A 71910-nucleotide genomic window follows, 5' to 3' on the forward strand; every position below is an offset into this window, starting at 1 on the left:
AAATAGAAAAAAATGTGATGCTATTACTCAATCAAAAAAAGTTGAATATATTCCTTTTCTGCACATAAGGGGCAAGTAAGGTCATCCAGCGACATACTCTTCAGCAGATTGTCACAAGTAAAGGCCCTGCTAGTAGGTAACAACCACATGAATTTTTAGGGGAACATGGGCTTTCCACTAGGATTTAACACCCCTCGCACACACAATTGGCGTATCATCGAAGGATTTAGTGGTATACATACCAGACTTATCAAAGTGTCAAGTAGGACAATCAACAACCAGGGAGGGTTCTTGCAAAAAAAAAAACACAGGGAGGGGCACAATGGTGTATGCCTGGATGGTTCTCTAGTTTCATGTCTTTGTGCTCTTATAAAGTAGCACTTCGATAACTGCCATCACAACGTGTTCAGTTGTTGTTTCCGATCTCCACTTCTTGTGGTGGATAGTTTTTCTCTAGGGGTTTTGGGAGGAAAAGCAGGATTCAAAGTCGAAGGATGTTAATGTAACCTATGTTTCTGATGGTGGATGATCTGGAGGCGACGACATATTGTACTGGTTATCACAACATATGGGATGAGTGCTTGTGTGTTCCAAAAAGACAATAACAAGTTCATCGAATGATGCGTCAACCCTGTTGGCCCAAGAAACAAACAAAAAGGAAAGAAATATTTAACAGAAAAACAATCACCACCACATATGTTAACAAAGTCGTCAATAATGGAAGGTATATAACAAATTCAAAAACAGTTTTGTTAAATCACATCCAGATGTGTCATAAGTATTGCAAATCTAAGTCTTATGTCATTGCTCTTATACGAAGATTTGTGTGGACATTTTCTTTTCCTATTTATACTTGATCCATTCACTTAGATGTGCAACAGCCCACAATCAAAAATCATGGTCCATGTAACTCAGTGATACAAACTGAAGCGACATGAACAGATCGATGTTCCCCTGATATGATGGATTCACGCTCGGATTATGACGCTACCAACCTCGCAAAGAACAATCAACCTTACATCGCCGGACGATCGCCGGCTGTGTCAGTCGCCGCCGCGACGGGTCTCCCGGCCCACCCAAGGCGTGTATATGTCTCCCGAGTGGGAGTCCCCCTCGTACGTGCCCCCCGAGAAGGAGTACCCGTCGACGGACCCGTCGGCCTCGTAGGGCTCCGTGTCGAAGTGCTCTCCGGCGAACGGCTCCCCGACGAACGAATCCCCGACGAACGAATCTCCGGCGAACGAATCTCCGACGAACGTTTTCGACCCGTGCTGCTCCTGGCCCGGCGTCGACTTGGCGGCCTCGAACCGCCGGAGCACGCCGGTGAGGTCGGCCGCCACCTCCTCCGCCGCGGGCGCGGGGGTCTTCCCCTTGTAGAGCTCGAGCAGCTCCTCCTTGGTCCTCTCTATGCGCTTATCGACGTGTGCGCCGCGGCCGCGGCCGCCACCACGGGTGGTGTTGCTGAAGAGGCGGCGCGAAAGCACGGCCGCGATCGCCGCCGCGGCGGCGGGTGCGGGTGCCCACGCCGCTGGCTGGAGGAGAGCACGTGCCAAAACTAATCGGAGCGCCATGATCCAATTGGTTCAGCACCTGCCTTGATGATCCTGACCTGCGTATATATAATACACTTTGGGTGGGCTTTACGTTCCCAGTTCGGGTCGGACTTGCGCTATGTATAATGTATAGCAACATGGCCCAGGGAGTAAAAGGGCGATGGCGGCCCAGGATACGCTTTGATGCCTCTAAGCCGTCTCTCGTAGAGGACAGGAGTTTATATGCCGACCTCACCGTGAAAATGCCCTTGCGTTCATAATGCCAAGCCCAGAAATCGTCTTGGACTCGGAAGCTGAGAGGAATGTTGAGGATTGCTTCCTTGTCCATAGCATAGAGGTGTGTTTCAAGCACAGCGGCAGCGCACTGATTGGCTTGAACACACCGAAGGGCACTCGCGGGCCGATGCAGATCGCCGGTCCTGGTCTAGACTATGGGGTGCCGCAGTTCCCTCTAAAGTACGTGTCTTCACCTGGAGGTTGGCCCAGAGCTCGATCCCAACCGGAGGGGTCCGAAAACACCGAAGTATGGCTGACTCAGCGGAGTGCACTATCTGTCACGCGGCGGTCGATACATGGCGTCATTCCCTCTTTGACTGCCGCATGGCTCGCTGCGTCTGGGCCCTCACTGACGAGGATTTGACGGAAACAATCATATCAAACAGGGAGAAGGATGCCAAGCTTTGGATGCTATGGTTGGTTGTGTTGGGTTTCGTAGTAATTTCAAAAAAAAATCCTACGCACACGCAAGATCATGTGATGCATAGCAACGAGAGGGGAGAGTGTTGTCTACGTACCAACGCAGACCGACTGCGGAAGCGATCACACAACGTAGAGGAAGTAGTCGTACGTTTTCACGATCCAACCGATCAAGCACCGAAACTACGGCACTTCCGAGTTCGTGCACACGTTCAGCTCGATGACGATCCCCGGACTCCGATCCAGCAAAGTGTCGGGGAAGAGTTCCGTCAGCACGACGGCGTGGTGACGATCTTGATGTACTACAGCAGCAGGGCTTCGCCTAAACTCCGCTACAGTATTATCGAGGTATATGGTGGCAGGGGGCACCGCACACGGCTAAGGAATAGATCACGTGGATCAACTTGTGTGTCTAGAGGTGTCCCCTACCTCCGTATATAAAGGAGTAGAGGGGGGGAGGCTGGCCGGCCATAGAGGGAGGCGCAGGAGAGTCCTACTCCCTCTGGGAGTAGGATTCCCCCTCCAATCCTAGTCCAACTAGGATTCCTCGAAGGGGAAAAGAGGAGGAGGGGGCCGGCCACCTCTCCTAGTCCTAATAGGACTAGGGGAAGGGGGGGCGCGCAGCCCATCTAGGGTAGCCCCTTCTCTTTTCCACTAAGGCCCATTATGGCCCATATAGCTCCCGGGGGGTTCCGGTAACCCTCCCGGTAACCCGGTAAAATCCCGATTTCACCCGGAACACTTCCGATGTCCAAACATAGGCTTCCAATATATCAATCTTTACGTCTCGACCATTTCGAGACTCCTCGTCATGTCCGTGATCACATCCGGGACTCCGAACAACCTTCGGTACATCAAAATGCATAAACTCATAATGTAACTGTCATCGTAACCTTAAGCGTGCGGACCCTACGGGTTCGAGAACAATGTAGACATGACCGAGACACGTCTCCGGTCAATAACCAATAGCGGGACCTGGATGCCCATATTGGCTCCTACATATTCTACGAAGATCTTTATCGGTCAGACCGCATAACAACATACGTTGTTCCCTTTGTCATCGGTATGTTACTTGCCCGAGATTCGATCGTCGGTATCCAATACCTAGTTCAATCTCGTTACCGGCAAGTCTCTTTACTCGTTCTGTAATACATCATCTCACAACTAACATATTAGTTGTAATGCTTGCAAGGCTTATGTGATGTGTATTACCGAGAGGGCCCAGAGATATCTCTCCGACAATCGGAGTGACAAATCCTAATCTCGAAATACGCCAACCCAACATCTACCTTTGGAGACACCTGTAATGCTCCTTTATAATCACCCAGTTACGTTGTGACGTTTGGTAGCACCCAAAGTGTTCCTCCGGTAAACGGGAGTTGCATAATCTCATAGTCATAGGAACATGTATAAGTCATGAAGAAAAGCAATAGCAACATACTAAACGATCGGGTGCTAAGCTAATGGAATGGGTCATGTCAATCAGATCATTCAACTAATGATGTGACCTCGTTAATCAAATAACAACTCATTGTTCATGGTTAGGAAACATAACCATCTTTAATTAACGAGCTAGTCAAGTAGAGGCATACTAGTGACACTTTGTTTGTCTATGTATTCACACATGTATTATGTTTCCGGTTAATACAATTCTAGCATGAATAATAAACATTTATCATGATTATAAGGAAATAAATAATAACTTTATTATTGCCTATAGGGCATATTTCCTTCAGGTTGATACCCTACCTTCGGCCGACCTAGCACGGGTATTGGTGACAATGTGGGCCATATGGTGGGCGAGACGTCGTGCCATCCATGAAGATCAGTACCAGAGCCCACTAAGTACCCATATTTTCGTTGAAAAGTTTCTGGCGGAGCTCGAGATGATATCGGACAAGAAACCACGTCCCAAGGACCTACATGTAAATTCAGGGGACCTGCATGTGATCTGCAGGGACCTGCATGTGACCAGTAGTAGCCGGGGGAATCCGCCGTCGCATACATGGCTCCCGCCTGAGCACCATGATGTTAAAATGAATGTTGATGCAGGCTTTTCGAAGATTGGAGACCGCGCAGCTGCAGCAGTGATCTGCAGGGACAAACGAGGAAACTACTTGGGTGCCTCGGCCATCATCTATGAAGGCCGCCTCGACCCAACTATACTTGAAGCATAGGCATGTTGCGAGGCCCTCTCTCTCGCCTCGGATTTGCAAGTTCAATCCATATGTGTGGCCTCAGACTGCTTGGAGGTAGTGCTGAACATACAAGACGAAGTTCCTTGCCGATACTTTTCTATCTTACAAGATATCAAGCACGAGAGGAGTCATTTCCAAGATGTAAAGTTTCTTCATGAGAATAGGAAGCATAACGGAGAAGCACATGCTTTAGCAAAGGCATCTGCCTCTCTTAGCCCCGGGCGCCATGTGTGGCTTAGTATTTTGCCCGATATCATCTGTATCCTCATGTGTTTGAACGTTTAATAAAGGATGCAGTTGCTCAAAAAAAAGCCCTCCCTCGTCGGAGCCGGACAAATCTGGTTATAGTAGATAGTTGAAAAGTCGTCGTGGTCTCAAAGAATCAGCGCATCAAAACAGTAACCATCACCAATGAAGAGAGTTATAGATCGAAAAGACCAAACCTGTAGCCACATAAATGAAAACGAAAAAAACTGGATTCAAATAGATCTAAACGAAGACCGACACCAACCGAATCCTGTGAGATCCACGGAGACACACCTCCACATTTCCTCCGATCATGGGATGGGGATCGAACGTGAGGGACATTATTCTTACTGAAGGACATCACCACCGCCACACAGCCGCAACCAAGACGTTGAACCTAACAAACGAGAACGGGGTCCCTCACACCGGCGGGGGGCTGTGATCCTCCGCACCTCCACGGCCCAAATGCCATCGAAGGTGGGGCGGATTGTTGGTGGTGCCGACGAGAGGAGGAAGGAGGCTTTTCTTGAAGAGCATGAAAGACAGCCTTGTATTGTATCCCCTTCCTAGTCAATGATGCTTTCGACACAATCTCCTATTTCTGTCCATTTAGTTGGAGATTTAGAAGTGGCATTAAGCGCACATATGGGTCTAAGGGGTTCTTTGGCTCAAAGGAGAAGTGGGGGGAAACATAGGAATAGGACATTTTCCTATGATGACGATATTGTTTGGTTCAAAGGAATGGGGCTAAGAGAAAATGGAGAAAAAAAATCCTTTGATCTTAATTTCAAAGGAAAAAGGTTGGAATAATACAGCCCACTGCCCTTTTCAAATTCCTATGGGCGAATAACTAGATTTAAATCCTTAGCGGTACAATAACATGCTGATTATATATTTTTCATGTGATTTGACTTTGATATGACGTGTTTATTGGGGTTCTTGTTTTTCTTGCCCCTGTGAACCAAAGCCTATTTCAATCATCTATTTATGTGATTTCAAACATCTATTTATGGGGTTTATGGGATTTCCAATCATCTATTTCAGGCATGCATTCCTACCATATTCTCACGCCTTCCTATGTTTATGTTTTTAGAATATTGCAAACCAAATAATCCATAGGGGCTAACATTTTCTTGTTCGTGTTTCTCTGTCCCCCTCTGCCGGTGAGATTCGCAAATGTTTTCCCCTGCTCTCCTCTCCTGCTTCGATGATACTGCCGTCCAGAGTGAGGATGGGAGGGAGCTCAGGTTGCTCTTGTATATAGTAGGTTTCAATAGGTTTGTGGTTGCTGGTGTCTGGCCTCGTGCAACTAGGGAGCTCCTCATCAGAGAAGGCAAGCGGTGGCCGACCTTTTCATCGCAACTAGGGAGCTCCTCACCGGAGAAGGCAAGCAGTGGTCGACCTTTTCATCCTCCTACTGTCTTCCACAATGGAAGTCGATTGTTGGCGGTGGATGTGGCACAAGCTCTGTCAATATGCTTGGTAGTCGTCCAGATCTAGCTAGTCGTTTCTCTCCTTCCCCACTTTGATACTATGGTGGTAGAAGGTGAGTTCTAGATGAACGAGCTTCGGATTCTCCAGATCTGGAGCTCTGAGGGGAATAAATAGCAAAGAAAAACACACCACAATTGGCGTTAGAGTTAAACAAAACAACTATTTTATTTTTGTTGGTAAAACCTACTGGTTTGGGGGTAAATTTAGCAGAAAAAACACTGATTATATATTGCATAGTTTTAAGCCCGTTTTCACTAGTCAGGCCCACACGTCAGGGCTGACCTGGCAAAAAATGTCGGGCACGTTGACTTCATTTACCCCCTCTTTTTTCTCGTGTCCCACACCTCTCTCTCTTGGGCATTATGACAACGAAACTACTTGTAGCAGTGCTCTTATGACAAACACCTTGCCTGCATCTCAAGCATGACGGACCAGCTGAGAGCTGACCTGTGAGATGACGAACCATAGAAGATGTTGCATAATTTAATTCTTTTACTAGAGCAACATCTAAAGCTCCATTGACAACCATCGTAGTACTTCCATTCATAATTATGACCTTTATTGTGTTCCTTGGGGGTCGAGACTCTCCCAATTGCCTACACGAGGCTTCCATTATTCAACACAATGTCAGTTCTCAACCAGCTAATTCTGTCCGTGTTGCTTTCTCTCCATCGCCGTCGTGTTCTTCTAGCTAGTTGTCCTAGCCTAGGCATATCATGTAGCCGCAGGAAGTGCCCACTTCTTGGGCAAGGGACCAATGTCATATATGATCTCCCTGTGGCAAGACCAGACGAGTTTGATGGCTTCTGGAGTGCCGATCCCCGCGCCTCTCGGGTCACCGGCAGGACCAAACCTGAATCATGTCGAGGAAAATGTCAGATCATTCATTTTCAACAGCATTCACCGATGATTACTGGTATGGGCAACGGGGCTTGGCTCACCAGTGGTTCTGCGGAGCGCCGGTGGTCCTTGCTCGAATTCCAGCATACGTTGTCCCGTTAACCGATCTACCGAGTACTTCCTGAAAAGCGAGATGATAAGAGCGAATCATTCACCAAGCTGTGGAATGTTCAGCTACTGATGTAAAGAGACTTGAGGATGATAATGTAAATAACTTCTAAAACCACAACTTTATCGGACTCTTGGTGCAAAAAATGAAGACTTCAAGGATAATAAAGCAGCCAAATGGATATAAATTTCAACACTGAAAGAGATGAGCGAACTTGCCTGCAGGAACAATTTGTCGTTTGAAACTACTGCAGCTGTCAGATGCGCATTCATCCTTTCGCAGGCTTCTAATACTAAATCAAGCTGTTCCTCAGAGTATTCTGTAACCACCTGAAATATGCACTCGCAGTAGGTAAGTATATTACTTAAAGAAACTGTCAAAGAAATACAAGTTAAACCAACTTAATGTATTCTAGAATACAAGATAGGCCATGGAAACCTTAGGCCGTAGCTATCTTCCAAGTTAGCAAATTCAGTAAGGGTGAGTAAAACTAGTTTTCATTTGCTATACGAATCTGAAATATAACATGGACCTAAGCATCAAGTGGAGATAAATATTAGTATATTCGATAGCCAAGAAAATTATTCTTCAGCCAGGCCATAATAAGGCCGTAAACATGGGCCCATCTGATACATACGCTTATGGAGGGGGTCAGTAACACTAACATCATAGGAAAATCAGTCAACATCATCAACATGTTGTACAGTAGCATGTGAAAGAAAGCCTCAACGTCTGAATGTATTACCTGGAAAGGACCAAATATCTCCTTTGTCACAAGCTCGAAGTTACCATTTTTAAGGATCTCCACTAGTGGGACAAATACAGCAGTCGGTTTGAAAGCACCATATATTTCTGGGATGGAGTGATTCTCCAAAGGTTCACCACCGAACAGAACCTTTGATCCTGGTATTTTGAGAAGGTTGTTCATGTGCTCTATCATGGTTGCTGTTGTAACCTGCATAAGCAGAAAATGAAGATAAAATTAATTCTACGGTGAAACTTGAAGCCGCTATGCAAGTGAATTGGTCAGTCGGACCCATCGATGCATCCAAGTCTATTTGCTTGAAAAATAATGCAATGACATGTATACCAGGTGGGCAGCCAATTATGTTGGAAATGAGTCATTGGCGAGGAGAGTTGGATCAATAGAGTGAGCACTCGCATTCCTACCTGAAACTGCCTATACTGCCCATCTAGTTGTGCAACCACACCAACAGTTCTAAAAAATGGTGTTAAATGTGGACTAAGTGTTCTTTCTCTCATATGCATTGTACTGTGCAAGGACAAGTTCCTTCAGTTTTCTTTTATTTTCTTACGTAAATTCAGCTCTCTTCTTTTATACTGTGCAAGGACAATATAGTGAGCACTCTCTTCTTTTATACACTACTACTTGATGCTTGGATTGTCACAGCAACCAAAGTATTGGGAAACAATTATTGTTAATTGGTTCTGATTTATTACTCACTTCAGCATTTTAACAACTAGCTGCTGCCAAATCCTACACCATGAAGAGAAAGTTACAAAAGAACAGAATGTGGTTAAAGATGGTCACTCACAGTAAGGACTGGACCAATCGTCAAATCTTCAAGCTTCCTTCTTTCAGAAAGTCTCTTCATTTTCTCAAGTAGCCCACTAGATGACCAGTTCTGCAATTAGAAGAAAACTATTAAACACACTATTGTTGTGTCTGTTGACAGAGAAGCGCAATGTTGTAACAAGCTCCCAAAGTTCATAAAGAGTCATTCACTTCTTTTTTCTTTCTCTGGAGCATTTTACTTATTATCTTAAAATAACAAAAATCACTATGACAAGAGACGGTTGAACTTGAACCAGTGTTCATAAAGATATCAACAACTGGGCGCATAATTCACTAACAAACCCAGGAAGGAAAATTGTGCACTGGTGATATCATTCTTTGGTCTTTACCTTGTGCATGAATAGCATAGACTGAGCAGAGCACTTCTGACCGCTGCAAGCGTAAGCATCCTGGTCGCAAACCCATGAAATATAATCAACCTGTTTGGGCATCATATCATAAAAGTAAGTCAAATCATCTTCGGCTTGGTAAATGCATGACACTGAACTATGAATATACAATGTTATTATGAATATATTGACGTTAAGGATAAAACAGAAGTGACTTCAGACCTCTTGAACATCTGGACCAAGAATTTTCCAATCAAAACCAGCATCTTCTAACTTGATTCGGCCTTGCAAATCTGCAGCCAATTTCTCTGCCACACGTGAGCTCCCAGTGAAGAGGGTCATTTTTGGATTTGCCTACAAAAGATCATGTGAAGAATAAATCCAACCATGAAATATGTGCTGCATATAAGACAGTAGTGCTAGCCCACTTGGTCAATAGCTAGTTCTAGCTCAGAATAAAAAAGCTAGTGGACGCATATTGTTATTTTTTGAATTCCAAACAATCTCTGTTGTTGAACCCTTGAACATGTTGTACCACATTCAGTAAACTAAAAGAATGGCGGAACCACACACTGCTGCTTATCACTAACATGATGAAAAGGATTCTACATGTATATGTCCAAACATGGAATTGGCTTGTCACAGATTGATTAACTAGTTATATCATCTTACTACAGCACCTATTCCTTTCCAAAGCTACAGGAAACGTTCTCCCAAAGTCATAAAATAGAAGTCAAACCTCCAACAGCAGCTTGTTCATTGTGATACCATCAGAATTTATGAAGTCCACGTCCTCTGCAGGCAACCCACACTCATGAAGCAACCTGATCATTTGTTCCATCACAATGCTAACTTTGCTGTCAACTTTGAGGACTGGTTTATTTCCCATATAAAGTGCACCCATCAGTTGCAGTAAGGGAATCTCCAATGGGAAATTGAATGGTGTGATTATTGCAACCTGCTCAAAGTTAAAATCATATTAGACCTAACATGTCACAGGTAATGAAAATAACTCATGGTGCATCAAAAGCTTAACATTCAGTTACTGGAATAACCATTTGAAGCAACTAAAAAGAAATTAAACCATCAAAGTGTACTTCAGTTCACTCTCAAAAGAATGTAAGACATGCTAAAGAGTTCATAAAAAATTCAAAGTTTATCAAGCCAAATGTTTTTACATCCACATGAAAGTTCCTTTGTAGTTCCAATGGGTCTAACTCTATTATTACCAAATAATTAGATTAAGGATGGAACCTGATCTTTGTCTAACAGCTTCACCATTGCAGTGCATTCAACAAATAATATGTTAAGGAAAAGAAAAAACACTAGCAGGCCATGTTAAGCAATTATTTTGCCTAGTGTATCAGATACAACTCACTTTTGCAGTGGAAGGACCAAAAGGAGCAACAAATCTCAAATACAGCATTTTGTCTACCAAAGAAGTTTTGAGTACTTACTGGGCCAAATGGCCAACGATAGCCATTACTCATTTGTCCAACATGATTTCCAGGTACAGCAAATGACCGAGCCAGAAAGCGCACCTGTTATATTAGCCAGAGAGAGTATTAAAGTAGAAAGTATTATTATTGGGTGTTCATTTCAATCTGCAGACCGGGGCATAATGACAGCTCGTTGCTAAACATGCACGCATTCATATAAAACTATACCATCACTTGTGAACAACTGAACAGGGAAATGAAGAAAATGATCTGGACGTACCTGATCTCCACAGAAGTTCTCCAAGAATTTTTGAGAAACTTGAACTTCCAAAAGAGCTTGTTGATAGCTCTTCGGAGAAACCCTTTGAACAAGCTTAGCAAAGAAATCTAAGACCTGTCAATCACCGGTGACAATAATGAGTGGGGAATTAGATGAGAAAAAAAGGTGCTATCGCTCTTCTCTCCTCTATGAAGGGGTCGCAAAGTCCGGAGGGGATGCCCCTATTTGCATTAATAAATGTGAATCACATGGCAAATTGGCCCATGCACGTGTAGAGTCGTTTAAAAGAAGATCTGAGTAGAAGAAAGTCGCATCATCTTTGTTTCAAGATGGCATACCTCAGGTTGACCAAGCATGTGTGCAGCTTTTGTAGATATATCTCCATACATGAGATACCTGCATATTGGAGGTTCCAAAATTCAGCAAGGTACAAATGCTGATAGAACCAGACACTACTATTATCAGCACAATTTTATACAGGGCATATGGGTTTGTTCATATACCATGTTTGCTGACTACACTTTCAAGTCACAAAAACATGCTACTGCTGGAAGCATGGTTGAACCTTTTGATATCTGGTCATTTGTATTTTACAAAATATTTAGATATGTGACATGAAAAGTAATGTGTATAACTTTTGTAATTCATACTTTCAAATAGTTGCTAAAAGCATTTACGGTAAAAATAATGGCAAAATGCATCATAGAGACAGAGAAGTGAAGAGAATAAAGTAGCTACAGAATACTGGCAATAATGTTGTCAGGGGGAGTATAAAGTAGCTAAAGAATACTTTTTAGGAGGTGTTGTCTGGCGATGAATGTGCATAAATTATAATGCCGTAATTAACATGCATACATAGGTTTGTAGGGTAAAAACTTCAGTGACCAAATACTAAATGGTGAGGAAAACCTTTGTAAATTGTGATTTCATTTATACTCCCTCCGTTCCAAAATAGATGACCCAACTTTGTACTATTTTGGAACGGAGGGAGTAGATTAAAAGGTTGACAATCAGATAAGCGGACCAGTCAAATAAAATTCCCCAACAGGAAACTAACTAGTTATGTTAATTTTGAAACATTGAGGTCAAAAACATCAGACAGCCGAAAAAAGTATTGTTATGATATACGTTAACCAACTTGAATCCATGGTACAGGAAAATAACACATACCTCTCTGGAGCTCTAAGTGGGTTGTGAAGTCCATGCTTTGGGCATTTAGATAAACTCTCCACAAATGGCTGCACCACAAAAATGTTGCATATTGTTTGAGAACACACTTCGGAGCTAATAGACACACGACGATACCAGTAAAGTATAAACAAAAAGTCAGTCTTTGTATTTTAAGCTGATAAAAGTTGACAAAAGTTGATACGACTAAATTACACTCGTAGCGCTGTAACAATGGAAATCAAAAGAGAAGCACCCCAAAGCATCAATACCTTTATTTCAGACCCCTGAACCTCACCAACTTTGATAAACTTTTCGCCATTTAAAGGATCGACTATCCAGTTCCAGTTAGCAGACTTTATCCATTTTCCCTGCACTGAATTTAACTTCGTCAATGGATGTGGTGACATAGCATATTTCACTTCGGTGGGGAACATGATGGTCATAGATGAAACTACAAAGAAGCCGAATGAATGATTCCATGTTCTGGCCATTCAATTTCAGGTTCCGTACTTTTAAACATACTTGCTCAACAGTAGTACAGTACTGAATGCTCAACAGTAGAACAGTACAGAACTAGGTGTGAGCAAGTAATCATAAAACGAGCCTAAGAAACAAAGCACCACAGTGACCAAACACATCTTGCCCATTTGGCCCAGCAGGAACTTCACAGGAATGAAGTCTGATACCGATGGCACAAATCGGAAGCGATGGAAAGCTCCTTCTCGAGTAAAATTATTTCTACCCACCTTCACCGTGAAAATAACCCTATTCATATGCATCGCTCTTAAACATCACAAGCAGCAATCAGTAACCCCTTAGACAGAGACGGCTCTGAAGCGTGTCCATGACAAAGCTAGCAAGCAAGCAGGACCAATTTAAAGCAGCCCATACAAGCAGATCCCCCAAATGCCGGCCATCTCACCAAAATTCTGCACTTCCGCGGGGCTTGAGCCAGAGATCTCCTCGGGGGACACCGTCGCAAATGCCGGCGTGTGCAGCCACCTGCGCATCGCGCAAAATTGTCAGTAACGGCCCAAAAAAAAAACCAAATGGTCCGCGGTCAGTGCAGAATCGAGCAGTAGCAAATCAATCGCAGCCCCCCTCACAGCCCTGAAAGCTACCAGCCCAGATCGCGCCTGAAATCGCGGTCACGGAGCAGGCGATTCGAGCTCCCGTGTTGAGAAATCGGCGTCAAATTTCCACGGACTGTTTCCCCCGCGCACGCCACCGGTGATGATAAGCTTTGGACGGAGCCGGATCGCGACAAAAGAAGAAGAAGAAACGGAGCAGGGGTGAGAGGCGGAGGCGGGTCACCTGGAAGCGAACGCGGCGGGGGATCGTCGGAGGGCCGCGGCGGCGGCGAGGTGCCGCCGGGAAACGAGGCGGCTCATCGTCGGCTGGCTACTCGCGCTCGATCTCACCTGGGAGCACGGGACGCGGCGGCAGTGTGGTGTGGTTCGACTTGGATGGAGTGACGTCGTCGGCTCGCTCACTACAGTCTGTGCCCCTGTGGTCGATTTTATAAGGGAAAATTAAAGTGTAGTGCTACTTGGGTATGATTGTGGGGAGCCGTTTTAAATATGGTTTATGAGACTCCAAGCTGCAAAAAGGCCACAAAATTATCGGATATTTCAAATGGAGCTTGAGCTTCAAAATTTTGTACAATCAAAAGAACCTGGTTTTCTTTTTTCACACAGTTAGAACATACGAATACGCATGTTGGCAGAAAAATTCAGGCTGTTTTTAGTTCTTAGATGTTCTATCTCTACTGCTCATGTAGGTGCACATGAACTTGGGACGCAAAACGCCTTTTTACTGAAATTGTCCGCATTTATCAAGGGCAACTCTTGACTGTCGAAAATGTTGGCCCGATATAATTTTTCATGGGTTCATCCTACTTTGTCCGCGCCCTATGTGTTTTTCACAGACTTGTGTTTCTTTATTCTTCGACTTGGAGTAATGGAACTTGGTACCATAAGTTTATTGTACCATAAGTAATAGCTCATCGTACCATAAGTAATGAAACTTGCCCCAATATTATGTTGTGGTATGGGAAGAGCAATAGCTCATCGTACCATAAGTTCCACCAAACATGTCTTTCTACACTACAATCAAGTCATTGGAACATGTAAAAACGAATAGTCAACCCTTGCCCAAAAAGACATCTACTCGACATGAATTCTGATCTGTCGCGCCAACGAACTGCTATGGTGTTGTTCATGATGGCGAACCCAAAACACTGCCCAAATGAAGATAGCTCCACATATGTGTGGTAAGGGGAAAATGCAAGTAGAATGACAATGCTAGGGAAGAGAGTGTGTGCGGGCTTGTTTTAACCACGAAGATTGGAAATTTAGAAGAAATGTTACAAACTTACAATGTTTCTTGTTGGCTAGATCATCATTGAAAATGATCATTCGAAACCTTGATTTCCTCCTCCTTTTTATACATTTGCATGCAATTTGTCTGCGTTATGGTCCGAAAGAGAAGCAGCAATACCCATTTGGTAAAATGTGCAGCTCACCGTCCTCCCGGTTTTGGGGCTTTGTTGCATATTCGCAGTTGGAGGAGGCAAAAGCGAACAGATTTTCACATGACTGTTTGTTTAGGGACCAAACAAAATTCGTACGAACTCATTGGCACCGGAAAATTGAGAGGACATTTGAAGGGCAAGATGGTCATCACAACCTGGACAAACGCATTGGACGCATCGACTGTTCCTTGGCCCCCGTCGGTACGATCTGCGAAGGAGCGAACCGCACCAACGTGGTGGTGACACGTTCGGGAGCGGATCACGGAAGCCGCAGCTTTCCACGCGCTACCGACAGGCCAGGCCACCTCATCGGCCGCGGGTGCAGGGATAGCACGAGCCTGACTCAGCTCCTCGTGGCGATAAGCCGATAATAATAACGTAAAAAAAAAAAAAAGCTGCCGCACGCAGACGCAGACGCAGGGGTCGCGTCTGGGCCGGGCTCCATCACGGCCCAGGCCCGCTAAGCCTCGGACGTCGTCTGTGTCGTGGCCCGCGGGCTGGATTCTCTGGACCCATTTGTTTTCTCAGGTCATCCACCGCCCCCCACTTGCTAATACTCTGACGGGCGGTCAGAGTCTGACCGGATGGATCGCCCTCCGAAGTGTCTCAACTCGCAGCGCCTTTTCCCTCGCTCCCCGTGCACCGCCCCGTGACACAACTGCACTGGTGGTGGAGTAGATAGGGGCGGGAGGAGGAGGAGCTGACAGGAGGAGAGCGAGAGACAGACCGATCGATCGCCCACCGGCCCCGCCCGCCGCGCGCATCCGTCCGTCCGCCGCTGCCCGGCCCGGCCATGGCGATGGCGCCGAGGAGGCGGACGCTGCTCAAGGTCATCGTCCTCGGCGACAGCGGGTCAGCCAGCCAGCCAGCCACATCTTTTCCCCTCGCCGGCCATTCTTCTGGCCTTGGTTTGGGCGTGCTTTTTTAACTTTGTTTGACTTGGGATCATTTGGCTTTGCGTGCAGGGTCGGCAAGACGTCGCTGATGAACCAGTATCCTTCCCGCGGCATCATCCATCGATGCTGCTTCACTTGTTGAAATCTTTTCTAGACGCACCTTTGCGCGGGGGTGCTTCCCTTCCGAGTTGCTTGCTCTGATCCAGTCCGGCCTGCCGGTTTGACTTTCATCCATCTCATTGGCTCTGCTAGCTTCAGTTTCAGTTTTGGTCAATGTCCGATGCCCGTAGATAGTATATCTTGCCGTGCTTGTGCGTTGATTCGGTTGGTGATCATGCTTCGTTCACTTTATTACTATTATTAAGCGTAAAAAAATGCTGCCCACGTCTGTCTGCCGTGGCCGCAATATCGGGGCTTGCTCTATGCCCGCAACATGTTCGATCAAATGCGAGGTGTGGTTTGCTTGCATTTCCCTTGACATGGGTCGTCAGGTATGTGAACAAGAAGTTCAGCCAGCAGTACAAGGCGACCATCGGCGCCGACTTCCTCACCAAGGAGGTCCTCATCGAGGACAGGCTCGTCACCTTGCAGGTTCGTCAGCCTCCTAGCTCCTTTATTGACTTGGAATCTATATTACGCGCAAGAGGGCCATTGGTGGTTAAAATCATTGCTGTGCACTGCCCTGTTTTGGTGTAGATTTGGGATACGGCAGGGCAGGAGAGGTTCCAGAGCCTCGGCGTGGCCTTCTACAGGGGAGCCGACTGCTGCGTGCTAGTCTACGACGTCAATGCCAAAAGAACATTCAACACGCTTGGCACCTGGCATGACGAGTTCATCAACCAGGTAGCTTTCTCGTCTTTTGCCCGTTCTGACAAGCAGAACCTCATGTTTACACTATCAGTTAGTCAGAACGAGAAATTCATAATGCGCATGTTTACAATAGTCTCTTCTGCTTTCAAATTCCCAGTGTAAATCAAAACAATAACAGTGGTCGTTTAGTCCTTTGGATCGTTGATCATGCACAGTGTATTGCAACAGTACAATGTTAGCTGTCTATGGCATCGACAGATTGTGATCATGCCCAGTATACTGCAATAGTACAACGTTAGCTGTCTGCCTTTCTATGGCATCGACAGATTGTGATCATGCCCAGTATACTGCAATAGTATAATGTTAGCTGTCTATGGCATCGACAGATTGTAATCGCTTGAAGCATTTTTTGCCATTTTCACTTTCAGGCCGGCCCATCAGACCCCAAGCAATTCCCCTTCATTTTGGTCGGGAACAAGGTCGATCTGGACGCTGGAAGCAGACGAGTGGTCAGTTAGTTGCTTGAATTAGCGCTCTGCAATTTCAATTTCTTCACTGCCGTGCTCTGCAGTTCCAATTTATGTACTGTTGTGCTCTGCACAGGTTCCTGAGAAGAAAGCAAAAGACTGGTGCGTCTCCAAGGGCGACATTCCGTACTTCGAAACCTCGGCCAAGGACGACTACAATGTCGACCCCGCTTTCCTGTGCATCGCCAAGCTCGCCTTGGAGCATGAGCACGATCAAGACATGTAAGTAAACTCAACCCACGACCGATCTTAAGATGTTTGCCAGATGCAGTGAGTTTGTCAGGTTATCTCAAGGCCTACAGGCTAGAGCTTAGAGGGCATGCAGAGCCTGGAAGCCTGGACTACCGTTACTTAATTCACTAGTGTCTTAACCATGTTTACTTTTCTGTCCCCAGCTACTTCAATTCAGTTGCAGAACAAGGCCCTAAAACCGAAGGACAGACGAGCGGATGCGCGTGCTAGGCTAGCATCTTGGCATTACTGTCCAGTATAAGGCTACAATTCTGCTGCATTTATCGCACTGTATCCATTCTTGAATGTAATGTATGTACCATACGATAGTTAGTGACTGATCAACAGTTGCAAGCTGTGCTCCCTTAGCTGGGCAATAAAATGTAAACAGTTCCAACCAAGGAATTATTGTCGACCTAATTCTTCGTCGGTTGTAACATGTTGCACTTCAACTGCTTGGAATGATTGTAACAGAGCATACTCACTCTAGTTGACTGGATATAAATAAACTGAATTCCCCTTCTCAGTGGTACAGGAAGGGGGCGTCAGAATATATGCGATTGGTAAATAACAACTACTCCCTCCGTTCCATAATATAAGATCGTTTTTTACACTACACTTATAGTGTAGTACATCAGAGTTTGGAGCAACAGAATAGACATATAGGAAACCAACAAAACACAAAATCAGTCTCACTCCAAGAACCCACCAAATCAATAATTAGGCGACTTAAAACCTTTTGAAAGGGCATACCATCTTGTTAAATAGTATTCCAGCGACGAAGATGGCAATCTAATCAACCTTCACCTTCAGTTTGGGGGAGCCGTGTTCCCACACAGTCTCAGGTGTAGGGTATTCGAGAGTGACAATATTCTTATGGTCCTCCTCATCCCCTTCGCCTCCGCTATCTTCTTCATCGCCTTCCTCTTCCTCTTCCATCCCATTCGCTTTCCTCTTCCTCTTTGTCAGGATCAATCTCGTCACCATCCTCATCCTCTGGCTCAAGGCTAGTCATATCCTCATCCTCAATCTCATAACCCGCATCACGAAAACAAACATAGAGCATCATTTGTTCGTCTTCTGCAAACACGGTGTCTTGAGTAGCCCCTGGACAGTTACTAGATTACGACACAAGAGAGCCATCTTCCCTCACCAAGCCCCCATTAGGCACCCTCAAAAAACAAAGCCCCCACTAGGCACACTGCTATCATATACAACCATATGATATCTATAATTTCTAGTAGTCCCAACAGTTAATTTACCGTTGAAGTGGACAATAGGGTCATGGGACCCTTCTTTCACAACGCTGACTTGGAGGCTAGCCGCCACCGGTCCTGTCACTTGTTGCAATACTGATTTCACCGTGCTATGGAAACTAAGTAGTTGGTCGATGACACGCTTGTGTTACGGCTTGTGATGGTACGTTGCTACGCCTTTGCTAAACTGTATTTCGGCGTCCTGCTCACCCTTGTCCTTGATTTTTAAATCGAACTCAAACCACATGAAGGCACCAGTAACCAATGGCCAGTATGTACCTGTTACCGCTAACATATCCTTCTGTGCAAAGGGTTTTATAGAAGGGCGACACTAAGATTATAAAAGAAAAACACCATCCACCTCCGCGACCATCCGATTAACGCAAAAATAGCCGTCGAATGTCCCCAAACATGCGCCTCGTGAATTGCAACAAGCTGGTTGTTACGATGTTCACTCTGCAACAACGACTTTGTTGCAAAATAACCCAAGGTCTTTTTAGCGCGACACGTGATTTTCTTCAAGCGTTATTTGTGCAACAAAGTTCATGTTGCAGAAAAATATTTGCAACAGAGGTTGTGTTTCATAAATTTTTCCCCTGTTTTTCACCTTTCTGCAACATAGATGATGTTGTGGAAGGATTTTTGCAACAAGGATGACGTTGCGGAAATTTTCTAATGAAAAAATGATCAATTTATGTAAGCGTTGGCTACTTGTTGGTGCTTTGTATGTTTGTAACATAGCATGTGTTACGAACTTGTGTGTGCAACATGCCCAATGTTGCAAAACTTGTTGGACCATCTTGCGTAGCGCTACGTGTCGTATGATTAAAATTAAACTGGGCGGCCACGGAGGTGGTGGGTACCGCAACTCATCCGCCGGCTGAAAGGTAAGGTTTCCCTTTAGTTAAACCCTTAGAATCAAAACACGACTCCAGTTGGACCAAGGTTTTGAATTTTTGCTTTAGAAATATTCCAGCCATAGCCAAAAATCATCAAACTTCACTGATTTTTGTTTTCATTTCAGCCAAAGGATTCACGTTAAGTTTGACTGAGATTCGATCATTTTTTAAATAAAAATTATTCAAAATTGTGTGTATGCCGAAACATTTTCACCGAAGGCAATTATTTCTGTACCTAATAATAAAGGGAGACGCGTTTCTCCGATTTTTTTGGTCCGTCCGCCGCAAAAAGAAAAACAAATCATATCCAAGCTGATACTAAATTATTGTGCGTCCATCTACTAGAAAAAGAAAGACGGTTTTCCTAAGTTATGTTCGTGAGCTGTGTGCACTGTGGCCCAATGAAAATAGCCCACTTATTTTCCTAGCATGGCAGCTGGGAAAACCCTATTTGCCGCACGGGGTGACAAATACTCGGAGTTTCGCATCAGGCGCCCAAGACTGGGCCGGCCCGTTTATCGTTTTTGTTTGCCCGGTTTCTATTTTTATTTTTTGATTCCTTTTTCTTTTTCCCTTCCAAGTTTATTTTATTTTCCCTTTTTAAATAAATATGTTCAATAAATTCTTAGAATTTCGTTTTTTAATATTTTCAGAATTCAAAAAATTTGTTCCATTTGAAAAATGTTTGACACTTTAATTCTTTTCCCATTCCGAAATTTGTTCAAATTAAGAAATGTTCCCATTTTTTTTAAAAATGATGTCTTCCACTATTGTTTGAGATTATTTTTAAAATGTTCGAAATTCAAAAAAATATTCTTGTTTTAGTGAAATGTTTACAAATTCAAAATAATGTTCATGTTTAGAAAACACAACGTCTACAAAAATATGAATGTTCAAAACATGTTCTTGTTTTCACAAATTGTTCATAAATTCAAAAAAATGGTCGTACTTGATAAAAAAATGATTTCAAAAAATGTTCGTGAATTCCAAAAATGTTCTGCTTTGAATATTTTTTCGTGTTTTTCAACAATATACGGAATATTCAGAAAACTGTCCGCATCTTTCAAAAATGTCCGAGACGTCAAAAAATGTTCACGTTTTCAAGAATATTTAGCAATTTGTAATTATTAGATCTTTTTGAAAAGTTCAAAACAATCAATCAAAGAATGTTTCGAACCTATCGCTGCAGTATGTTCTTAAATATTTGCGCTGGCCATGGTCATGTCTTTGAGGTCGTGAGTTTGATTCTTCAACGGGTCTTTTTTTCTCACGCCTTACAAATACAGATCATTTCGGTGCTTGCCAGTCGGCTGGACCAGTTGCGAACTTTGTGTGTTCACAGGCTATTTTACGCAACTAGCGTCATATACTAACTCCCACACAGCTGGCCGAAGAAAAAGCAGCAATAATTGCTCGATCCCCAGGCTGTTTATTGGTCCTCAGTCGCACTCCACTACTGGGCCTGCTCCACATCCAGCCCATCGATCCTCGTCAAGGGAGGCAAAAATATTTTACGGCTATAAGAAACCAAACTTGCGATGTCGCATTCGGTTCCTCAGGCGGATGCCAACAGAACTAGGTCGGGTTTTTTACGTATAAAAAAAGGATGGTCCTCCTATTAAAATACATATAGATTTTGTTCCGTCCGTTCATGGTTTTTGATTTTTTTTCATTTGTTCCCGGGCGGGCTGAATCGGACCTATCATGCATTTTTTAACCCTAGTCTAGATTCGTCATGGCCCCGGTATATCAGTGATTGCCAGAGATTCCTCCATCAGAAAGTTATGAAATTTGACGTGGTCGTTGTAGACTTAATTGCGCACAATTGCACCAAAGCAATCGTCAAAACGACCCTCAAGGAGGCAGGGATGGCGAAAACGAATCCGTTGTCCAGAAAATTCTGCACAGATGCGTGAGAATAATGTTGATGTTGAGCCCCCGAGCTCCATGGACTATTTTTTTCCCATGATCTTGGTTGAGATCGTACACTAGTGCAGAACAGGGCAATAGCACCGGTTCGTAAGGCCCTTTAGTGCCGGTTTCGGAACCGGCACTAACATTTCGGCACTAAAGGCCCCCCCCCCTTTTGTACCGGTTCAGCACGAACCGGTGCTAAAGGGAAACCACGTGGAACGAGCCAGCTCCGGGGGCCGGGAGCCCTTTAGTACCGGTTGGTAACACCAACCGGTACTAAAATGTTTGGGGGATTTTTGATTTTATGATTTCTTTTTCATTTAATTTTGTGTTTTCCATTTTAATTCTTTTTCGTTTGCTGGTATTTTACAGTACTACACATTGTACACGTTATGCATATATATCATCAATGTCTCACAAACCACCATATTAATTTACACATACACACATGTATAGCTATATACAATTTCTCCTACATATGCATGTTGCCTTCGGAGCCAGTGGCATTAGCCTAATTGGTGCCTTCGAAGCAGGATGACAATTGGAAGTGGTTCATGACATGTTCGATGGGGACAGTAGCGGGTAATAGTATTCTCCCTTCGGATTTATGACCTGGTCGAGCAAAAATCCCGCTATTTCCTCTTGAAGTGCTTCTACGCGCTCCGTTTCTAGGAGCTTGTCCCGCACCTCTTTGAACTGTTAAGAAGGAAATCAATATGCATGTGTATTAGTTGTGTGACTAGATATCGATAATAGTGTAAAAATTGTGAATAGTGTTCTGACAAGCGTACCCATTCCTGTCTTTGAGATCTGCTCCTTTCGGACGCCATCATGCGAATGTTCTCGCAAACGCAGTATGCACACAGATTAGTCCCCTGCGCCTGCTTCAGGGCCTTTATTACGAGAATGGAATTTAATTTGATCAGATAATAATTAATCAAGCATGATAATTAAAGAGATGGCAGCTAGCTAGCTAGCTAGTACTACTTAATTACTTACCTTGGATCGAAACCATTCCAGCTGTGGTTTCCATTCGCCTTCCGTGACGCTGATGAACCTTGCCCAAGCCCTGCCCGCCGACAAAGAAAATGAATAAAGGGGTTATTAAATAGTTCATATCATGAAATGACGAACTAAATAGGCCGAGATATATAGTTAATAATGATTGAAATTACCTGTTGACTATCCCATACAAGATGTTGTAGTCACTATTTGCTTTGAGTAGCGAGTCCAGTATTTCAACTGTTCCGGCGTCAACTTTAATGATACACAAGATCCAGTAAAATCTGCATGCACACACGTTTGCATGTCTTAATTAAGCGGGCATATGTAAGCAAAAACATGTAGCTAGCTAGTAGGCAAAACAGAGAATTTGTAGTACAAGAAAGTGTGACTCACTCGAAGTTGTAAGGAAGTAGTATATCTTCATTGTATTTGAGGCGCTTCAAGAACTCTAGCATGCTGTCCTCTACCTGCTTTTCATAATACTTGCTCATTTTCCATGTGTATTGATTAACGGTATTTGGGTCAATGAACCCAATGCCATAGTGTCCACCTTTTCTCATTTCATACATCTTCATCCTGCATAATACCACAGAAAAGAATATAGTGAGGATAATTACAGGTAATGATTGATCAAAAGGATCACTACAGCTAGCTTGAGACTTAAATTACAGAAAGAAATCACTTACAGACAATAGCAACTGACGATAGATTTGTCGAGTGCGTCTTGATTGTATAACTGAAACAGTTCAGAATACTCAATGGCCACAGCTTTCTCATGGTAGTAATGATCCTTCTTGACATACACCATGAGGGACTCTCGATCGGATCTCTTGGTAATGTCCATGTACCATTGATGCAATTCATACATTCTCGTTGGGAGCTTCTTGACATCTTCTGGCTTGACCAAAGGTTGGCCCCGGACATATTTCCGTTTTTATTTCCTCCTCTGTAATCACAGGCATGTCCTCGATCTCGAGGAGTTGTCCAACAGTGATCTTGAGTTCTTCAGCCTGCATTATATGCTCCTGGGTTATTACCACATCGCCCACCTCGGGAACGTAAACTGTTTGGCCACAATAATATTGGGCGCGCGTACTGTCACGTGTTGTCGGCACAACAAGCGGGGGGGTCGATTGCGCCGCCTGTTCTCCCAGCTGGGCAACGGTTTTCCCGCATTTTTCGACAGCTGCTTGTTGTTTGGACCATATTTATATCGCTTGCCTCCGCCTGTACTTCCTGTACTATGACCTCGACTGGTACCGCTACGCACCATAGCTACGGGGTGTCTCTTCTGCGATTGCTGAGGCGGCGGAGACGGCTGACGGGGCTGAGTTGGACGAGGAGGAGTGGCCTGAAGCTGTGCCGGACTTGGAGGAGGAGTGGCCTGAGGTTGTGCCGGACTTGGAGGAGGAGTGGACGTCTGACGCTGTGTCAGACTTGGAGGAGGAGTGGCTTGACACTTTGCCGGACTTGGAGGAGGAGGAGTGGCCTCACGCGTTGGTGGACTTGGAGGAGCGGGAGTCTGCTGACTCGGTGGCGGACTTCGACGAGGAGTCGGGTGACGCGGTGTCGGTGGCCTTCGAAAAATGATGCAATCCTTTCTCCATAGGATGATACGATGTTTGGCATCTCCGAGTGTGTGCTCCTCATCACTTCCAGGAATGTCAAGCTCTAGCCCCGAATATTGGTCCACCACCTCATCAACCAAGACACGAGCATAGCCCGCTGGAATCGGGTTGCAATGGAAGGTTGCCTCAGGGGAATTTGAAAAAGCAATGGCGTCCGCCACCTTCATGGATATGTTCTTCATTTTGAAGTGTAGCTCGCAGTTAGTGTTCTCCGTGATGTCATCCACGGGGTATCTATCCAGCACTACTGCGTCGCCCGGGGCGGAACCCACGCTGCTTCTCGGCATGGATGGGGCGGTGGTATCCAATGCTGGATCATCCGCTAGCTGCTGCAGCTGCTGAGACCCCCTTTGCTGGCTAAGTGAGTCGATCTTCTCCTGCTGCCGCTGGAATTTAGCTGCCAATTCCGCTTGACTTGCTTCTAGGCCTTGAAGGCGTTCATAGTCGAGCTTCCTTTGCTCCTCCTCCATCTTCCTCTTCTTCTCCTCCGCAATCTTCTTTCTCGCACGGGTTTTGTAGTCGGCGTTCCAGTCCGAAAACCCCTCATACCACGGAATAGCGCCCTTGCCTCGTATTCTTCCTGGGTGTTCAGGATTTCCCAGGGCACGCGTAAGCTCGTCGTTCTCTTTGTTGGGCTGGAACACCCCCGATCGAGCCTCTTCTATTGCAACAAGTAGCGCATCGTCGGCTCCGTTCAGACATGCCTTCGTCGAAACATTGCCTGTCTTCGGGTCCAACTCCCCCCCATGCGCATAGAACCAAGTCCTGCACCTGGGGGGCCAGCTCTTACTAACCGGAGTGACACCTGCATCCTCCATCTCTTTCTCAGACTTATCCCACTTAGGCATTGCCACCGCGTAGCCACCTGGCCCCAGCTTATGGAACTTATCCTTTTTTTTACATTCTTCTTGTTTATTCTCGACCGTTCCTTAGCTAATTCTGAATCCTTGAATTTCACGAAATCGTCCCAATGAGCACTTTGATTCTCTAGTATCCCCTCGAATACTGGAGTCTTCCTTCCTCCCTTGACGTACTTCTCCCACGTCATTCTCTTGTGGTTCTTGAATGCAACCGCCATCTTCCTAAAAGCAGCGTCCTTGACTTTCCGCACGTCTGCTTCTGTGAAATTATCTGGAGGGTGAAATTAATGTTCCATGAGAGTATCCCAAAGCAGATTTTTTTTGATTCTCGTCGACAAAAGTAACATCTGGACGTGGATTTGCTGGCTTTCTCCATTCTTGAAGGGAGATCGGGAGTTGGTCCTTCACAAGAACTCCGCACTGACGAACGAACTTGTCCGCAATCTTCTTAGGCGCTAATGGTTCGCCATTAGGTCTGATTGCCTCGATATTGTACTTTACGCCCTCCTTCAACTTTTTGTTCGGGCCTCGTTTCGTCCTTTTGCCTGAAGATTTGCTCGATCCGGATGGCTGAAAGAAGAAAGATCGATTCGTTAATATATCTTCAACTCATTTAAAACATGCGATGATCACCAGATTCCTGCTTATATAAATATATATACCTCGCCGGTGTTTGTTGTTTCAGGATCAACATGTTCTTCGTCGTAGTTCATGACTTCATCTTCTCGGTCGTCGCGATCGAATATCATATCACCCTCTCCGGTGTTGTTTAGAAATTCGGAGCCGTCAAAATCTTCTTTATTTTGATCATCATCTGGCCCGCGTATGATATCGAGCATGGTCTGTTCTCTCTCTCTGTCGGTATTGTCCGCCATAGCTTTTATTTAACTATGCCAAAAGAAATATAAAACAATTTAGTATAATCTCGAATAATAGATATAATCTCGAATACATCATCTCGAATAATAGATATAATCACGAATACATCATCTCGAATAATAGATATAATATTGAATACATCACTAGCTAGCTAGCTAGCAAGCTAATAAAGATCGAATAGTACAGAGTAATCTAGGCCACTCGCGGTTCCTGAGGTGCGGGCGGTGGACACCCAAAGAGAAGGAACCATCACTGGATCATAGCTCGGGTGATCTCCCCAAAGAACCTGCCAGGTATTGGAGAACCTGACGTCCATAGCAGCCATGTAGCGATGGACGTGCTCGTCCTCCTCCCTGACACGGCGACGTACCACCTCCGGCGGGGCCGGCTCCCTCCGCACCGAAAGTGGCCCACATGAATGCCACCAAAGGAGATGAGGGTCGACGACGGGACCCGGGGCCGGGTTCCTCACCAAGCGTCGCGCCCCTGAAGGTAGCACCTCCCAGTGCCAGCCCGGCGGAGCCCAGTCCCGGACATGGGTCCTCTGAAGCAGGACGTCGTCGCGGACGTGTCGATGGCGAGGATGCGGGCCGGGCATCGTCGACAACAAAATACTATATGCCGCAAAAGTAAAGTAACATTTTTTAAATGATGGATTGTGATGATTTCATATATGCAAATTCTAAATTTTATAACTAAAAATATAAGAAACTAAAAAAACATCGATCATCGTCTAACAATTTGAAATTAATCTAATTCATCTAGCTAGCTAAAACTAACATTTCCAAAATTTCTAACATTTCTATATAACTAACATTTCTATAACATTTGACATTATATATATTATAACTAACATTTCTACATACTATTTGACATTAATCTAATCTAATTAATTAATTCATCTAAAACTTTGTATGAAAAACAGAAAAACAGAAAAACAGAAAAAACTAAAAGCTAAAAACAAAAAAATTGTGTGTGTGTGTGCGCGTCTAGTGTGTGTGTAGTGTGTGTGTGTGTGTGTGTGTGTGTGCATGTAGTGTCTGTGTGCGCGCGCGCGTGTGTGTGCGCTACGGTCGGCGCCGGCGCCGACGCCGGTGTGCGCTACGATCGATTGGAGGGAGGAGAGGGGCCGGGGGAGGGGCTCACAGCGCGCGCGGGCAAGGTTGAGGCGACGGCGACGGCGAGGGCGAGGTCGATCCAAAGGCGACGGCGACGGCGAAGCGAGGGGATCGGCGACCGGGACGGCGACGGGGGTGCCGCAGAGTCGACGGGGACGACGCGACGAGGACGGGGGTGCCGCAGAGTCGACGGGGACGACGCGATGGGGATGGGGGTGCCGCAGAGTCGACGGGGACGGCGCGACGGGGGCGGCGACGGCGCGGGACGGGGCAGCGGCAGAGATAAGTGGGAGATGAGAAACTGAAAATTTTCGAAGTGTTTCTTATATAGGGGACACCTTTAGTACCGGTTGGTGCCACGACCTGGTACTAAAGGGGGTGCGCTGCCAGGCGAGGGGCGCAGAAGTTTAGTCCCACCTCGCTAGCCGAAGGGCGCTCACACCTGCTTATAAGCCCCGCCGCCGCTGCTGTCTCGAGCTCCTCTCTAAAGCAGGCCTTCTGGGCCTACCTCTGCTACTCTGCGCTGTGGGGCCTATTGGGCTTGCGGGCCTGCATCCTGACCCAACAACAGGTTGGGTTTCTAGTCGTATGCAAGCCGCTGTGGCCCGGTAGGTGGGCTTTTTTCATTTAGTTTTTTCTTTTCTGCTTTATTTATTTTGTTTTATTTATTTTTAGTTGTTTTTTGCTGTATTTAGAGTTTCTTTGTGAATATTTTTGATAGTTTTTAGAAACTTTCAGTTAGTGCCGGTAGTTTTTAAATTTGAATAGTTTAAATTTTGAATTATTTGAAATTTGTGTGAATCACTAGTTTGTGAATAACTTAACTTTAAAAATACATTTTCCAGTGATTCTTTTTTCTTATGTTTAATATTAGTGTGTTTTATCATTATATTCAATTTGGTAATGCTTAAGTTATTTAAAAATGGAATGCCTTTGTAACAGATGAATTTTCGTCCGAAACCCTGATACTTCGAAACAGATTGTCCATTTTGTACACGAAGTGCATCCAGTTTTTGCAATAACCCTCTCTACTTTTTTGCACATGCTATGTGGGTGAAATTATGATACCATACCAACTTTCATCCTTTTCTGAGTTTATTTGAAATGCTTTTCAATTTCAGGGTCATTTAGCTGAAAAAATCAATAAATGCATGAAAGAATTTGCTTGCACATAAAATTTCTTCGCGTTTCAAATGCCAAAACACATAACTAGCTACCCTAACTACTACAGAGATTCCCTCCTGGGTGTGAAACACAGAAGAAAGTGATGATAGCTAAGCCGATCACATCCCAGATCTTTGGGTGTGAAACTTTTTCTTCGCGTGTGTCCCTTTGCGTCGTAGCCATGGAAAATCTTCATCATTTAATGGGATGCTCGGGTCAATATTCACTGTGAATGGAGCAATTTCATCAAACTTTTCATAATCTTCTGACTTGTCTGTCTTGTCATCCACTCCCACGATGTTTCTCTTCCCAGAAAGAACTATGTGCCGCTTTGACTCATCGTACGATGCATTCGCTTCCTTATCTTTTCTTTTTCTTGGCTTGGTAGACATGTCCTTCACATAGAAAACCTGTGCCACATCATTGGCTAGGACGAATGGTTCGTCTGCATACGCAAGATTGTTAAGATCCACTGTTGTCATTCCGTACTACGGGTCTTCCGTTACCCCGCCTCGTGTCATATTGACCCATTTGCACCGAAACAAAGGGACCTTCAAACCACGTCGATAGTCAAGTTCCCATATGTCTTGTATATAACCATAATATGTTTCCTTTCCCGTCTTGGTTTCTGCATCAAAGCGGACACCACTGTTTTGGTTGGTGCTCTTCTTATCTTGGGCGATCGTGTAAAATGTATTACCATTTATCTCGTACCCTTTGAAAGTCATTATATTCGAAGATGGTAACTGGGACAGCAAGTACAGGTCATCTTCAATAGAGGTGTCATGCATGGTACGTGCTTGCAACCAGCTGGCAAAACTCCTGGTTTGTTCACGTGTAATCCAGTCATCAGACCGCTCCGGGTGTTTGGAGCGTAGCAAATTCTTGTGTTCATCCATATACGGAGCCACCAAGGCGGAATTCTGTAGAACTGTGTAGTGTGCTTCAGTGAGAGAATGTCCGTCCATACATATTATTTGTTCCCCTCCTAGCGTGCCTTTTCCATCCAGTCTGCCCTTATGCCGCGATTCAGGAACACCAATCGGCTTAAGGTCAGGAATAAAGTCAATACAAAACTCAATGACCTCCTCATTTTGACGGCCCTTGGAGATGCTTCCTTCTGGCCTAGCACGGTTATGAACATATTTCTTTAAGACTCCCATGAACCTCTCAAAGGGGAACATATTGTGTAGAAATACAGGACCCAAAACGTTAATCTCTTCGCATAGGTGAACTAGGACGTGCGTCATGATGTTGAAGAAGGATGGTGGGAACACCAACTCGAAACTGACAAGACATTGCACCAAATCATTCTGTAACCTTGGTATGATTTCTGGATCGATTACCTTCTGAGAGATTGCATTGAGAAATGCACATAGCTTCACAATGGCTAATCGAACGTTTTCCGGTAGAAGCCCCCTCAATGCAACCGGAAGCAGTTGCGTCATAATCACGTGGCAGTCATGAGACTTTAGGTTCTGGAACTTTTTCTCTGCCATGTTTATTATTCCCTTTATATTCGACGAGAAGCCAGACGGTACCTTAATACTGAGCAGGCATTCAAAAAAGATTTCCTTCTCTTCTTTGGTAAGAGCGTAGCTTGCATGACCCTGATGTATGCCGTCTTTTCCGTGCATACGTTGCTGGTCCTCCCGTGCCTCAGGTGTATCTTTTATCTTCCCATACACGCCCAAGAAGCCAAGCAGGGTCACACAAAGATTCTTCGTCACGTGCATCACGTCGATTGTGAAGCGGACCTCGAGGTCTTTCCAATAGGGCAGGTCCCAAAATATAGATTTCTTCTTCCACATGGGTGCGCGTCCGCCAGCGTCATTCGGAACAGGTTGTTCACCAGGACCCTTTCCAAAGACCACCTTCAAATCCTTGACCATATCATGTACATCAGCACCAGTACGGTGGCGAGGCTTCGTCCGGTGATCTGCCTCACCTTTCAAATGCTTGCCTTTCTTTCTTACGGGATGCCTGCTCGGAAGAAATCGACGATGTCCCAGGTACACATTCTTCTTACAATTAGCCAAATATATACTGTCGGTATCGTCCAAACAGTGCGTGCATGCGCGGTATCCCTTGTTTGTCTGTCCTGAAAGGTTACTGAGAGCAGGCCAATCATTGATGGTCACGAACAACAACGCCTTTAGGTCAAATTCTTCCCCCATGTGCTCATCCCACGCACGTACACCTGTTCCATTCCACAGTTGTAAGAGTTCTTCAACTAATGGCCTTAGGTACACATCAATGTCGTTGCCGGGTTGCTTAGGGCCTTGGATGAGCACTGGCATCATAATGAACTTCCGCTTCATGCACAACCAAGGAGGAAGGTTATACAAACATAGAGTCACATGCCAGGTGCTATGGTTGCTGCTCTGCTCCCCAAAAGGATTAATGCCATCTGCGCTTAGACCAAACCATACGCTCCTTGCGTCATCTGCAAACTCCTTCCCGTACTTTCGATTTTTCTCCACTGCGACCCGTCAGCGGGTACTCTCAACTTTCCGTCTTTCTTACGGTCTTCTCTGTGCCATCGCATCGCCTTGGCATGCTCTTTGTTTTGGAACAAACGTTTCAACCGTGGTATTATAGGAGCATACCACATCACCTTGGCAGAAATCTTCTTCCTGGGGCGCCGGCCCTCGACATCACCAGGGTCATCGCGGCAGATCTTATAGCGCAATGCACCACATATTGGGCAAGCGTTCAAATCCTCATACTCACCACGGTAGAGGATGCAATCATTAGGGCATGCATGTATCTTCTACACCTCTAACCCTAGAGGGCAGACAACCTTCTTTGCTTCGTACGTACTCTCGGGCAATTCGTTGTCCTTTGGAAGCATATCCTTTATCATTACCAGCAACTTTCCAAATCGCTTGTCAGATACACCATTCTCTGCCTTCCATTGCAGCAATTCCAGTGTGGTGCCCAGCTTTTTCTTGTCACCTACGCAATTCGGGTACAACAATTTTTTGTGATCCTCTAACATGCGCTGCAACTTCTTCTTCTCCAAATCACTTGCGCAGTTTCTCTTTGCATCGGCAATGGCCCGACCTAGATCATCAACGGGCTCATCTGATGCCTCTTCTTCAGCTTCTTCCCGCATTGCCGGCTCAGCTTCTTCCCGCATTACCGGCTCAGCTTCTTCCCCCATTGTTGTATCATCGTATTCAGGGAACCCATGGCCAGGATAGCTGTCGTCGTCCTCTTCTTCTTCATTGTCTTCCATCATAACCCCTCTTTCTCCGTGCTTGGTCCAAACATTATAATGGGGCATGAAACCGGTCTTAAACAGGTGGACGTGAATGGTTCTTGACGTAGAGTAATTGTGACCATTCTTACAGCGAGCACATGGACAAGGCATAAAATCATCCGCCCGCTTGTTTGCCTCAGCCGCAAGCAGAAAAGTACGCACGCCCTCAACGAACTGGGGAGAGTATCGGTCATCGTACATCCATTGCCGGCTCATCTTCATTACACAACACCGAATAGACCAAATTAATACAAGTTCATACATAAAGTTCATACAACACTTAAATGCAACAAACAAATAACTCTCTAGCTAAAGCATTTAAATGCAACAACAAATACGATCAAGATCGCAACTAAGGTAACAATGGATCCAACAGCATAATGATACCAAGCCTCACTATCGATGGCATATTTTCTAATCTTTCTAATCTTCAAGCGCATTTTCTCCATCTTGATCTTGTGATCATCGACGATATCGGCAACATGCAACTCCAATTCCATCTTCTCCCCCTCAATTCTTTTCAATTTTTCTTTCAAGTACTCGTTTTCTCTTTCAACTAAATTTAACCTCTCGGCAATAGGGTCGGTTGGAATTTCAGGTTCAGATACCTCCTAGAAAAAATTTCTATGTCAACTTGATGGGCATAATTTGTCATAAACACGAAATGCAACTAGTTTTAAAAGAGAATATACATACCACATCCGAATCATAACAAGGACTAGGGCCGACGGGGACGGATATCAAAACCATGGCACTATATGTATAACAAACAACGTACGGGTAAGATAATTATACGAGTAACTATATATCCAAATCACACACATCAATTTTTACATAAAATTTCATGAACAAGAGGCTCACCACAAGGTGGTGCCGGCGACGGGACGGTGCGGGCGATCGACGGTGGCTACGATGGAGATTTAGAAGGCACTAAGTAAACCACACCTACATATGCAAACTAAGTGTTATTTTTGACCTCAAATTGCATATAAATCAAATACTAGCACATATATATATATCCTCCCAAATTACTAAACTCACAAATTAATCACTATATAAACCAATGCAAGAGCTAATCTAGCAATGAGAGATGAAAGGACAAAGTTGCTAACCTTTGTGATCATTTGAATGGATGAGGGCCTTCAAATCTTGACAAATTTTGGGCAAATTTTGTGATGAACTCGAGAGGAAGAAGGGAAGAACAGAGGAGAGGGCCGGAGAGGGGAAAGGGGGAAGAACAGAGTGCTGGTGGACGAAGGGTTTATATAGGACGACCTTTAGTACCGGTTCGTGCCAAGAACCGGTACTAAAGGAGCTGGAGGGGCGCCTGTCTGACAACATCCTGCCACCACTCTCATTAGTACCGGTTCGTGGCACGAACCGGTGCTAAAGGTTCGCCACGAACCGGTACTAATGAAAGCGGCCCGGCTAGCCGTTGGAACCGGCACTAATGTATACATTAGTGCCGGCTCAAATACAAACCGGCACTAATGTGCTTCACAATTGACCCTTTTTCTACTAGTGGTAGTTGATGTTGATGAAGACACTCTCGATATTGACGATCTAACATGGAGCATAGTCCTTGGACCAGCCGAGATGACCAGTCGAGCCAACGATGAAGATGCCGACATTGACAATGAAGTTTCATTCCGGCGTGTAGATCGCACCAGAGCCGATCTGAATACCCAACGAGCGTGTCTTGGATTGACCTGGCCCGTGCGCTCTGTCTAACTGAAAGTGCAGCTGCACTTTCTAGCATCCGTGGCACAACCGGCATCATCGGGCTCACTCTCTTCCCTTTGACTAGCAAAAGACACACCCACCGGAAAAGGACACCATGCAACGGCAGAGCTATGTGAAAAACAGTGGGGCCATCCCCCCTCCCCCCTCCCGCACGCCTTTGCATCCTACCTTATTTCGTATTTCTCGTGCGCGTCTTGCTCAATCACTCTCTGTCTGTATCGATCTTTCCACTGCTGTCTAGTCTAATACAATTATTTTAAATAACATGGGGCCCAAGAACAAGGAATATAGTCTATGTTGGCAAATGACATTGGATGAATACATGTTGTATTTTTTGCATGACTATAATAAATCTAATACTTTTGATGGCGTCACCTAAAATAATAAGTGTTCAAAAAATAGAAAAATAGAAAATAAAAACTTTTCTAGTGGCATTGGTGCTACCCTTAAAGAAAAATAAACATGAAAAATCAAATCAAATAATACAAAAAATGCACACAATTTAAAAAAAGTTGCTTCTTTTATTATATGTAAGAATAAGCATATAATAGTGTTTTTTCGCAAAAAGAAGTTTTGTAAGAAAGAATGAGTTAGTAACAATGATATTACCCATAAAAAAGAAATAAATGAAACAAAAACAGAATGATTTAGTGGCATTATTATTACCCTTAAAGAGAAAATTAAAAACTTGCACACAAAATGATCATTTAAATAACACAGTCTGTAGTATGCATATAATAAACATATAAGTGTAATTTCGCACTCTAGTATAATTTACACACATATAATATAATACTTGTGTGTATACTTATACACACCAAAATAGAAAACAAGGTTTTCTGAGAAAGAATGGATTAATAGCATTGGTATTGCCCTTAAGGAAAAACTAAAAAAAAACTTACGTACACACAATTTGCACAGAAATTGCACCTTTTATTAATATGCAAGAATAAACATAAAATAATGCAATTTTCATACTCTATTATAATTTACACGCATATTATATTGTACTTGTATGTATTTTTTTGCAGGAAACACGTTTGTATATTTACACACACACACACACACACGAAATGGTGTTCTTTAATAAGGACAAATTAGTGGCATTGATGTTACCCTTAGATAAGTAATAAAATGAAGGAAAAAAATGCACACAGTTGAACAGAAATTGCATTTTTATAATATATGCAAGAATAAACATATAATACTGAAATCTTCGCACTCTAATACAATTTACACACATACAAATGACTAAAAAATACGCAGAAAAATAGAATTATTTTAGATTTCCAGAGAATAGAGACAACAACAGCCAACGTCTTCCTAGCCAGCCGCCGCTTCCAAAATCTAGGGTTCTCTGCCTCCCGCCGGCACAGGCGCAGGTCTGTCCCGTCTCTGGTGGCCTTAGGGCCATGGAGACGGGGTGGATCTCGGCCCTTGCCGGTGGGAGGGCTCCATTTTTAGATCTTTTTTTGAGCTTTGTTAGGGTTTGTGTCCTACCCAGTAAGGCGAGACGGCGGCGGCTCCCTGAAAATGAAATAAAGGTCTCCCCGCCTAGCCCCCGTTCCGGTGATGCGTCTAGCATCAACGGTGGGCGTGTGGAGGTGTGTCTCAGGCGGATCTGTCTTTGGTGGATTTGTTCAGATATGTTCGTCGTTCATCTTCGTTCGTGTGTCTTCAAGTTGGATCCTTTTAATCTACACTCTTCATCTGCGGCGGTTGCTGTTCTGGTGCGTTGGTTTTATGGGGCCTTAGCACGACGACTTCCCGACTGTCTACTACAACAATATTTGCCCGGCTCCGGCGAGGGAGGGGCGATGACAGCAGCGCGCCTTCGGCTCGCTTCAGTGCTTGTAGTCGTCGCTTGGTGGTCCACGGATCTGGATGTTATTTTTATTATTTCTAATGTTCGTCGTACCATGGTTGAGGATGAATAGATTGAAAGTTTTTCTCGTAAAAAAAAAACAGCCAACGGCTGGCTAGCAGGCTTCAAGTCGAATAACTAAATTGATTGACCCCAAAACCTGAGCAAGTCAAAAATTCAGCCCAACCCAAGAAACGGCACACGAAAAGGACAGCACGATTCTTAGAACACAACGAATGTGGACGGATAAAGATTCGACTGATCCAAATTTTAAAAACAAATAACTTGCACATAGCTAAAGTACTGAACAAACTCATTTCGTATGCGCCTGTTCAAGATTTCATTTGATTAATCAGTTAATTTGTCGATTAATCCTTACTCGTAGGGTCACCGAGTAACCGATAAATCAAAAAATCATCTAATTAATTGATTACATAGCTGATTAACTTGCTGATTAGCTTATTGATCTCCTACTCGATAGGCAGCCAAGCAGCTAGCTGTTAACGATTTCGTCAACAAAAACCAGTGCGACGGTGCAGTACAGAAGCTTGCCCACGACTCCGCGACAATTAATCCTACTTTGTTCGCGAGACGCTGCTGTCAGCACCCAGCAAAAGAAGAAAAAAAGATCCGCCTGCATGCGCTGCCGTTGCCGTTGCACCGGTCGGTCGCCGTCGCCGTCGCCGTTTCATCTGAACTGAAAAAGGTGGATCTAGCTAGCTAGCCTGGCCTTCCTGGAGCCTGCTGACCTGCTTCCCGGACCCTGCCGCGTCGCCGGCGGGCCAGAAGCTTCGGAAGAAAAAAGCGGCACGAGCCCGGCCAGTGGCGCCGGAGGTCAAACCGTCGGACCGTGGCCATGCATCGGAGTCAGCGAGCTTTCTTCACGATTCGATCGGCTCTCACTGAATCGAAAGGCTAGCTAGTGCGCATGTGCTGCCACGTGTACAGGCGACCGTCATGGTACTCTATCCGTCTCAAAATATAAGAACGTTTTTAATACTAGCATAATGTTTAAAACGTTTTTATATTATTATTATTTTTGAACCAAAGACTGTAGAACAATCGTTCTACGGTATATTTCATTCAAAATTTAAACAACGTTATGTACAACAAAGAAAATTAAAACATAAACACGCCATCTAACCAATACCAGCTCTAGGAATGTCCATGATAAATTAAGCTAGATTATCTGTAATCCATTCTCTGAAAGCCTCTCTGTGTTTCTCTTTGGTTCTCAGAATTATCAACTTTAGGTCCTCTTTGAGTAGATTCCTCCATGCTTGAATTGATGGGTTTTGAGTTTTGAAAACTTTAGAGTTTCTCTGCATCCAAATGTGCCAACAGCCCATGATGATTATGCTCATTGCAAACTGCTTGGGTAGATGGATTAACAACAAATTTATCTAATCCAAAGCATTGATGCCTCTGACTTTTGTAGGAACAATTGAATCCCAGCATTGCAGAGCAAATGGGCAGTCCCAGAGAAGATGAAGACTGGTTTGCTCACAAGAAGCTATAGTGGGGCTGCGCTGATATGAAACAGAGGGAGTAATGCTGATATGAAACAGAGGGAGTAATAAACTAATTCGATCTGTGCACAGTTTAGCCGAACCTAGGTAGTATAATGGGGCTACACTGGTTTGAACTGAACCATTCGACTATTCGTTGGAGCCACTCCAGCTAGCTAGCTACATGTGGTCGTGGGGAAGCCCGGATCGACCAACGCAACACATGCATGCAGGAATTGTTGGCGGTACATGGTGCCGCTTTCGTTATCATGCAGGAACGAATAATTCAGGATAGCCATGTTCGTGCTCTCTTCGTTTCTTTTTGATCCGTATATAAAATTTGATTGACGTTAAACTTTGTTAAATTTGACTAACTTTATAGAAAAATATCAACATCTATAATATAAAAGTTATATGTTATGAAAATTAACTCCATCATGAATCTAATAATATTGATTTTATAGCGTGAATGTTGATATTTTTTTTCTTACAAAGCTAGTCAAATTTTGCAAAATTTGACTTTGACCAAATCTTATATGCAAACTAAAAAGAAACGAAGAGAGTACAGAATAAATTTGCCACCACGCGCAGGATCTTGCTACTAAATTAAAAGGCCGAGCTTCCAGGCCCCTTCTCAATGAATCCTCACGTGCTCGATTGATCGGTTGTGCGCCGGACAAGACACTCCTCCTGATGGCGACGGAGACGAAAATAACAGCCGAATCGTAGTTCTCTATTCGACCCGGTCATCTTATTTTAAGGAGCCGGTGAGCCTTTTGTAAACAACGTTCGGGTGGATAATTGCAAGTTGATTGATTGGGCGCTTGAACACTTGCGCTAATTTGCTATACTATTTTTGCGAGCTTTGATCACTGGTTGCAGTTCCAGATGATGTGGTGGCGCGAGTGCGTCGTGCCTTGTTTATGACGGATTGGGACACGTATAGCCACGGTCGAAACCAAAAGTTGTTTTAAAAATATATAAGAAGTTCAAAGTGACGGTTGTTGGCGATCGAGTGCAAGGCTAGTCTTCTTAGATGTGGTAACATGGACGGTAATTTCTCTGTTAATTATCCCATCAACATCAAGCAGGTGGGTGGAGTAATGTTGTTCATTCAGTGCGGTAATAAGTCATAATCGGCATAAACAGCCAGCCAGCGATCTTCTGCTACTCCGACAGCGTGGAGAGCAGACGTCAACACGATGACCTGCGCGCGCAAGCTGATCAATGTAGTGCCAGCCGGCGTTCGTAGCAGGTTCCGATCGATCAGTCGATCGAGCGCGACGCTCCCTGTGTCGCCGCACTGGAGCCATGCATTCGTTGTGTGTGTGTGTGTGTGTGGATAATGCAGAAATCCAGACGGCCGGCCAGCCTCGAGCGACAGGGACGCCGGCCGGCCTGCCAGGCCAGGTGAACTGATCGAGAGCGGCGCCGTTAAGTGAACCCGATCGGCCGGCGGATCCAGCAGCGCCACCGCATTTCGATCGTATCGGGAAGGGAGCGACAGCCGACGGCGACGTGGAGTGGACGCCCCGGTTCCGAAGACAATTTGCTGTCGTCGTGCGCGTAGGAGCGCCGGCCGGAGGCTTCCGAGAAGAGAGCTAGGGCGGCAGCAGCGGCCAACGTCGCCGCACGTGCGGTCAGGAAATTTTAGGAGCTGGTGGCGTACCACTTGCGTTGCTGTCGTGCCCAAGTTAAGTTGCGTCGGAAGGGCGGCACGGCAAGGTGCGCGCACCAGCCGAGATGCCGAATCGAGCAGCAAGTGAGGAGGGCATAGCCCACGCACAAACAGAAAAGGAATGAGCCGCGAAAGCGAGCCGATGAGGCCACGGATGATAAAACAGACACAGGCCAGCGAGCTGCGTGTGTGATGGCCAAACATAGAAAGATTCGGGCCGGGGCGACGGGGACTCCCGGAATTCGTCCGGTACCGTGACGCGACGGGCATCGATGGTGATCCTTCCTGCAAACAAAACTGTAAAAGATGGCCGAGGAAGCTGCTGGGAATCCGACGGTGTTTTCTGGTGTTAGATCGCTCTATCTTTCGTTTGCCATCGTTACGTACGTGGCCTCGTGCGGTAATTTCATTCGCTCAGTTGTATTATTGGAAACGAAATGAAAGCGACGTCCGATATACGGTGCACCTTGGTACCGACCGCGACAACTGTTTCTTTCCGTTCTTTGTTACACCTGAGACCTGACCTCACGTCGTTCAGGATGATGGCGTAGCTACCTAGCTGCTGCTTCACTCGGATGATTTTTCTTTTCTTGTTCATTTTATTTGGTTAGTCTGAGCCTCGCCATGCGGCGGCGACGGGTCAGTGAGCAGTGAGCAGTTTGGCGCTACTGCCTACTACGTGCCGCGGCAGCATCGATCAGCTCTGTAGCGCCGGTGGAGGCCATGCTCTTTTTTTTTTTGGGTACGGTGGAGGCCATGCTCTTAACTAAAGGTTCTGTTGTTGTTGTTGTTGTTGTTGTTCTCTACCCATGGCAGACCGTGATAACACAAATGAATGTCGTCTTGGACGACGACGGGCTCCATGTGATGAACCAAGTTTGTTTCAACTATATAGAGCGCATCACAAAAGTATAGTTCAAATATCAAATATAATAGTGGCAATGTCGTGCTGTAATAAATACTCCCTCCATTTCTTTTTACTCCGCATATAGGATTTGGTCAAAATCAAACTGCACAAAGTTTGACCAAATATATAAAAAAAAATATAAACATCCATAATACTAAAACTATATAGTATGAACATATGTTTCATGGTGCATCTGTTGATATTGATTTCATATTGTGGATGTTTACAGTTTTTAATATAAAATTAGTCAAACTCTACAAAGTTTGACTTTGACTAAACCTTATATGCGGACTAAAAAGAAACGGCGGGAGTACTGGTGAGTTTTTCCACAGCGGTGGATAACTTTAAGGATGCTTCTAAGCCACCAGAAACTCCTCTTCCTCTATTGAAAAAAAAGTCCTCTTTTCCTAACCGTCTGATTTCGCCAACCTTTCTCGCGTCTGATTGCCAATTTTGGCATCACGAGGCGGGGGAGACCATAGATCTTCGTGCTTATGGTAGTTTGCGTTGGTTTGTTAGGACATCTTCAAGGCGGATCCGCAAACCTCTTGGATATGTTCATACCGCGCTGTCTGTAACGCAGAAGCCATCCAACACGGGGCTGTATCTGTCCGCGGCGTGGTCCGGACGCGATTTTTCCCGCAAATCGGAGACAAAAGTGAGGGAGGTTTGCCAGAGTCCGGGCCGAGCCCAAGCCCGCTTTTGACCGCCAAGGCCCACCAAAAAGCCCTCCTCTCTCCCCCGTGCGCATCCCTTCCGGTGCCAGCTGCCCGCATTCATGCCACTGTAGAGTGCGCTGGTCCGCATTGAAAGCGGCTTAGGGCGGACGCGATCTCTCATTGTCTGCCACTGAAGCGGCTCACCGGCCAAGGGTGTCGCCGGGCTGAACACGCCAGATCCGCAGCCATGGAGTCACCCATGTGCCCGCGGCTACGACACCGCCGATCATGTAAGTTCCCATCGCCACCGCGTAGCAGGGACGCCGCCCTGACTGCCACCCCTGGCCTCCCAGCGTGAGACGCCGCCTCCGTCTCACCGGATCTGCCATGGCGACCACCTGCCTTGGATCATGCAGGGCCCGCCGCCACCGCGGCCCTTGCCGGTGGCAGCGATGGCTGGGGATGAAAGAGCGGGGAGGGGTTGGTGGCCCGGGATCGGGGGGCCCTGGCGACGCGAGGGGGAGGGGAGCCGTCGGGGTGAGGTGGCAGCGGCCGGAGATGAGATGCGAGGTCGTGGACCTATTTAGAATTTGTTGGCATTCCGTATACGAAAACTTCAATTAATTTAGAAGGGGATGGAGTATACATGTAGATATTGCGCGTTCGTGGACCTATTTAGAATTTGTTGGCATTCCGTATTCGAAAAAGGTTTTGAGCCCAACGCAAACGAAAGAATGCGGCTTTGATTGCTTGAATCGAGTCCGATCGGATGGACCACACACACTGCTACGTGGCCAAGGAAGACCTTTCTTCAAGTCTTTGTTCCTAAGTGGCACGCGCGCGCGCGCACGAGCTTGTCTGCGGCGGCGGGCGGGCAACCCACTCACCATCGCCGAACCTTCTCAGCACGAAGCTCACCGGGAAGCCGCCCAAAATCCCCAAGAGCTCACGGCCAGCGCCTCTCCTCCTAGTACAAATCCACCCGCCAAATCCACTCCCCAACCCAACCCATGCAGCAGCAGAGCAGCGGCGATTTAGGGGGTCTTATAAATACGAAGCGCTCTCGCCGGTGCCAAACACAGTCATGGCGGCAGTCGGAGCGGCACCACTGCTCTTCCAACAGCAGGCGCAGGCGGTGGGCGACGGCTGCTACTTCTCTTTCATGTCCTCCTACTTCTCCCACGGGGAAGTCAGCTCGAACGCCTCCAGCCCGGCGTACAGCTTCTCCGCCGCGCTCGGCGCCACGCCGCCCGCTGCACCGGCGATCGCGGCGGACCCCGCGGCGCAGTTCGACATCTCCGAGTACCTTTACGACGAGGGCGTGTTCTCGGAGTCGCTCCCGCCCGTCGTCTCCGTGCCGGCCGTTGGCGTGGCTGCTGCAAGTTCGGCGTCCGCGGTGACTGCGAGGAGCGCCGAGTCGGTGGAGCGGCCGCGGACGGAGCGCATCGCGTTCCGGACTCGGTCGGAGATCGAGATCCTCGACGACGGCTACAAGTGGCGCAAGTACGGCAAGAAGTCCGTCAAGAACAGCCCCAACCCAAGAAACTACTACCGGTGCTCGACGGAAGGGTGCAGCGTGAAGAAGCGGGTGGAGCGGGACCGGGACGACCCGGCGTACGTGGTGACCACGTACGAGGGCACGCACAGCCACGTCAGCCCCAGCACCGTCTACTACGCCAGCCAGGACGCCGCCTCCGGCCGCTTCTTCGTCGCCGGCACGCACCCGCCGCCAGGCTCACTGAACTAGCTCGTGCTTCGCAAACCCCGCATCAATGGTGTACGCCGCTCCAAGCTCGAGGACGACAACCGGACAGGAGTTTGGCCAAGCACATACTAATATTCTTCTGCATGTGCTGCCCGGGCGGTCGACATCGTTCATCCCAACTGAAAAAGCCGGAGCCATGTGGAACATGATTGAGAAAACAAATGGTCCTCGTTGTGGAAGAAGATGCTCCGTGTATTGAGGATAGAAAATGATCTTCCATGAGGACTTCGAAACGTAAAAGGATTGAGGATAGAAAATGATCTTCCATGAGGAAGATCAGATGCTCCACTATACTAACAATGTAAAAACAATGTCAGCTGGATGGCCTATGAAGGGGAACATGATTCATATGATGGCAAATGATATTTGATCGGGAAAAAAAATATCACTGTACTAAGTAAACGTCCGTCTCTAAGGAAGCCATATGCAGGATAATAGCATATACATCCGTGATGGGCAAATCCGGCCTATCAAACATCTGCGGACACGATCAGGCGTAACCGTGAATAATGACCGGTCACACCTCAAATGAGCTACTCTGCATCCGAATCTCTCATATTTCAACCCCTAGATCCATGCAATATGTACTACATACTATATACTATCCTAGCTAGCTTCGTCGTTGGAGATGACCACGACGTTCGTGTCGGGCGCCAGGTGGACGGGGCTCCGGCTTCTCCTCCTCCTCCTGCTGGATCCAACTCCAAGCGCAGGGAATCGAGGATGGCTTGCTGATCCACCTGCAGATCCGCGTCCCCAGCGTCCCCCGCATCCTCCTCTGGCACCTCCTCCTCCTCCTCCAACTCCTCCCACGGATCCATTACATCCGGAGGTAGCCCCGCTGCGACCCGAACTTCGCGCCTTGCCCGGATCTGCTCAAGGAGTTGCAGCCAACGCTTCGGCGTTAGAAATGGGTAGCCGCTTATCCGGTGGCGTGGGGGCATGACTACTAGTGGTGGCGGCAGAGATGGATGGGCGGAGAAAATTGTCGAGGGATAGGGTTTCGGTGCCGGCGATCGGCTTAAATAGCCGGGCTAGGTACTATGCGGCCCGCCGGAGTGGCGCCACGCGGCGACATCGGTTCGAGCTTTGGACTACCAGGTTTCCGGGCGATTCCACGTGGGACCCCGACGTCGGTCCGACGTGGCGGACGCGCTCGGGCGCCCCCATATCCACCCCATATTTGGGCTGGGTATGAGGGGTGGTAGTCAGAGTCCGGGCATTTGAGGCGCTCGTCTAGGTCGAAATTTCGTGACCGGTCGGTGACCGGGCGGCCTGCACAAGCGTATGAGGCGGGTTTGGGGCGCCCAGCTGTAGATGCTCTAAGTATTTTGGTTTGCATCCTTTGTCAATTGTAAGACTGAAGTTTTGTTATCGGCCACTATTTCCTTTCTCAACTTCGAATTATCAACTTCTTTAAATCCTTAATCAATAAAAACTTTTTGTATAGACCTTTGACCATCCTATAGAGGTCTCTCAGCAGCATCCTTCTCCAACTTGATTTATCCGATTTTTGATTCTTTATTTTTCTTCATCGGATTAAAGTATAAAAATGAACCAATCACGAAGAATCCATTATGCAATTTGTAATGTGGACTCAAAAACCTCTACACCCTTATAAATACTAGAAACAACAAACATTTATCATTAACAATATTTCAACTAACTAACAAAACATGTTACCAATCTACGACATTAATATATGTATAAATGTGGTAAGTAATATGACATTCTTTATGATAAAGCAGAATCACTTACAGAAGGATTTCACAAATTGTGTTAGTGTTAGTGAGAGCCAAATGAGTATGCCAACTAGAATCAAACAACTTGCTCATAGCTCTAAGTTCTCAAATCACACATAGAAACACTAGAAAATTTTCTTATTGCTACAACATTGCCAAGCATGTCAAATTGGGGGAACCAAACTACTACCTTTAAGGATTAGGGTAAAATTGGGGAGCGGTGTTTTTGCTCTCAGGAGCATATGCTCCCTTCATTTGAAATATATTTTAAACCATTTTGAAATGTTCAAAAATCATGTGAAAAAATTTCTTGTGTTCACCTCGACATGCTATGTGCGCACAAAGTCGTTCCACGTAAATCCAACTTCTGTCTTGACTAGTATAAAAAGGACAAAAATGTGGTGCTAAAAAGTAAAAAGTCTTCCTTGAGATATTTTCTGTCTTTTTACACAAGCTACAAAAAATATCGGTTTTTCACGAAACTTCACATGCACACATAGAATGTCGAGATGTTCATGCGTCTTTTTTTTTCCGGATTTTTTTGCCAATTCAAAATATGTTTTTTAGATAAAGGGAGCATATGCACCCAAGATCAAAAGAGCATTTCCGGTCTACAAGAGGTTTCTAATGTACATAAGTTTTGGATTACCCACGGTAGCTAATAAACCATTCGGACGATGCTACCGCAATCAGGAATACATTCAAGAACATGATCCAGCACAAAGTGTGCGAGCAAAAGTTTCAAAAAAAAAGTGTGCAAGCGACTGGAGCGCTTTATGCTTTATGCTTTAAGTTCTGTTCCGTGTTCAACGGTAGTAAACTTATCTTGCTTCCAGCAGAGATACGTGGAATGCAGCGAAATACCAAGCCATTTCAAACATAACATTAAGTCCCTGAACTTACTATTTTTTTTAAACAAAGTCCCTTAAATTACACCCTTGTTCAGCTTGCACAACTGACTATATATCTCAAAGATGAGTGTCAAGTTCCGAGATCCCCATGATGACCACGAGTACTCCTTCCGTTCCTAAATATTTGTCTTTCTAGATATTTAAACAAATGACTACATACGAAGCAAAATGAGTGAATCATACTCTAAAATATGTCTATATACATCCACATATGTGATAGTCCATTTGAAATCTTTAAAAAGACAAATATTTAAGAACAGAAGAAGTACTACATTTCCTGACCATGCAAGCCAATGAAACCAATGTCGATATTTTTACTTGAACATGGATATGTCAAAGACGCGGGCAGACTTATCCGAGGAGACCGAGACAATGGAGTTGCAATCGGCGGAGACGGCCAGCGACTGCACGACATCACGGTGCCCGCTCAGTATGCGAGCCAGCTCCCCAGAGAGGCTGTCCCAGACGCGCACCGTGCCGTCGATGCATCCTGACGCTACATACCTCGACGAACCTATCCACGCCAGGCAAGTCACACCGTCCTGCTTGTCAAACACCACCAACAGCAATAAGTTTACGGCGACATAAAAATACTCCCTCCGTAGAGAAATAGAAGAGCGTTTAGATCACTACTTCAGTGATCTAAACGCTCTTATATTTCTTTACAAAGGGAGTACAAGAGAACCATAAAGGTCAACTGATTTCTACACCCACGTCATGCTCGCAAACGGATCGAATTGCTTGGTGAGTGAGGTCCCAGATGATGAGAGTCTGATCAATGCTCCCTGTAGCCACCCAGTTGTACCTGCAGACAACAGGAGTGAAGCTAGCTAGGTCAATAGGAAGGCCATATGTATTGTATTGTGCAACAGATCTGTCATACAGACGCCAACATTCATTCCAAGAACGTATCACGAAAAAGCAGTACCTCGGTGAGATGCCAATGCACTCGACGGAGTTAGTGTGGCCAACTAATGCACCGACAACCTGCAAAATCAACCAACAAAACTTTGTTACACACAAATCAGATCCTACCTTCAGAGTTAGATGCAAAACAATGGCACATGCTTCTAAAAGTTTAAAAACTACCAACTGAGTATGCGACTATCCTAACAAAACAAATCCTACGGTATCTCAAAAACAAAAACTCTGCAGAAATCACTACAAGCAAAATAAGGTGATCAATAATTTATTTATTTTGCATGATCTACAATGCAAAAAATATATAAAGGTAGAGCCATAAACTGCATCAAATACTTTCCATTGTAAGCCAACTTGGAAGAGAAGGATTCAAAGCTCATTCAGCATGTATGAGAGTGACTCATTAACCTTTTTGTTAAAAAAAATAGTGCAAAATCACGACGTACACCCACCTGGCCTGATTTTATGCTCACGATGTGCACAGAACTATCCTGAGAGCCAGTAACAATTGATTGGGAGTCCCATGTAATAGCTAAACATGTCAGTCCTTGAGTATGAAAACCATGACCTGGATGGGGGTAAAACAGTCAGAAAATAACATTCAGGTTAACAGAGAACACAGAAAAACAACCATATGAATATATGGTAATTGCAACATAGACAATAATTTACCTCCAACAACATGTCTGCAGTGTGCACTTTCACGGTCCCATATCCTTAGTGTTGCATCATCTGATCCGCTACAAATAAGCTCACCTTCAAAAGGAAACATGTGAATCAGCTAAAAGAGGGTATGCTACATCGGGGATCTGAACATCAAGTAAGCTGGTGAAAATGGATCTAAGATGTTAAACCATCATAGAAGTCATTCTGTTATTTACATTTATGATCAGCTTCTAGTTTCACTGAGATTAACTTAGAACACAAGTTAGCAGCAGAAATATTACATACACCATGAATCCATGATCCATAAGTTCCTCTGAAATCTGAACAAATATGTTGATAGCTAAAAACAGATTGTCACATAAGGTGAAATTTTTCACGCGTGACGTTCCAGAAAACAGGACCCAATAAAGTCCAGACTGGGGTGATATATTTTATACCATACTAAAAGGCAGCTTCATAACGTTAACATATTGTATCAAATTAAATAGCATTAGAGAAAATTACTCAGTACCATCAGGTGTAAAATCACCACATGTCACTGTGTTACTGTGGCCAGCAAATGTATTCACAAAGGCATCGGTGTCCGCATCCCACATCCATATGTTGAAGTCCTCTGATCCAGCAATTATAACGTGACTTCGCAGATCCCATTTAAGCCACTACAAAACCAGAGGCATATAATTAATCATATATACAGTTTAACAGCAGGAAACACGGATTTGGCAATTGAAACAGTTAGGGGGTATGTTCAGCTAAACGGATTAAAGTGATCAGCATCATCTCACCTCAAAGCCTGATTCAGAGCCCTCAAGGGTTCCCTGAAGTGTTCGTGTAGCTGTATTCCATACATTTATCTGTCCATCCATACTTCCACAAGCCACTAATTTCCCATCTGAACTGAAAGCCACAGTGCTGACAGTATCGTTATGTCCTGTATCGGCAACAGATATTATATAAGCTTCATAGACAATTCTAGGGATGCATCCGTAGATTAAGGTACAAAAGCCGATGCAACAGGAACACAAATATAAAGATTTTCCTAAAAAAACAAAGAAGAAGACTTGCTGCAATATATCAATAATACATTTGGAGTTATAGCTAACAGAAATAGAAACAGCACATTTAAGAACTAATAGTAAACGTGATAAGCATAGGGAAAGTCCTGAGAAACATTTACATACAACAGATCGACTAAGGAATTCCCAATTAGACTAAGAAAATGAGTCAAGCATACCAGGCAGCTCTTGAACATCCTCTGCAGATCCAATCCTCCAAAGAAACCCTCTGTCATCTTTACCTCCAGAAACAACAAGTGATGCATCTACAGGACTGCACGCAACAGCAAATACCTCATCTGTACCCAAAATATCAAGAGCAGCTATTGATATATGTGATTTTCAATGCAAAGGTACTCTGGAGGCGGATGATACAAAAGACGACAAATTGCATGGTGTATCAAACGTACAAGTGCAAACAATAAATCATAGTCACAAGACATTGTAAGCTAGTTCGTTCAACGAGATCTTGCCTGTATGCCCGTGAAATGCATATGCTGAATGATCCTCAACCTCATCTGAAACAAAATAAATTAAAGGGCACTTGAATTACTAGCACATTATACTGTCAGGGGGTAAAGAACTTGAGATTGTCCAAAGTGTACTGCATGTAAAATGAACAACCAACCAGATAACGAATAGCATGGTGCCAAGGTTTATATAAAACAAACAAATAAATAAATAATAAAAAAGGTACCCTAGAAGCCTGAGCTCATATGCAAGAAAATTCAGTTTAGAAGGCAATGTTCAGTCATCACTAGTACAAGACAGTATCTTATTCCGTTAAGATCATCGATCTCAAGTAAGTGCGGACACAAACATAACAGTTAACCATGTAAGAAGTGCCAGTACAGCTATACTAAAACAGATGAAAGATACTCCCTCCGATCCACAAAAAGTGTCGGGGCTGTAGGTCTAAATTGTACTACGTGAACTGGTTGTTTTCTCCGGCACTTTTTATGGTTCGGAGGTAATAACAAAAAAGGCACATACCCATCATGTTCTCGTCCTGCTCGTCATCATCGTCTTGGTCGGGGAGATCTGAGCAAGGAAAAATTAAGCACGGAGCAAGCAGAACTATGGAGAGACTACAAGCTGTTTCTGTGTATGACATGGTACTTGTATAGGGAGTATTGACCTTCCTCGTCCAGGGGTATCTCATTGATGATGTCCTCGTCGTCGATGAAGACCTCCTCCCCTTCGGAGCCTTCACTCATGACCGCCGCACCAATCATCGTTGCTGTGAGCGCCCGGAGGGAGGAGAGGGGTGGCGGCGGCGGCGCGGGGGGTCGCCCTATGTATTGAACCGTTTTTTTTTTTTTGAGGATCCCGTATGTATTGAACCGAGCACGAGGGACCGCTCGCTCACAGTCACGGTAGGATTCCGCATGGGCAGGCCCAATACATGGTAAAAGCTTGTTTTCCCTTCATTTTTTGGCCCAGCTGACACGGTAGAATCGTTTTGACGTTAGGAAAGGTGTTTGTTTTCTTTTTATTTTGTATAAAAATGTTCATGGTTTTTATAAAGTTAGAATATTTTAAATGTGTTCCTTATTTTCTTAAGGTTCAGATTTAAAAAGTTCATGATTAAATAATGTTTAGTTTTTAAATTTTTTTCATGATTTCAAAACAGGTTCAGATATAAAAATTGTAAAATGGTTCAGATTTCAAATGTTCAATGTTTTTAAATCTTTGATTTTGGAAAATGTTTCATGATTTTACAAATTGATCATTGTGTGAAAAGTATACAGATTAAAAATGTTCAAATCTTAGAATTCGTTCACCGAGTAAAAACAAAAGATAATAAAAAACCATATAAAAAATAAAACATGGAATTAAAAGAAAAACTAAAGCAGAAAAAAAATAGAAACGTACAAATAAACATGGATCTCGGGAAACGCGAACGCACTATATTGTGGAATGAAGGGAGTACAAGATTTCTTGATCACAAAGAGAGTACTGTTTAGTAGGTGTGCACATCGGACTTATCAAACAGTTCACTTCGCTTATATTATGGCTGCAGTGATTTGAACAGATCCATTCAACTAGCTAGCATGTGGTCGTGTGGGAGCCGGGATTGATGAACGCAACTCATGCATGCATATGCATGTACTCCCTCCTTCCATCTATATAGGGCCTAATGCGTGTTTTGAGGCTAACTTTGACCAAATGTTAAAACAATAATATATGACATGCAACTTACATAAAGCATACGGTCAAATTCGTATGTGAAAGGAGCTTCCAATGATATAATTTTCACATTATACATTTCATATATTATTAATCTTGTCAATAGTTAAAGATGATCTTAAAAAACGCATTAGGCCTTATATAGATGAAAGGAGGAAGTAAGCGAATTGTTGGCAGTACATCGATCGTGTCGCTTCCGTTATCATGCAGGAATGAATAATTCAGGACGACGATGTACGTACAGAACAAAGTTGCCACTAACCGCAGGATCGATCTCGCTACTAGTACTACGTTCAGATACCAAGCTTCCCAGCCCCTTCTCAATCCTCACGTGCTGCAATGGACAAGACAACTCCTCCGGATGGAGACAAAAAGAACCACCACTCAGTATTCTTATCTTTTTTGAAGGAGCAGGTTAGCTTTTGTAAGCAACGTTTAATTTGTAGTGGACAATCGCAAGTTGATTGGGTATCAACTCTCCTGTTGTTCACTTGCCCTAGTAAGGGCATCCAACGATAATCCGCAAAAGACCTCCTGCATCGGTCAGGCAGTCCGCAGACACGGATGCGGGAGGTTGACATCCAACGCTGGCCGTGGCTAGACGCCTGCGTAGGCGAGGGTAGCACGTGTGCGAAGAGCCGGCCGGTGCCAGTGGTGAAGAAGCCCATGATGGCGCGTGGTAGGCTAGGGTTGTCGCCGGCGGGAGAGTAGCGGGATGGCTAGATGGGTACGAGAGGCTGGAAGAGGATGACCCCCCCCCCCCCTTCCCCGACACGCTCGGATTAAAAAAGGATGCTCGCCGGTCGCTGACACATGGGCCCGGGGTATGTGGTCCTCATTAATAAAGACGCGGGAGGTAGTTGACTGGCCGTTATGTGGGGACGCAGCAGACAAGGAGCGGAATAAGATCAACTTCAACACGGCGATCTATTTCGTCCGCCCATGTTTATTTGGGTTGTGCGGACAAAAATACTGATCCAACGCGCCGACTCATTCCAAAAACAAGTCCGCGGGACCCATTTCCGGCCTAAATTTATAACTCCTGGTCGACATAAACAGCCTCTTTTACTAGTTACTCCTACATTTCTGTCACCTGTAGTATGGATGTGCGGACGAGATCGATCCAACACCACAGACGACAACGTAAAGAACGTACGTAAACAGGATTTTTATTTATTTTAAGACGGGTATACGTAAACGGATGGCCTGTAGAGACGGCACTATCAGCTATGCGCGCGCAAACTGATCCGTCTAGCGCGGCTGGCCACCCCAGTCCCCACCCAGTTGGATCGTGCTGGCCGGCGTTTGTTGCAGGTTCCGATCGATCAGTCGACCGAGCGGCCTCCTGTGTCACCGCACTGGAGCCATATAGTACCTTCGTGGTGTGTGTGTGTGGATGGGCAAAAATCCATACGTCCGGCCAGCCTCGAACGACAGGGACGCCGGGCGGGCGGGCCCCGTGAACTGATCGAAATCGGTGACGTGAACTAAACCCGAATGATCGGAACGTGGATTGGGCCGTGGACGCCCTGGATGGTTGGTAATTGGTTGGTATCTCTATTCATAAAGGAGCAGTCCGTACGTCGTTCGTTCGTTCGCTTGCCTCCCACCCCATCCATCGAAGCCACCATCGATTTTTATTTAACGTAGCCCCACCTTCAGTTTTAGGCCACCGCTTTTTTTAATCCAAATTAAGAGGAAAAACCCAGCGCCCATCTCCGCACGGTTCGCTCTCTCTCTTTCTCTCTCTTGGCACGCACAACTTGATCCCTCAACGCACTAGGGTTAGGGACCTCCATGTCGCCACCAGCCGCCATGCCGACATCACCTTCGACCAAGACCGACGAGTCCACGGGATCCCACGAGCGCGGACTTGGAGGAGTTGATCTGCAAGGTCAAGGTGCAGGCCTTGCCCCAACGCAAGGAGAGGAGCGCCGGTGCCTTCAGCAGCAGCTCGGCGCAGGCCGGGATCCATGGAGAGGTACGAGGTGCTCAAGGACATCGGCGACGGCAATGTCAACGTCACGCGGATGATGTGGAACAAGGAGACTGAGGAGGTGGTCGCCATGAAGTACATCCCATGGGGCTTCAAGGTAATTAGGGCTCCCCTGTGATCTATTCGTTCCAGCATGGGCTGCTCCGTCGAGTTTTTCTTATCCCGTCGGGATTCCCCTGCTGCGTATATAGTAACGGGGCAAACTTTTAGGTGTCCTGGTGTGTTTGCGGATTGATGAGAATGTGGCGAGGGAGATCATAAACCACCACTCGCTGCGGCACATCAACAAAATCCGATTAAAGGATGTGTGTTTGCTATCTATTCCCTTGAGCCAATCGAGATGATTTTATATCGAGATGATGTCGCCTCTTTAACAGGGAATGATGAACTACAGGGGATGATGAACAGCATGGGAACAAGGAGGAACTACCAGCCTGTTATAGACTAAGCACTAAAAGCATGCTTGCATTCACTTTAGCGAGTTCATTCTGTTAAGAGCAGTGCTTTCGTTATGTGTATGATGCTTGCTGTTTGTTGAAAGATCTGTTCCAAGGAATAAATTCTAAGTAATTTGTGGCTGCAATTTAGTGATAACCTTTATAAGATGGACTGCTTATGCGCACTGGAAGTTTTGTAATAACCGTTGTTGCACATATGTTATCAGCATGAGAGATATAATATATTCTTTTCATCCTCACAAACTATTGGAGATGGAGCTCATTTTGCAGAATTTTCTACCGAGTTGCCAAATTTTGAGGGCCTGCAATTGAAGAATACAACACTTTTTGTTGGAGTGGAGACTAGAGTAATCATATCTGCTGCAAGAGAGATGTATTTTATTTTTGTTGGACATTTTCTGCATCTTTTATGGATGGTAACATTTGAGACAGCAATTTCAGTGCAAGCCATCAAGATCAACTTCAACATGTCTGGTCTCTAAAAGTTACTATTGACCATCGTTCGTGCATCCTATAAGGTATAGTCAGTACTATGAGTAACTTACGAGACATTGACTGTAGAAGTTCTTATACAACTCTTGTGAATTCTAACCGTCTTATTCATTTAGGATACCTAGAAGTATGTGGTACACAATCTGAAATAATTGCAGGAAAAATAAAGCATTACATCCAGTACATCGAATCATCAGAATTGATGGGACATCTCTATGTATAATCCTGAAGGAAGTGCTACTATTGAGAATGCTCCAACTGAATCAGTCAAACATGAACGTTTGACAGATGAAGTAAATCAGTTGCTAGAGAAGGAATACAGAAAAACTATTCTATATGGTCTCCTTGAGGTATTTTGACATTTTTAATGTCCGCCTCTGGATCTTATAGTTGCAAATACTTGAGAGCCATGTCATAAAATTACACCAATTATCTGGTATTGTGGTTTTTTCTCTGTTGACGTATATGATTTTCTAAACAAACTTGAACTACTCATATCTGAATATATTACTTCGTTGTTGAAGCTTCACAATGCCTTAACCTTCAGCGGTGCTGCAAAACTCCTTTCCACCCTGGAAGCATGCAACCTTTTGGGCCGAAATGCTATTTTTTCCTCCGCTGCCTTGTCGCCAGTAATGGAACCATGGAAGCTGTACTACTTTTCTCCACTTTCTTGATGCAATTCACAGGAACATATCTGTACTGCTATGAATTATATTACGGAATGTGTGCTCCTTCATGGAACTGCAGTGTCTCTTTGTTCAGTTAGTTATATGAAATATTTTTCTTTTCTTTTCTCATGGACTATGTGCTACTTTGTGGAGAAATTTGGTTCAGTACTAACCTTCGAGAGATTGTTCTGAGACACAACTGCATCTAGCGTTTTATTAGATTAGCAGGTTAATTATACAAAGAAAACTAATAAGGGAATTTCCTAGCAGTACTATATATGCTTGGAGCTATGAGGTAATTTTATTATGTGTGACTTTCTTGCTCTCACGTTTTCTGATTTTGTCAATTTTAAATGTTCAGTTTCTATAGTACTTTGTCAATTTTAAATGTTCAGTTTCTCAACTTATTGTGAGGCTTGCACCGATCGAAGTAACCATGCGCCCTTGACTTGATCAAATGTATGTTCGCCAATTTATTTTTGAAGTGTGTTTGCTCCTACTATCTTATTATTCCTTAGCTAATTATGTTTTGGAATCCGGTGGATGCAAAGGAATTTCACCATAAGAAGGTGCTAACCTTTTGACAAGGAAAACATAAATAAAAATGAAATGGCCATTCTGAGATTTCTTAACAGGTTCCAAAGTGACAGACATTGCTAAATCAGATTACATACTATTCATAAAGATAACCCTCCATTGCATTATACCTATTAAGACTTAAGATGAAACACTTCATTGAATGCATTTTTCTGATATTATTCTGCGGAAATGCACGAGCATTCTGCTAGAGGATGTAGACATAATCATGTACTCCCTCTGTCTGGAATTACTTATCGCAAAAATGAATAAAAATGGATGTATTTAGAACTAAAATATATCTAGATATATCCATTTATCTGACAAGTAATTCCCGATAGAGAGAGTATTATATTATCCTTAGTATGAACGTGTTTCTAAATAGTTTTTCTTGCTCAGACATGTGTTAGATTCAACACGACATCTCTAAAGTTTTGCGTGAAGCAAGATATTCAGATGTCGACAACACTTTTTGATAGATGGGGGAGGGGTATGAGATGTGGAAAACGCCCCAACGACCGGCTAGCCATGTGGGAGAGCATGACACGATTGGCTGTGCGAAAAGAGAGTTAGAGAAGTTGCTATATTTTTCTTATTTATCATCTTCAATTAAAAAGAAAGGAGCGGCTATTTATGTGATGAAATTAATATCACATAACTTAACAAGTCAATTTGAGAGGATAGACGAAAAGGTTATGTATAAATGAGCTGAGTATTTTATAGCTCTTGGAATGCCCAACAACATATATCATATATATTTTTCATGGTAATGCACGGCATTTAACTAGGAGACATTTTATCTGCCTTATTGGCTGGGGCGTCATTGACGACACATGCCTCCACCTTTTGATTAGGGTGGTGAATCGACATGAACATGTGGGGTGGGGATGAGGGTAGAGAGCAGGGCAGCTGGCAGGGAACTTCTCCTTGGCGGTCCGTGGAGAAGTACGGTGTGAAGAAGAGAGGGCACCATGGCGAAGGTGTGGTGGGAGTCATCCAGTTTGAAAGGAAAGGGCTCCAACGAGAAATGTTCCGCTATGGTGAGAAATCGAGGGAAGGGGAGGGTTCGACAGGCAGAAAAAGGGAAGCGTGCCTCGTGGGGTGGAGTTTTTGTGTTGGGTCCATGTGTTGAAAATAACATGATGGATAGTCCGTACAACCACATTTCTTTCCCACACATAGTCTAAATTTGGAGCAGCCGGACAATACCAATTGAACTTCGGGGAGCCAGCTGGGTGTGCATACATGCCCAGACATATGAGGAAAAAATTAGCTTCGACCGTGGAGACAATCTTAATCATTTGTTTCATTCATATATATGCATTATGTTTTTTTAAAAATAATAATATATATTGTAGCCCGTAGCAACGCACGGACATTCTACTAGTTTTTGATGACGTACCACTTGTGTTGCTATCATGCCCAAGCTCAATTGCCAGCACCATCTCCAGTTTAGCTCGCTCGGTTGCGTCTGAAGAGCGAACCAGCGAAGTGTGCGGGGCTGGACAGACATGACACGCGCCCATCAGCACGCACCGCGGCCGGCTGACGTCGACGCACGCACGCACGCATGCATGAGTCCGCCGCCACGCATCGGCCGATCCCGCCGTCGGCATCTCACCCTGTAGCGAGCGAGGGAGCCACACACCCGAACAATCTTTTTAAAAGCAAGGAATGGAACAGCGGAAGCGAACAACTGATGATGGAACAAAGAAACGTCAACCAGCTGCGGGCTTCTTTGATTCAAAGGATTTTTAAAGGAATTTTAAAGGTTTCCTATATGGGTTGTTTGATTCGTAGGATTGTAAACCGTAGGAATTTTTTCATAGGATTCTTTGCACTAGATTTTATAGGAAATTTTTCATCCACTCAAACCTCTTTGAAAGAATTCTATGTTTTTCTTATGCACAATCAAACACTCATACAATCATGTAGGATTTAAGATGACATGCCAATCCAATCCCACGTTTTTCTATTCCTACATTTGAAAAATCCTACGAATCAAAGAGTCCCTGCGTGTGTGATCGCCAAACATAGAAGGATTTCAGACCGGGATGAGACAAGACAAGATGACAGGGGCCCCGGAATTCGTCCGGTACCACGGGCTGATGGCGATCCTTCAAAGGAAACTGTAAAAAATCGACGAGGAAGCTGCTAGGAATCTGGCGGTGTCATCGTTGATGTTACGTGGCCTCCTGCGGTAATTTCATTCCTTCGCTTCTTCTATTATTGGGGACGATCGAAAGTGACGTCCTCCGGAGCACTCATGGCCGATATACGACGCACGTAGGCGCTGACCGGGACACCTGATCACTGGAAAAGACGTTGTTTTGTTGGATTTTCAGGGTCCCACAGATGTTTGGTTTGGTTTTCGCCCCTCGGTCACCTTGCGGCGTCGATGGGTCAGGGCATCTCCAGCCGCGTCCTCAACAGGGCCTTTCAGGCCACTTTTTTGACATCGGCGTCGAAAAAACGGCCCAGTCGCGCCTCCAGGACGCCGAAAATCGCCGATTCGAATCTTTTTTCCGCCCGGCGGTCACAGGCTGAACCCGGCGTGCTGGGGAGCAGTTGGGGGCTCCGGCGCTAGGGAAAAGCACGCCTGGCCCACACCGACAGGGGAAAAGTCAAGGTTTTCTTCCCCCGGCTCGTCTGGCACCCCCGCGCCTTCGGCCACCACTAACTATATTCCGGCGACGGCCGCCGCCCTACTCCGCTAGATAGCCATTCCCTGCTGGAAAATAGCAGCGCTTCGCCGCGGCAGCCCCTCCCACAGCAGCTGGGCGTTTTCGGTCGCGGAGGCGCGGTTTAACGACGGATACACGCCCACCGAGCGCAAGGTGTTCGGCGTTTTGCCTGCCTCGGCGATGGACTCGGATGAGGAGGAAGAGCTCGCCGCGCTACTGGAGGAGGAAGCCGCGGCCGACGTCCAGGAAGAAGAGTATCTCATGGTGCTCGCCACCCTCGCCCAGCTGCTGGCGAGCAATGAAAAGCCGCGGCGAGGTGGCTCGGCGCTGGGGCGGATGAAAGCAAAGAACCGGCATCGTCTCCAAGGCTACTGCATGCTCTACTCCGACTACTTCGGCGATGCTCCACTTCATGGCGAGAGAACATTTCGGCGCCGTTATCGGATGAGCCAAAAGCTCTTCCTCGGGATTGTGAATTCCATCCGGGAGTTCGACAACTACTTCAAGTGCAAGATGGATTGCACCGGCGCTCTTGGATTCACCTCCATCCAGAAGTGCACGATAGCGATGAGGATGCTTGCATATGGAGCTCCCAGTGATTCACTCGACGACTATGGGCGCATGGCCGAGTCCACCAGCATAGAGTGTTTCTACGAGTTCTGTCGGGCAGTGGCGGCAGTGTTTGGGTCATAATACTTGAGAACACCCAATGCGGAAGACACTGCTCGGATTCTAGCCCAGAATGCAGCAAGAGGATTTCCTGGGATGCTTGAAAGCATCGACTGCATGCATTGGAAATGGAAGAATTGCCCATTTGGTTGGCAGGGGATGTACAAAGGCGCCAAAAGCGGTTGCAGTGTGGTGCTTGAGGCGGTAGCCACACAGGACCTCTGGATTTGGCACTCCTTTGGTATGCCAGGAACTCACAATGACATCAACGTGCTGCAGTGCTCTCCTGTTTTTGCCAAGCTCGTTGAGGGCCATTCTCCTCCGGTGAACTTCGAGATCAATGGGCACCAATACAACAAGGGGTACTATCTAGCTGACGGCATCTATCCGAGATGGTCGACATTTGTGAAGACGATCTCAAACCCTGTGGCAGGAGGCAAGAACGCCTGGTTTGCGAAGCTTCAGGAGGCTTGCAGGAAGGATATCGAGCGGGCATTTGGTGTGCTCCAATCTTGATTTGCTGTTGTTCGGTACACCGCTCAGCCTGGTCCAAAGATCAAATGTGGGAGATTATAACTTGCTGTGTCATCTTGCACAACATGATCATCGAGAGCGAGCAAGAAGACCCAGTGTTTGACACTGAACCATACTACAGGTAGGGTCCTCTAGCCGAAGTTGATCACCAGCTACCGGCAACTTGGACTGCCTATCTCAGTATGCGTCAGGAGATCCGAGACCCACAGGTGCATCACCAACTGCAGAAAGATCTGATTGAGTATCTATGGAGGCTCAAGGGGGACGCCGTGTGATGAAATATGAGTTTTTATTTGTTGAACTATATAATTTGTATTAAACTATTTGTTGTTGTACTATTTTGTTGAAATATTTGATTTTTCTGTGATGAAATATGTGATAAGAAATAATTGTGTTGATAATTGAACGCTGAGACACGGCGAAATCACGCCGAATATGGGCCTATTCTCGCCCATATGGGCCCTTTGTTCGGCGAAATTGGGCTGTAAAGTGGGCCAATTTCGGCGCCTGGAGACGAGCTGGGGGCGACGACTGGGCGCAAAACAGCCCCCAGCACCGATTGTATCGCCGGCTCGCCCTCAGGGGACGATTTTTATACGTCCTGGGGGGCCAACGGCTGGAGATGCCCTCAGTGAGCAGTGATTCTGACCCGCTAGCTGCTACTGCATCCTGCATTGTCGGAAATGCTCTAGAACTTTTCGACATGGAACATGCTGCATTAGATTGTTCTTGTCAAAGTTAGGCATTTGTCTGAAATCGTCTGCTGCTCCCTCCGTTTACAAATATAAAATGTTTTGGGTATTTTAATATAAACTAAAATGAATGAACAAATACACTATACGTGTCTATATGCATTCGATTGGAAAAAAAGTTAGAACATCTTTATTTGTGAATGAAGCGAGTATTATTTAGACCTTAAATGAATTTATACGAATTTATTTATTCATCGGCGGTGGCGGCAGTCGTCTGGCCGAAGGTGGAGGGCAGTGGCGGCACACAGTGGTGATGCATCTGGGCGAAGATGCACAGCGACAGACGCGCGTGCGAGGTGGCCTGTGGCTGTGGAGATGAAGACGGGATGTGGCGGCGCTCGACATTGGCGGATCGGCGGCGCTCGACGTTGGCGGATTGGCGGCGCGATTGGCCATGGCATGCGGCAGCGGCAGTGGGCCTATTCAGGGCCCGATCTGGGCCAATAGGCCATGACCACTGCGCGCTTCGTGACGCCTGGCTGTTGACGCGTCAGAGCACTACACATGTGCTATTTGTGGAACTCCGGACTCGTGGAAGCACAGTCTGCTGGAGTGTACTGCTGCTCACTGTGTTTAGTCACTGGTTGATCAAGAGTTGATTGATGAATTGCAGAGCAACACCGAACATAACGCAAGGAGGTGGTTATTTACCATGATCGAGCAACTTTCACATGAAAAGTTTATCAAAGTAGCAGTTACCCTTTGAGCCATATGGTGGGCGAGACGGAAGCTAATACATGAAGGAATAAATCAAAGCCCTCTGTCGACATATATGTTCATCACACATTTTATCTTAGAGCTAGAACAGGAGAAGAACAAAGTCTAAGACCATGTGACTATGGATTCTGGCTACACCGGGCTGCGCCAAGATCAATGTGGACGCTGCGGTTTCACGAGGAGTTAGTCGCGACAGTGTGCAGGAACAATAATGGAGACTATCTTGGATCCTCGGCGTTTGTCGTACGAGGGTTGATAGATCCGCCTACTCTTGAAGCTATTGCATGCAGAGAAGGCTTATCTCTGGCTGAAGATCTGGGGCTCCAGAATTTGGTGATTGCGTCGGGCTGTCAAGAGGTAGTGAAGCATATCAAAGAAAAATCAGGTGGAAACTACGGTGGAGTGGTGAAAGAGATAACTTCGTGGTAATCTTCTTTTAGTTCTTGCTGTTTTAAGTTTGAATCTAGAGTCTCAAATTTTGAGCCTCATAAACTAGCTAGGCATGCTGTAAAGTTGGTTCATGGCTAACATATTTGGCTGGGGCTACCACATGACACTTCTGTAATAGCGGTAGCAATACCAACTAATGAATAAAGCCTAGCTTTTATGCTAAAAAAACTAGTGCGATTCGATGTAGCCGTGCAGGCCCTATTTGTATCTGATCTGGGTACAACGGGTGGTGGCTGCCACTCGCGCAGCGTCGGATGTCCAGCGTGGTCGCCGTGTTCCTCTTCTCCTCTGCAGCCGGCCAATGGCGTGGGGGCTGCTGGCTCGGCCTGAATAAAGGTGGATTGGCCCTACCAGATCTTCGAGTGCCAAGTCTTTGATCTGCTACATGCTGGCTTTCTCGATCTGTACGCCGACGAGTTCCGGTCTTTCTCTCGGAGATGTCTGCTGATTGACGCATGACGCCACTGGATATCTAGATCGGAATCGATCCGGTCACGTGCTCCCTTATGATCCGTCAAAAAGGCATCATGAGGGTGTGGCGCGAAGCTTGCATGCCTGCAGGTCGACTCTAGAGGATCCCCGGGTACCGAGCTCGAATTCGCCCTATAGTGAGTCGTATTACAATTCACTGGCCGTCGTTTTACAACGTCGTGACTGGGAAAACCCTGGCGTTACCATGAAGACTTGAGGCACAAGTTTTTTTAAGTGTGTCGAGTGTTGAGTACTTGCAGCAGCGACCTTGGTAGAAGGGGCCGACAATACATGTGGAAAGCACTGGAGTACCAAGCCGTGATTTTCAGGATGAAAGCCCAAGGTCTGGCCTTCATTGGTTGTACCAGGCAATGACCTTATTGAAGGCATTGTTTTGGGATCTCGGTCTTTCTTCAAGGTGAAAACTTAAGATCCTTGATCGGGCGATGATAACGCTTGTGCATTGTTTTCTTCTTGGAGGCGTCGCCGTTGAAGAACCTCTTTTGCGGTCTGAGTGTTGTCTTTGGTGGTGGTTAGAGTGTTACTGTTGCGAGTATTTCATCACTGCGACAGGGTCTTTGTTTTTTACATTTCTCTCTTTTTTATTTTGTTCTTGGCTGTGTGTACCCTGGATGTCCTTTGATATCTTGTTTGGTGAAGAGGCTGGGTGTAATTGGTATCTTCGCGATATTAATATATTCCCCTTTTTCAAAAAAATAGGAGATAGTACAAAATTGAACTGCAAGTATATTATAAAAATGTCTACATTCTTAAATACATATTTAAGTTCTTAAGTGCCTTCCTACATGTTATGCAAGAAATACTGGAAATATTCCAATATTTGGTTGGGGAAATTCAAACCCTTGCATTTCTTTGTTTTCCAGTTAAAAAAGGTGTATGATGTCATAATATGAAATTTGGCATGGTGCCATGATATTATCTCAAGAGGTGGTGTTTATAACTTCAAATATTTTCATAAAAGTTGTACTATACATTGCTTTGCAACTCAAGCATCTCTCTAGAAGTGTCATATCATTCAAAGGAAAAGTATGAAGATTGAAGTCTACATCGAAGTTTATTCATTATTAGAATTGAAATTTGGACTATAGCTTGATATTACACTACTATGCACTGATATATATTCATTTCCCATCTTGCCAATTAATAATCTATATTCCTTTTTTTGAAATGCCAATTTTAGGTACCATGTGTAAAACCTTCCAAAATTATTTATCTTTTTACGGGAATTCCAAATGTATTTATCAAAAAATGATACAATTTTTTTCTACATGGTTAAATTAGATTATTCTTGTCAAAGTTAAGCATTTTGCTAAATTCATTTCTATTACTTAGCGATTAAATAAATTTCTAGCTATTTACTATATATAATCGAATTTAAGATACAAGCATATTAAGAAATGCCTAACATTCGGAAGAAAGGTCATATTTCAGTTCTTAGGTACCTTGGTATATGTTACCAGGGAAATGTATGAAAAAAATCAAATATTTGGTTGGGAAAATTCAACCATTTACTTGCATTTTTTCAGTTTATTTAAAAGGTGAATGATATAAATAATATGAAATTTAGCATGGTACCATGATATGACCTCACTTTGTGTTAAAAATTTGAAACAGTTTCACAAAAGCTGGACTATACATTGCTTAGTAGCTGGAGCATCTCCGAGGAATCATCATATCATTCAAATGGAAAAAATAATATGAAATTGAAGTCCACGTCGAAGTTCATGCATCATTTGAACTTCACATTTGGACAGTAGCTTCATCTTATAGAAAATATATATGAAAAACCAAATGTTTGCTAGGAATAGTTCAAACATTTATTTGTATCTTATTGTCCCCTAAAAAATTGTATCTTATTGATGTTTTATTTCATAAAATCTAAACATGTCCAACAAAAAAAATTGTTGTGTTGAAAATATCCATTTATTTAACAAGTTTGGATTTTTTTCCACTTAATTTAGACCTATAAATAAAAAATTATTGATATTCAACGTGCTGACTTTACCGGTATCGTGTGCACATTTGCACACGGCAGTCACTGGTATATTGACACTGTCAATCGGGATGCGGTGCCCCATGTGATTGTCGAAACTGCGCACGTACCACGGTGATGGCGTTCGATTCAGAGATGGACCTCCCTCTTTGGAGCGGAATTAACTGAAGGAAATGACACATGGCTATGTACATTTTTATTGCACGGTCAAGTAGGGAGCACTAGCACTAGTAATGCACTTGAGTGTGTTACATTCCCTGGTCGGGCTCTTCCGATCCGCTAATTAAGCTCGAGGGATAACCCGATTTAACCCTGTACACTGCAGTACACAACACTGCACGACGGGGAGAGAAGAAAAGATCGAACTATGGATCGATCGATCCCAAAAAGGTCCCCTGTCTCGAGAAAACTCAACCTGATGATCCACTAGTAGCACACTAGTCTAGCTATGAACTAGTGGCTGCACCTGCACCTAGCTAGCTTGCTAGCGAGCTTGGCCAAGATAGAAGCCCCGTACTGATCTCAACGTGCCCCGTCGTTGGCGGAGCCTTGCTCCGGTGCACCCCCCTAACTCCTAACTCAATTTCCTAGGGGTATTCTTGACCCCGCCATCTATTTTTTTCTTTGGCTCGCCGCTGCCCATATCCAAGCCCCGTAGCCCATATTCAAGCCCCGTATAACCCGTATGACCCATACGTATGTATACGGTGACATCCCGAGAAAAAAGATGACACGACCCCACGACCAGGTAGGACCTGCTGACGGCCGATCCATCAATCACGCAGCTCCATCATTCACGCAGCTCCTCCATCATCCTGGTGAGGTTCTTTAGGAATATCGGCGGCGGCGATCTTATCGCCGGCGATCTCATCCGAGAGCGAGCGCGGCACCGTCATCAACCTCCAGCGCTCGCAGGTACCACATCTCGTTTCCTCACGTTTATCTCGCTCGCGGCAGCATCAAACAAACTGCCGCTGTTTTCGTCGTAGTGGTTAACCTAGCGGGGCGGGTAACCTAGCTTTCTGGCGGTCCAGGCCATCGCAGATCTTGTTCTGGTAGTGCTGCTCGTCGTGATATACACAGTGACCACTCGGGCTAAAGTGGGTTTCTTCTTTCTAGGGTTAACCTAGCGTCGGTTGCCGTCGGTTGTGTGCACGACGGATCCGTTATTTGATGCGGCGGCTTAACTAGGTATCCGGCGATCCAAAGTAATCACGACTGGTGCCGTGGGCTAGGAATCCGGCGGCGCATGTTATCACGGGTAGCGTAGCTTCTCGCGATCCAAAGTGATCACGTACTGGATTCGTGGGACGTACCTTAACGCCGCTCGGTGTGGAGAGGGGGAGGATCCATGGCTGATCAGAGGTCGTTGGCGTCGGTTGTGTGCACATCTGAACGCCCTCAGTTGGGGCGCTCTCCGGTTGGGGTAGTTTATTTAACATCCGTGATCGTGCGCTAGGTGTTGTATATGTCAGCATTGATAATGTTTGCACATGCGATGATACATATTAATTGTTGTAGGAAATGGCGGACGATGAGTTAACTGATATGATGTATGACATGGAGTTTGGAGAAGTGATGAAAGACTGGATAGAAGATTGGTCAGATGATGAAAATTCAGATCGTGGAGATAGGTCAGAGAATGGGAACATATTGGAGGATCTTAATGTGAGTCGCATTATCATGTTGTAATTTTTTGGTGGCATCCGACAATATTATATTTTGAAAATTTATAGATGGATGAACATGATGATGGTCAGGAAAACAATGAGCATGATGATGGTGAGGAAAACAACTCGGAGATCTCGAATGAGGATTACATTAGTCAGGTATGGAAGTGGAATTTTTTGTTGGCATTCATGCAAGTTGAATAAATCCTGGAATATTATATTATAAGTACTTATGTATTTGTGTTATATTTTTCAGCTCATTTTCGAATGTCATAATGTGTACGACTATTACGGTGAATTCGACGCGGAGACATGCCTTGATGTCGAATCATTAGCTGCACCTGATTCTGGGGAGTCGCAATCGTCGGTCATCATGAGTGAGGTATGTATGTAATGAATGTTGTATGGAAGTAATGTTATACCATAGAAAACTGTTTTCATGGCTATGTTATGATTGTGTAGGTGACAGAAGTTGAGGGGAAAAAGAATGTCCAAGATACTGCTAGTGCAGATGATAAGAGGGATATGTTCATGCAGATAATACAAAAGACTTTTACGTCTCATGAGGCTGCGTATGATTTCTACAACAGCTATGCTAGAGAAAATGGTTTCAGCATTAGAAAGAATAGGGTCAGGTATACCAAAACCGAGTCACGTCATGTGCGTTATAGGCGATTTGTTTGTTCCAGACAAGGAAAACGTGATAGCAGGTTGCTAACCGAGGAAGGACACAGCCGTAGGCTCAGACCCGAGACACGCTGCCACTGCGAAGCGCACCTGACCGTGAAGTTTGACCAAAAGCGTGGGGTTTGGTATGTTGATAGTTTTGAGGACAAGCATAGCCATATCTTGGCAGGACCGGACGAGGTACCTTTTCTTTGGTCCCACAGAAAAATCAAAGAGTACCAGAGAGCTGAGATACTGTCCATGGGAGCTGCAGGGATTAGAATTCACGACATGATGGATTCGTTCATCAGCAAACATGTATGGTATGGCGGTGTTGGTTTTACCAGGCGTGAAATATACAACCTTTGTGCCAGGGAGAAGAGGAAGCTGCTTTTAAAAGGTGATGCTGCCACAGTCATAGGCATCATGGCCAGTAGGAAACAGAGGGATCCTAGCTTCTTTTTCAAGTACAAGCTAGACAAGAAAGGACATATGAATAGGATGTTCTGGTGCGACTCCCAGTCTCATCATGACTATGAGGACTTCGGCGACGTGCTTGTATTTGACAGCACGTACAAGATGAACCGGTATGGTATGCCATTCATACCCTTTGTTGGTCTTAACCATCACCGGAAGACCACTGTTTTTGCTTGTGCCATAGTTTCGGACGAGACCGAAGAGACATATGTGTGGCTGCTGGAGACTTTTTTGAGGTCCATGTGTCAAAAGATGCCGAAGAGTGTTATCACGGACGCCGACGCTGCGATGATCAAGGCAATTCGCCAAGTCTTGCCAGACATGTGGCACCGTATATGTACGTGGCATATAGAAAAAAATATGAAGATTCACCTCAGTCACAAGTCCTTGAAGGAGTTCCGAACTCTTCTGTACTACAGCACGTCCACGGCCACGTTTGAGGAGAGATGGCACGCGTTTTCCAAAAGATGGCAGTCGGAAAAAACAGTAACATGGTTGAGACGGATGTATAAGAAGAGGAGACTGTGGGCCGCGGCTTATCTGACAGAGGGTTTTTGGCTTGGCATGAAAAGCAACCAGAGGAGTGAAAGTCTAAACTCATGCCTTCACCTCCACCTAGACGGTGAAATGACCCTGGTGGATATGATTTTGCACTATGAGAACGCCGTTGTACGTATCCGTGAGAATGAGGCACTAGATGATTGCACGGCCTCACAGAGTGTACCGGTGGCAGTTACTAGCTCGAGGGAACTTGAGATAGCTGCTTCTCACGTCTTCACTTCAGCAAACTTCTATATGTTGCAAGCTGATCTTAGGAAAATTGGTGGCATGGAGATTGTAGAAATAAAGCTCGGAGACGGATCACAGCAGTACATCGTGGCCTGGAAGAATAACCGGAAGAGCCGTTTTTGGGTGGAGTACACTCCAGTAAATTCCGCAGAAACTATAAGGTGCAGCTGCAGAAGAATGATTCGAAAGGGTCTACCTTGCAAGCACATATTCCATGTACTGAAGTACTTGAATATATCTGAAATACCAAAGTGTTTAGTTCTTGTGCGGTTCACGAAAGACGCAAGGTTGGGACTGCCCGCGAGGCGCACAAGTGATCTGTTGGGATTTGGATGGACTGGAGCAGCTGAAAGAATGAAATATAGCCAGGTCAGTGTGTTGGCTTCAGAAGCTATGCATGCAGCATGCAAACACCCAGCTTTGTGGGATCAGTTACAGGAGAGTTTGAAGACCGTGATAGCTAAGAGCCATGAGTATGATCAGCTAAAGGAAAATTTGAGTAAGAAAACGGCTGATCTTAGTACTTGTGCAATTAAATATGTAGACGATGGTGAAGGCAACATAGTTGAAGTTCAAGATCCTATTAAAGTATCAATGAAAGGTGCAACTAAGGTAAATGAGAACCGCCCTATGTCGAAAAATGGTAGGCCACTTTCGTACGACGAGATCAGAATCAAGTGCGGTGCATGCAAATTGCTAAGGCACACTAAACGCAGCAAGAAATGCAAACTAAATAAGAAGTAAGTTTTTGTACGCATTGTAGGTTATAATTTTTTTAATTTGTCATTCATTAACTTATCCTGTTATCGTGTGCAGAAGCGTGGTGGGCGAAGAAGAGTAGAACAGTTGCTAGAGTTATGTTAGGATGAATCCAGTGATCTAATAGTGAGGTGTTTACAATGTGTTACTGCATACATGATACATGATATATAATATTGCAAGAGGCCAGTACCTTGAGATAGTGCTTGTAGCATATATGGACTAAACAGGAGGCGGTCACTAGGGAATTTAATCATGGAAAATGGATAGCATTTTAGCCATTGTAATGATGTCATCTTTTGTGTTGTCCACTCAAATTATATTATATTAGAAAACTAGACGATACCCGGCATGTTGTTGCGGGAATGTTTTGCAATATATTCATAGAGAAATGGTTACGTGTAACATGTATATGTTGTTGCGGGAATCTTTGGACCTTTCTCCATACATGTTGAATGACGAGGTGGCAAACTTGCATGTTAAGAGAAATAGGTTAGTGGTGGCTAGTTGTTTAGATATAGAAGATGTAATTATGTGTGGTAATAATTAATTTTTTTTCACTCCTTTGGTTCAGCACCATTTAGATATGGAAGATACCAGCTCACCTTGGTCTATAGTATAGACTTCGTACCAAAAACCCACCATTTTCACCTCATAAAGAAAAGAAAAAACCCACCATTTTAGGGCGTGTAGTGTAACTCGGGCCGCTTGTCGCGATGACGTGGAGGGGGGGTGACGGATGCCGTTAGACGGCGCGACACACGGCCGCTCCCGTTCCCGAGCCCATTTAACAATTTTTATTTTGATTACAGCCCGTTTAAATGGGCCGCGCTGGCCACCTGGTCGGGGCGGTTCTTCCCTCGCGATCTCCACGCGCGTTCTATCTATCCACTGCGACCGCCGCCAGCGCCACCGATCCACGTCTTGCCGCCAGTCACATTACGCCATGGTTTCGTGGAGCGACGAGTCGAGCTCTTCTTCGGATGGCGAATCCGTGACTAGCCTGCAGGTACGCTCCTACTATATAATCTCCAGATAGTGCTAGGCTTAAGGTTAGGGTTCTTCATTTCTGGTATTTAACGCAGGGCGTTGATTTGTGCATTATCTCTGTTGTTTCGTTTAGCTTCCTACGACTATCCCGTGCTATGAATGGAGTGGCATTGCTCACGATCTGCCTTCTCGTTGTCTGCATCGAGAACCTTGCGTCAGGCTAGTTGCTTTTGATTCCTTGGACACTGGCAGACGTTTTCTTGCCTGTGGTCAGAAGGTATGTTGTTCCGTACTGTAAATATATGTTTACATTACCTCGTGCTCGACTTACTTCGCGGTAATCCATTGATCTGCCAAAAATTGCATACAATTTCAATTAATTTGTGCATTTACAAATTCCGTATTTATGTTGTCTTTTTCATGGTCTAATATTTGTTTTAGCATATAATAGCATATACTTGTAGTTAAATGGGGCCTAATAGCATATACTTGTATTTATGTTTTGTATATCATTGCATGCTACATTTTGTGTTTATATGATTGAGACCATATTTTTAGTGCATTGCATGTAATTGTATCGCATTTGTGCATGTATGATTGAGACCATATTTTTTCATACTGTAGGAAGAAGTGAAATGTAACTATGTGGAATGGGTAGACCCGGAGTGGTCAGTGGCTACGAAGTTCTGCCTGAGAGAACTGTGGAGCATGTATGACGAGAAGTTGAGACAGAATATTAAGAATGCTGAAGACAAATGCATGTTAATTGGAGAAAAGAGGAGGGCGGAGGAAGAGCTGAGATTTTTCAAAATGGACTTTGCTAAACTGGTGGCCGATAAGGAGGATGCTCTCACGCAGTTGGGCAATGCAAGATTGTCACTTAGCGATCTCAAAGAGGAGCTGGAGAAGAATAAGATGGCAGACCATGGTTGTGCCAATCTACATCAGGTCCTGAGGGTAAAGTCTGAGAAAGACCAGGACCGGGTGGTGCTAGAGAGAGACCAAGTGATGAGAGAGAGGGGCCAACTGAAGCAAGAGAAGAAAAAACTGGAGTATATTGCAGATTTTCTCAAACAGAAACATGGGTACGTTGATAAGATCAAGAAGCTGAAGGAGATTTGTGATGAATTTTAAGTATGTTTTGTGGTTTATTGTTGAACTGAATGATCAAGTCCTATCTGCATTGTGGCTAGTTCATTTGTGTAAGGTCTAAGTATATTATATTAACCAATAAATTATATCACTTTCGAAATAGTTTGCTCTTGTTTGACCTGCATCCTAATGCGGGTTCTTGGCTAAGCACTGAAATTCTTTTGCCCCCACCGGAGCTCTAAATCGTACTGATCAAGGGGGCGAAAGAGTAGTTGATCATGTGATTGATGGTGCTACTGATCCTGATCTTCATGATGTAGAAAAGGAAAAGGCTAACAAAAATGTAGCAAAAAAGAACCGTGCAACGTGATTTGAAGCAACAGATAACGCTAAGGGAGTCTGGTGCAAGACACGAGGAAGATCCACCTGCGGACGCCGATCCCGAGAGATCCAGCGGCAATCGTGCGCACGGGATCCCAGGCAGATCTGCCTACTCCACCAACCGCAGGATCCACGGGTGGCCTGTCTGTGTCCGACACGCGGGCTGTCTCCACCGAGCGGTCGGGCGGGTCCGGACCTGGCGCGTCGCCCCGCGCCAACTGGCGCTCGTCGACTGGGTCGCCCGCGCGGGGACCGGATCTGTCATTGTCTCGGGCGCGGGATCCCACACTGGATGGCACGATAGCCGAGGTTGATTCTCAGGCAAACAAAAAGGAATTTATCATTTTTTTCTTATTGTTGAGTAATGCCAAATCAAATAAAAAAATATGCAAAAGTAAAAAGGAAATGAATTACTCTTCCATGGAAGAAAAGAATGAACACAGCAGCAAAAAACATTAAGGTAGAACAAATGAAGGGAAGCAAAAATTTATTGGTACGAAACATATAGTCTGACTGTATTACACATACTCAAGTATGTGTGAGCGACCAAAAATCCACACAAAATCCATGGTATCGTGCTTATTACATGAATGATTGAAAATCAAAGTTGTCCATGCCGGGAAACGTGCTTCCGGACTTAAAACAAACGACTAAAACTAGAATCTTGAATCATGTATGATGTCTTCACGCCTTGCTTTTCTTTGCGATGTCGCGGATTTTGTTCTTCAGACATTCGAGCATGTTGGTAGGTGAGAGAACCAACTCGACGACGAGACGCCTTCTCCTTGCATTAACCGGGCCTGCAATTTTTAGAATAATGTTTAATGAATAGAAGTTGGTATTATATGACAATTGTACAAGTGTACGAAAAGAGAGGATAAATTACCTGGGTAAAATCAGTGGTCCATCGATCCCCGTCCCAATGCTCCATAACTTCAATCACAAAAAGGCCATAAGAGTTCCTAATATATATGCAAACATTAGTCACCGTGCACACGAACATGTATTTCGTAAGTAGAAAATGATGAACCGTAACTCACCCATCCTCTTGTAGTGGCATGTCGATCTGAGGTAAGATAGGCCACTTAGTGACGTCTGGATATTTGCCAGGTGTAATACGGTTTGCCTCTTCCATATCAATTGCTATTCCTAGTCGCTATTTGAAAGAAAGTAGTAGTGAGAAACCATATGACATTTCATATGAAGAACGCTCAATGTTGGGGAGAGTACCAGTGCTTTCACAGTGTCGAGAGAGAACTCGAGAGGATAGAGCGAATCAAAAACTCGGAATTCTTTCTTGCGGTTGTGCATCACCACGGTGATCCAGTGTGTATTGCCGACGTTCAATGGGAGAAACGACTAAAATGTGGAACACATTTGTAATCAGATGCAATTATGCTTGTTGAAATGAGTGTTAATGAACTATTAAGAACATATCGTACCTTATCACGGACGGTATACTCGTCCAGAACCCTACGTACTGCTCCAGCTCTGCTCAACGCACTATCCATGTTGTATGTTGACGGTTTAGGGTTGTCTCGTGCCTTAGCACGATCAACAAGGTATTTGGACCTCCAGGCTGGACAGAGGTGCCGATCATGACCAACGCGCAGAGCCAAATGTGTCTGATAAGCATCGATAATCTGCGTAAAATAATAGAACATTTTATTTTCATAGGTGACACCTAGATTATGCACTTAAATAGCAGGACATGGTAATAGATCTTACGTCATCCGCCAGCCATGTATGCTCAAGTCCCGGTCGTATACTCTCCACAGTCACAGAGGTGCCACGTTCATTGTAGTAAACTCTTTTATTCATATTCTTCTCAGACCGAGCAGCTGCCTCCACAAACGTAACAGCAGCATCAATGAGTTCCGGTGTGAGATCGTCCTTAGCAGAGCCTTCCACGTCATTGTTACTAAACAAAGCTGCATGATAAATTACGAACGTCACGAACGGTGAGTACATGAAATGGTAGTAAATTAAGCACTAAGATAGCTACTAACGGTACCTCTAGTTGTGGTAGTGTTGCCGGATGGCTTAGTACCACGAGCGCTTCGCTTGCTGGGCTTGTTGTTGGGGAACGTTGCAGAAAACAAAAAAAATTCCTACGTTTCACCAAGATCAATCTATGGAGTCAACTAGCAACGAGAGGAGAGTGCATCTACATACCCTTGTAGATCGCGAGCGGAAGCGTTCAAGAGAACGGGGATGATGGAGTCGTACTCGCCGTGATCCAAATCACCGATGACCAAGTGCCGAACGGACGGCACCTCCGCGTTCAACACACATACGGAGCGGATGATGTCTCCTCCTTCTTGATCCAGCAAGGGGGAAGGAGAGGTTGATGAAGATCCAGCAGCACGACGGCGTGGTGGTGGATGCAGCAGTGATCGCAGCAGGGCTTCGCCGAGCTTCTGCGAGAGGGAGAGGTGTAGCAGGGGAGAGGGAGGCGCCAAGGCTTGAGGTGTTGCTGCCCTCCCTCCCCCCTCCTTTATATAGGCCCCCTAGGGGGGTGTGCCGGCCCTAGGAGATGGGATCTCCTAGGGGGGGCGGCGGCCAAGGGGGTGGAGTACCCCCCAAGGCAAGTGGAGGCGCTCCCTCCCCTAGGGTTCCCAACCCTAGGCGCATGGGGGGCCCAAGGGGGGGGGGGCGCACCAGCCCACTATGGGCTGGTTCCCCTCCCCACTTCAGCCCATGGGGCCCTCCGGGATGGGTGGCCCCACCCGGTGGACCCCCGGGACCCATCCGGTGGTCCCGGTACAATACCTGTGACCCCGAAACTTTCCCGATGGCCGAAACTACACTTCCTATATATAATTCTTCACCTCCGGACAATTCCGGAACTCCTCGTGACATCCAGGATCTCATACGGGACTCCGAACAACTTTCGGATTACTGCATACTCATATCTATACAACCCTAGCGTCACCGAACCTTAAGTGTGTAGACCCTACGAGTTCAGGAGACAAGCAGACATGACCGAGACGACTCTCTGGTCAATAACCAACAGCGGGATCTGGATACCCATGTTGGCTCCCACATGCTCCTCGATGATCTCATCGCATGAACCACGATGTCGAGGACCTAATTAATCCCGTACTCAATTCCCTTTGTCAATCGGTATGTTACTTGCCCGAGACCCGATCATCGGTATCCCAATACCTTGTTCAGTCTCGTTACCGGCAAGTCACTTTACTCGTACCGTAATGCATGATCCTGTGATCAACCACTTGATCACATTGAGCTCATTATGATGATGCATTACCGAGTGGGCCCAGAGATACCTCTCCGTCATACGGAGTGACAAATCCCAGTCTCGATTCGTGCCAACCCAACAGACACTTTCGGAGATACCTGTAATGTACCTATATAGTCACCCAGTTACGTTGTGACGTTTGGCACACTCAAGGTACTCCTACGGTATCCGGGAGTTGCACAATCTCATGGTCTAAGGAAATGATACTTGACATCTAGAAAAGCTACAGCAAACGAACTACACGATCTTTGTGCTATGCTTAGGTTTGGGTCTTGTCCATCACATCATTCTCCTAATGATGTGATCCCGTTATCAATGACATCCCCATGTCCATAGCCAGGAAACCATGACTATCTGTTGATCAACGAGCTAGTCAACTAGAGGCTCACTAGGGACACATTGTGGTCTATGTATTCACACATGTATTATGATTTCCGGATAATACAATTATAGCATGAATAATAGACAATTATCATGAACAAGGAAATATAATAATCATTTTATTATTGCCTCTAGGGCATATTTCCAATAGTCTCCCACTTGCACTAGAGTCAATTATCTAGTTACATTGTGATGAATCGAACACCCATGGAATTCTGGTGTTGATCATGTTTTGCTCTAGGGAGAGGTTTAGTCAACGGATCTGCTACATTCAGGTCCGTATGTACTTTACAAATCTCTATGTCTCCATTTTGAACACTTTCACGAATGGAGTTGAAGCGACGCTTGATATGC

The 71910-nt window shown here is 45.2% G+C and overlaps 4 protein-coding genes across 4 annotated transcripts; 2 read left to right on the top strand and 2 right to left on the bottom strand.

The window, feature by feature from the left end:
* Positions 1–6659: 6659 nt before the first annotated feature.
* On the bottom strand, positions 6660–13568 carry LOC125526603 (probable aldehyde dehydrogenase). Its single transcript, XM_048691251.1, has 15 exons — positions 13326–13568; positions 12934–13013; positions 12281–12384; positions 12012–12079; positions 11180–11237; positions 10842–10955; positions 10580–10663; positions 9862–10080; positions 9345–9476; positions 9123–9212; positions 8753–8842; positions 7942–8151; positions 7415–7525; positions 7129–7208; positions 6660–7040 (listed from the first exon to the last, which is right to left on the bottom strand). The coding sequence occupies exons 1-15, from the start codon at positions 13400–13402 to the stop codon at positions 6902–6904; spliced, it is 1656 nt and encodes a 551-aa protein (XP_048547208.1). The 5' UTR covers positions 13403–13568; the 3' UTR covers positions 6660–6901.
* A 1558-nt stretch (positions 13569–15126) lies between these two features.
* On the top strand, positions 15127–17465 carry LOC125526614 (ras-related protein Rab7-like). The gene is made up of 7 exons (XM_048691261.1): positions 15127–15396; positions 15510–15536; positions 15932–16031; positions 16137–16283; positions 16679–16759; positions 16854–16999; positions 17173–17465. Exons 1-7 carry the CDS (start codon positions 15338–15340, stop codon positions 17237–17239), a joined length of 627 nt encoding a protein of 208 aa, XP_048547218.1. The 5' UTR covers positions 15127–15337; the 3' UTR covers positions 17240–17465.
* A 22853-nt stretch (positions 17466–40318) lies between these two features.
* LOC125526617 (probable WRKY transcription factor 51) lies at positions 40319–41560 on the top strand. Its single transcript, XM_048691277.1, has one exon. It carries the CDS (start codon positions 40440–40442, stop codon positions 41100–41102), a length of 663 nt encoding a protein of 220 aa, XP_048547234.1. The 5' UTR covers positions 40319–40439; the 3' UTR covers positions 41103–41560.
* Positions 41561–44087: 2527 nt separating this feature from the next.
* On the bottom strand, positions 44088–47650 carry LOC125533062 (angio-associated migratory cell protein-like). The gene is made up of 11 exons (XM_048696852.1): positions 47554–47650; positions 47409–47456; positions 46889–46933; positions 46595–46714; positions 46146–46291; positions 45872–46019; positions 45367–45450; positions 45147–45262; positions 44702–44760; positions 44488–44578; positions 44088–44315 (listed from the first exon to the last, which is right to left on the bottom strand). Exons 1-11 carry the CDS (start codon positions 47648–47650, stop codon positions 44088–44090), a joined length of 1182 nt encoding a protein of 393 aa, XP_048552809.1.
* Positions 47651–71910: the final 24260 nt, after the last annotated feature.

The sequence above is a fragment of the Triticum urartu genome, chromosome 1 (genome assembly GCF_003073215.2).
Source record: "Triticum urartu cultivar G1812 chromosome 1, Tu2.1, whole genome shotgun sequence".
Classification (NCBI taxonomy): domain Eukaryota; kingdom Viridiplantae; phylum Streptophyta; class Magnoliopsida; order Poales; family Poaceae; genus Triticum; species Triticum urartu.

Coding starts and splice junctions, on each gene's coding strand:
- LOC125526603 (XM_048691251.1), bottom strand. CDS start 13,402: ATGAGCCGCCTCGTTTCCCGGCGGCACCTCGCCGCCGCCGCGGCCCTC. Junction 12,385..12,933: donor CGCGGAAGTGCAGAATTTTG/GTGAGATGGCCG, acceptor AGTTAAATTCAG/TGCAGGGAAAATGGATAAAG. Junction 8,843..9,122: donor CTATGCTATTCATGCACAAG/GTAAAGACCAAA, acceptor TTCTAATTGCAG/AACTGGTCATCTAGTGGGCT.
- LOC125526614 (XM_048691261.1), top strand. CDS start 15,338: ATGGCGATGGCGCCGAGGAGGCGGACGCTGCTCAAGGTCATCGTCCTC. Junction 15,537..15,931: donor AAGACGTCGCTGATGAACCA/GTATCCTTCCCG, acceptor ATGGGTCGTCAG/GTATGTGAACAAGAAGTTCA. Junction 17,000..17,172: donor CATGAGCACGATCAAGACAT/GTAAGTAAACTC, acceptor TTCTGTCCCCAG/CTACTTCAATTCAGTTGCAG.
- LOC125526617 (XM_048691277.1), top strand. CDS start 40,440: ATGGCGGCAGTCGGAGCGGCACCACTGCTCTTCCAACAGCAGGCGCAG.
- LOC125533062 (XM_048696852.1), bottom strand. CDS start 47,650: ATGATTGGTGCGGCGGTCATGAGTGAAGGCTCCGAAGGGGAGGAGGTC. Junction 46,934..47,408: donor GCAGGACGAGAACATGATGG/GTATGTGCCTTT, acceptor ATTTTGTTTCAG/ATGAGGTTGAGGATCATTCA. Junction 44,579..44,701: donor TGCATTGGCATCTCACCGAG/GTACTGCTTTTT, acceptor TGTTGTCTGCAG/GTACAACTGGGTGGCTACAG.